We start from the raw sequence: 72,089 nt of genomic DNA on the forward strand, positions 1-72,089 counted from the left end.
TAATTCTAGTTTCTTCTTATCTGATCTTGTGACAATTAGGTAGTAAAACATCTTAGATTTATGACTTTTGCCTCAGCCTGCTTTTAAACTTCTTCAGAGAAGGCATGAAATAGAGTTCATATGGTTTCCCTTATCTCTTAATCCATATAAGCATTACATTTTGTTCTGAATTAAACTTCATCAGAGAAAGTGGATTTCTGCTCCATTTGTTTGTGTTATGTGCTAAACACATATATGCTTTCTAAACATTTGATCTGATACTCTAAGCATTTCTCCATATGCATTTGACACTATTCTTTTGAAAAGCGTGAAGGAATTTGTTTTTTTAAGAAGCAAAAGTGCTTTTTCTATTCAAAGGCTTGAGATGACTTGGGGTGTTTTCTAGCAAACTTATGTTGTACATAGTTTTAAGCAAAAGGGGTTTGATTTGATCCCAGCATTCATTTTCAAACATATACACTAAGCATTTGGTTTGTCAGCATAAGTTTGGCTTTTGGCTTTTAGCTTTTACCAGCTCGCATCACACTACACAGCTTTAATAGGTTGTATGTAGTTCTTCATATATTTCATTAGACCATATTTATCCACAGAAAATATTCCCTTGTCCTGACATTGTTAAGTCAAAACCTAGACAACACAGGGGGAGAATGAACAAAGCATCACCATATAAATATCTGTACACAACTACCTCAAGGGTGTCAAACATAAGGCCTTTAGGCCAAATGCAGCCCCCACAAGCAATTTATCTGACCCCAATATAATTTGGCTTTCCCAGCATGATAGTTGAGCTCTCTTATATTTTGAAAATATGAACAAGATTTGCACATTTTCCTCTTCCGCCTTTTGAAGCTAATGAGTTTCTGTGTGAGAACAAAGTGCTTATTTCTGGCCATCAATTGCTTAATGATGTCACTTTCTGCTTAATGATGTCACTTCTGGCCCTCAGCAAGCACCATGAATGCTAACTTTGGCCCTCTGTATGAAACACGTTTGACACCCCTGGACTACAGTGTGTGTATGTGTGCATCTCTCTCTCTCTCTCTCTCTCTCTCTCTCTCTGTCACAGAGAGAAAGAGAGTTAGGCAACTATTAAAATTGAGTTTCTGTATACACAAAGTATCATAACTGATGTAGAGGCACTTCAAAGTTGGAGGACAAGGGACTTTTTATACCACTTGTACATCTTCAAAATATATTTCTAGTTCAATACTGATTAAGTCTGTATGGTTTTTGTCTTTAATCAAGACCAACAGTGCTTATGTTCTTGCTGAGTAATTAATTGGACTATGCATGAGGTTGAAGCAAAACATTTTCAGTGCTTGCTGATCATCAACTTGCATGCTTGCACTGCACTGCAAGCTTGCAGTGCTTGCATAATTCATCAGCTTTCTTGCTTAGAAACCTAGAATTGGCTCCTGTTGGGAAAATGGCAGATTCCACAGGTTCTGCAGGGTGCAGACCTTGCAGATCTGGATGGAAAGTAAAGGATCTGGGCTGGCCAGGCAAAATGAATTGCAATGTCAGAAGAGAGGAGACTTGCAAAGTAATAGTTTGGCAACCATATCTTCAACTATGAAGAGAACTATATGCAATGTAAAAGCATCAACAGTTTGACTTCCTCTGTATAGGCCATATTGTCAGTAATTGGTCTATATACTTTCAGCTGATGTCATATTAATTTTCCAAGAATGCCGAAAAGCATAAAATAATTTTTTTATAGGTAGCAGGTGAAACATATTACAGGAGCACAGTTTGGCTGTTGAATGCTGCATTGCACAACTATGTGGCCATAGAAGAGAACCTCCAAATCTCTTTAACAGGGTTTCTTATTATAGACCAGCTTTCCTCCTTCCTCTGTCCTCCAGTGACTATATCCCTGTTTTACAATCCACTTCGTTCCAGTCACACCTCTCCTTGCTTGGGAAGTTTCCATGCCTCAAGGGGAAGTTGGATTGCATGCAATACATCATGTAAAACCAAAGGAAGATTCTAGTTTAAAAACTAAACTAGATTTTCAGGGCTCTTGTTCCTAATTTCACAGCATGACAAACAGATTATCATAGATAAGGGATGCTGGGGAGGGCATGTAGCTTCAGGATAGAACTTAGACACTTACATATGCTAGGATGTTCATCTGGGTCTTCCTCTGTGTTCCCCCTTTTTCGGAGACACAGATGGGGGAGGACATGTGACAGGGTCTTTTCAGTTGTAGGCCCCAGGTTTGAAACACCCTTCCCTTAGAAGCTTGTTTTGTCCCTTACTGGTGGTTTTCTTTTTTTGTGAGTGCCTGATGAGTACTTTTTGTTTTATTGTTTAGACAGTTCTGTTTTATTGTTTTATTGTTTTGTTAGTGTCACCCTCACTTGTACTTTGTATTTTTCCCCTGCTCCAAGTATCATTTTGTTCAGTTGAATTTTGTTGGGACTTGTTTTTATTTGTAAATTTTTTTTTAATTACCGCATTTTTTTTAAACCTTGGAAGCTTTCTTGGGGGCCTCCTTCAGAGATGGTAAGGCAGGGTATGAATGCCAGGATAAATATAAATACATATAGGTGCAGCCTATTTATCCACGGATTTTTTATCTGCGGATTTGTCTCAATGCGAATGGGGTGGGGTACTGAACGTCACACACACCTTTGCCCTGCGCTGGCGTCTCGCTCTGTTTCCAGGCAGCCCAAAATGCTGCAAAAAGGCTCCACCTCGCCGAGGCAGGGAATAGCCCTGGAGCCCTGGAGGAGGTTCCCCTTGCAAAGGAACAGTAACATTCCTGGAGCCCCTGAGCCAGTCAAGGCTGAAGAGGGGAAGGGGGGGCAAGAACCTCTGTAGAACACGTGCAGTGAGGTGGAGGTAGGTCGGTCAGTCGGTCTCACTCACACAGGCAGGTGCCGTAGCAACAGAGGGGATAGCTTTAAAAGAGAAGAGGGGATTGCTTTAAAAATCCCAGGGAGTGTTTGCCGAATCCCCCCCCCCATGATGCAGGCTCTTGGGAAGACTTGGAGAGACAGGTGACGGTGAGCAGAGAGCTGGACTACAAGTCCCAGAATGCTCTGGGGCAGAGGAGTTTTAGAAATGGGCTTTTAGAAATGGGCTATGTCAGAATGCCAGATGCAAGGGAGGGCACCAGAATGAGGTCTCTTGTTATCTGCTGTGCTCCCTGGGGCATTTAGTGGGCCACTGTGAGATACAGGAAGCTGGACTAGATGGGCCTATGGCCTGATCCAATGGGGCTGTTCTTATGTTCTTATGAGTTTCCATGATGGTGGTTGGGAGGGTTGCAGGAGCAGTAGCAGCAAAGAGGAGGAGGAGGAGAAGGAGGGCTGAGTGGGGAAGGGAGGGAATTGAGAACAGCTGTCTTAGTTTCCTTCCAACCAGAAGTGTCAGGCTGCAGCCTATTTGCTCTATGGACTCTAACTCTATGGACTCAGCACAACGCGTTTTTTGTTAATCGCGCCAAGTCATGGAACAGAACGGAACACGGATAAATAGGCTCCACCTGTACATACATTTGTTTAATAATCTTCCTCTGTCCAACATCTGCCCTCATCACAGGAACTATCTGGTGTTGGGCCCATCCAGAGTCAGTAACAAGATACGTGCCAATAACTAAAGTAAGATTATTCCATTTAAATGTATTGAAACACATATTGTACACTGCATATATACTGCATCTTGTACACTGTCATAGCAAGTTTCATTCTCTCAAAAACAAAACTGAAAGAATCAAGGTACTATACTCTCACATTTGCAGCATATAATGAAAGCCATGCAACACTCAACTCAGGCAAGGATGAGCACTATAGTTGTAGTCAAACATTTCCTTTTCAAGAAGTTATTGCTTCTGCTGAAGGGATCTGTCATTTTTAAATGTTCAGACAACAAAACATTTACAGCTCTGTACAGAAATTTTCTCCTTTATCCTCCAACAGCATACAAGCAAAGACAAGGGCTCTTGGAAAAGCAACACACATTGATTGGGGCCAGGCCGCCCTGCTCTGCAGTACGCAAAGACAAAAGGCACGTCAAAATAAAAAAGAACTATGGTGGGAAATTAAACTGGTAAATATGTCTCATGCACAGAGAAATTTTCAGCTCAATCCTAACCCTTCATTGCTGCGATGTAGCAGTACCAATGTGGCCTCCACTGTATCACATGGGGGAGTTTCAGCCTCTGAAAGTCTCCCTGGGGTAAAGGGACATTTGTTCCCTTGCCCCTGGGTAAGTCCCAGCAGCCACCATGGGTCAACTCGTACATGTGGCAGCTCTGTAGCTGTGCAAGTCCACATTGATGTGGAAAGGTGGATAGACCTGTGAAAGGGATTAGGAATTGGTGGGTGCTGCCGCCGCCAAATCTAACCTCTTCTCTGGCCCAACTTGCCTTCACGCTGCCCTGTAACCTCCCTATTCTGCCCACTCACCACCTCATTCCACCCTCTTTCCACCTCCCAACTCCTGTTCGCAACTCAAACTTAATTAGGGCCTTACACCACTGGAACAAGTATGGCTGTTTTATAGCTGTTGCAAAACACAATTCAGCATGGCTTGCTCACCACCACAAGTGGCCAAGTTTGTGCACTAGTGGCTGGAGGATGCCCGCTAGCGATGGTAAGGGAGGCGGGAATGGGACAGAACAGGATGGAGAGGGGGCATGTGGGAAGGAGGGTGGATCTAGACCTGGAAGGGGGTGATATCTGCTGTATCAGCACCACCAGTATCCTTACCCCCCCCCCTTCCCAGCCTCAATCTCCCAACTTGGGTGCATCTCCACATTTCGTCAACAGGTACAGCAGATGTTGGGGAAGATTTCTTGATACCACACCAGCTCACTCAATAGGAACCAGAAGCTTCATCACTGCCCTTGGTGCAGCAACCAAGGGTTACTACAAAATATTTTAATATATTATCATAGAGATTAAGGCAGAGTTTCTCCTGTGCAAGTCATCAAGTGGTATATATTCACATGTGTGAATTAACCCTAAGAATTTGGACAAACTAGTATGGGAAATAACCAGTGTTTTAAACCAAAGAGTGATGCAATACCGCTGCATCAACAGAGCAATATTTTACAGCCACTACTTAAATTAGTGTAGTGTAAATTTTGAAGTGCAGCAGCTATCAAGACATATATTTATTATTATTAACAGTATTTATATACTGCTTTTCAACTAAAAGTTCACAGAGCCGTTTACAGAGAAAAATCAAATAACTAAATGGCTCCCTGTCCCAAAAGGGATCACAATCTAAAAAGATGCAATTGAATACCAGCAGACAGCCACTAGAACAGACACTGCTGGGGTGAAGTGGGCCAGTTACTCTCCCCCTGCTAAAAAAAGGAGCACCCACTTGAAAAAGTGCCTCTTACCCAATTAGCAGGGGTTATATACACCCGTACCCCACTATCAGCCCAATCCTGAGCAGTCCAGGGCACACGGCTGCAGCGGCGCCAAGAACAGCTGCCACTGCATCCTGCACACCTCAACCTCCTGTGGACTGCGCCTCAGGAGAAGGGGATTTTCATCCCCTTCTCCCAGGTAAGGGAAGAAGCCCTGCAATGGGGCTACTAATTTTACTGTTGGCAGTAAGGTAAAGGCGTTCATGTAGGGTGCCAAGCCCTACACGAACGGACAGGATCCAGTGGAGCAGAGCTCAAATTGACCCGCCTCTCTGCCTGCCAGCTCCCTCCCCCTGGCACGCCTCCCGCCTGCCCTCTCTCCGCCCCTTCCCGCGACACCTCCTCCCCGCCCTCTTAAAGCCCTCAAGGACCCCCAGTCCAGCCCACGGGGAGCCCCCAGTCTCCAATGAGTCTCTGCCCCTCCAGAAAATTGCTGGAGCTCACGCTGGCTCAATGCAACTATTTTCAGCGCGAGGAGCAACTGTGACCTCTTGCATGAGCTGAGGGCCAAGGGTTCCCTCTGCTGCTTGCTGTTTCATGTCTGTGAAGCAGCAGCAGCAGCAAAGGAAAAGCCAGCCTTGCTTTGCACAAAGTCTTTTATAGGCCTTGAGTCACTGCAAGACCTTCATTCATTCAAATAAGTTTCATCCCTAATATATTCATGTATGTAAATTTATTCAAATTTCAAATGTGAATTATTTTTTCCCAGTCCCCAGCACAGTGTCAGAGGGATGATGTGGCCCTCCTGCCAAAAAGTTTGGACAGCCCTGATCTAATGAAATGAACAAGCCCCTACTAGTCAACTTCTTCTGTCCATCTGCTCCCCTATCAATCCATCCATCTGCATCTGGGGGCAGAACAGACTAGTACTTATCCGTAGACAAATTTCTCAGTTTTCCTCCTACTGAGCCTCAAGTCTTTGGGGAAAAAAAGATTCAAAGACAGCAGCCGAAAGTTCCCACTTCAGGAGAAGTCTCACTGCTGCCCTTGCCTTCCTTGACAACACCCCTGACAATCTATAAAATCCGTAAAAATGTAGTTGATTTAATTTTTTAGCAGTTTTTATAGTTATCGTTAGCTTCAGGAATGTCACACTTTAAATTTCACTATGTTCTTTTACATCTAAAAGGAGAAAAAGAAACGGCATGTGCTTCATAATGACCCTTTTCAATATGAAGCATATTTTACCCTAAAATATGATCATGCTGCTATGAGACAGAAGTTTGCAAGCAATACAGCAGTGTGCCCTTCTATAACTCAAGGACAGGTGTGCTTTATCCCTAGTGCACTTTCAGATCTTTAAGAGGCATTTATGAGAAATTTACCCACCCAATGGACCATTTGTCATGTGTATGAAATAGTTACTTCATAACCACTCCTTAAAATTGTATGGTGTCTCTGGAACTGGGCTGCAGCATAGATGCTAACAAGCTAAGTAAATCAGACAACCCCCAACAGACAGCCAAACTTATACACAAAACAGGCCTTCCTTCAGGGGGCTTTCTTGTAGAACCAAGAGTACTACTTCTTTCCAAAGGGGAATGCACAATTGCAGATCTATCCAACGATGATGAACAGCCCCCTTAACAAGAACCATAAATGGCCTGCAGGAACTAATGTTGACAATTCACGGTTCGCAAGAAGCTATTTTGAAAAAGAAAAGCACTAAGGAGAGACAAATGAATTGTGCTGGTGCGGTGGCTTGTAATGACTTTATGAGCTCACCTTGCAAGCCAAGAAAAAAAGAAGCCTAGTGAATTGTGAGATTTTTATGAATTATGTGAGATCTTTAATTATGTGAGAATGACACCGCAAAATTTTATATCAAATATAAAGTTGATCTTTCTCGATCTTTTCTGTTCTCATTTGCTGATTGGGTTGAAGAGGAAGAGCTGTTTGTTCAATAATGTTTGGAGTTGAAAGTAGCATGAATGGAAAGGTTATTATCTCTAGATTTATACAGTAATTCAAAATTATGACACCTGTCATTCTACACCAGTAATTATGGCCCCTATTAATATATTCAAATTTATGTTGGAAACAGTGTGGTAGAGAAGATTCTTCTCTGAACGCATGTTGAGCATGCCCAAGAATGCAAGGAATTCTGGAATAGTATATTACAGTATATTAAGGTTGGTTGGCAACCTTCACTCTCGAAAGACTATGGGATAAGCCTACAGCACCCAGTATTCCCAGCTGGTCTCCCATCCAAGTACAAACCAGGCCTAACCCTGCTTAGCTTCCGAGATCAGACAAGATTGGGCATGTGCAGGGTAACCGTTGCTGGTAAATTTTTTTTTTTCTTTTTGGCTTCGGAGGGATATATTAAGGACATTACTGGAATCCAAGTTCTCTTTGCTCTGGAACCAATACTATTGGGACAGGTAAACAATTCAATACTTTCAGTTGTTTTTAAAGAGCTTTTCCAGAACCTCCCATGGATACCAAGTTCAGCAGGTAATGAAATTTGTAGGCGGCCTGTGCGGTGCTGCAGTTACTTACTTGGGGGCCACACCCAGCCCTCTGGAGGTCACACATGGCCTCCTGGCCTCCTCAGAAGCCTCCCGGGCCCAACTGGAAGACACTCCCAGTTCACACCGGCAAACCAGAAATGCCTTCCAGTTGCATCCAGGAGGCCTTCGGAGGAGCAGGAAGGCCACCAACAGCCACCGCAAGCCTCAGAACACCTCTGGATGCAACCAGAAGTCCCCAGCCTGAACTGAAAGTGTCTTCCAGTCATGTCTGGGAGGTCCTCTGATTACTAGGCTAGATGCTGAGCCCACAGATAAAGAGTTCCCCTGTATTAGGAAAACAGGTCCCCTGTTTCAGGAAAACGGGAAAACATATTATACATAATATGAGATTGCAACTTTAAATATTTGATATGCTTTGAACTTTTTGCTACATGTGCTTAATATGTAGATACAGGGCTTTTTTGTAATAGAACACAACGGAATGGCGTTCTGGCACCTTTTTTTCCCCTTTCACTGAGGGAGGGATTCGAACCTCTGACCTTGTGCTCCACAGCCCAGCACTCTCTCCATTGGGCTATAGGAAAGCCTATAGTCAACATGCTCAGAACTAATATATAAGGTCTTGAGCCCAGCTGGTGGCCATCAGTGCCTCAAGTATTAGTTCCAAACACTTTTAGTCTAAGAGTTCCTATGGCTCAATTGTTAAAGTGCTGGGGGTTCAAATCCCTATGAGGAAGAAATTTTTTTATTTTTATTTTTTAGGAGGGGAGGTGCTCTATGGCTGCAAAATATAAAGGTTGGTTGCCAATTGCCAAAGGAGGGCCAGCTGAGGCTGCAAAACTCCTCAAAGTTCAGTTTAAAAATAAATAAATAAATAAATAAATAAATAAAAAGATTAACAAGTTGTGAGTTCCTGCACTTTTTTTTTAAACAAAAAAAGCGCTGTGTAGATATATTATCTGCCCTGATTTGGGGACTGTAAAACTTTAGTTTTTTCTTTTTTCTTTGTACTTCTTATTCTCTGCTTATTACAATTCTAACCATTTTTATGCTATATCAAGAAAATTAAAAACAAACTGTTTAGAAAATCATAATTTGATTGGCACTTAATAGAATTTTATATAAACATGGACACACTGGGAATCTTCTGAATTAAAATGGATTCTTCTAGAAAGCTTCCCACTCCACTAATATATTGAACTGCTCATCCTAGTGAAGTTCTTCATTGCCTTGTAGCAGAAGCGGAGCTGGAATGTGTAATGCATACAGGCAGTTGGGCAGAATTGTGCTAATCGCTATAAATATAAATAGTTCTTTTTATGGAAATAGATACAATCCCCTCTGTGTTTATTTGGCCTGCTTATTGTACACCTGGGGACACATTTTCATTATCTGTCTGCCCTGGTCAGAAACTTACTAAACTGGCCATAAATCATTATGTATTTATCACCAATATTTATGTGAACTACTCATCTAATTCGTATCTCAGCTGGTGGGATCCGAGTATTTTCACCACAAACGACAACAAATGGAATTAGCTCAATGCAAAGTGCATAAACCATGTCAGTGGAAGTAAAATTCATTTTTAATCAGGTGTATCCAGCAGAGCAGGCTGAATGAGAAATGCATGCTCCTAACAGGTCTTCTCTTTTACTGCAAAATCCGCATACCAATGAGCAACAGGCTCTATCAGAGGAGAAAAATCGGGGTTTATGCTATCATGGATTAAACAGAGTTCTTTTAAATGCTTACAATACCAACAACCTGTGGCATTATAGATCCAGTTCAAGATGCAGCTTCAATCAGTATGGTCTAATTAGTTTGAGCCTCAAATCTTTGTGTTCTAACTCATCATAGTCCATATGACATATAAGCACCTCCAGAATACTTTTCTCATTTATTGAAAGATCAAAACATCTTTCTGCAGGCAGTACTTCTGCTTTGTCTTTTTTATCATATTTGTTTCCCATTATCTCAAGGAACTCAAAGCAGTGTGTTTGCCACTGTATTCTCCTAACAATCCTGTGAGGTAGGCTAGGCTCAATGTAGCAATTTACCAAGGACAGCCAATGAGTTGCACAGTTGCACAAAGATCTGGAACCAGTACTGCCTAGTCCAAGTCCAACATGCAGGTCACCAAATCATACTGCGCAAGTAGCAGAGATATCAAGTTTTTTTCAACTCTACAGTTATTATACCATTCATCCTTGCTAACATGCCCACTGAGCACAAGGGTCAATGTAGACCTCACAAAAGGAACCAGCAGGAGGGTGGGGGTTTAGAGATTACAGCTAAGGTGTCATCAAAGGTGATGACATGCATGCACACACATGCAATTGCCCATGCACATGTCCAAATAGTCAACTGGTTAATGAGATTTTTCAGGCCTTAGAAATGCAGAACTGGTCAGGTCAGCTGACCAAACAATACAAACATAGCCATTTTCCTTCATAGACCAGCAAGGCTATACCTTTCTCCCTACAACATCCCACAATGACATAATCTGCTTTAGTACACGTACTAGAGAGTTCTACATGCCATTCAACATATTTAAACTGATTCCTGGGAGGGGTGGCTCCAGTTTTGGGGTAGTCCTTGGCAAATTGCCCTTTGTGGGCTCCCTCCTACCTAAGTGGACCTCGAAAGACTCACACCACCATACACAAACACTATGTGTACAGAAATAGTCTCGGGGAACAGCAGTAAGCCACTCTGAAGACCGTTAGCATACCAGTTCCTAATGTTGACACAGCATGAGGAGATTGCCAGTATATCTAAGATTCAATTGTTTTTTTCCTGTGTTCTGGCCCATTTTTAATAATGGTGTATTGATACAAGTGTTTTCATCATCATAGTACCTAATGTGATGCCAACCAAGACTGGTGCCCAGGTTATTATGGTGCAAAGGCTAAGACAAAGCCCTGTACTTGGTCCCACATGAGAGCCACTCTTGATGTGGCACTACCACTGGTCCTGATGGTTCAGGGTTTACCCTGGCCAAGTGGGCTATGATGGGTGTGTACCCACAGCCAGTACCCAATCTGACTGACCCCTGATACTGCCTCTCTTAGTCCCACATAGTGGTGTTGGTAGCAGTGAGGGAATTCACACAGCTCCATTCTGCAAGGATTTCTTGTCCTCCCAATCTCCAGTTCCAAGTATTGAGCTAAAGCACAAAGACAGCCACAGAGCAGTGAGTACAAGGAAATCTTGATAAAGAAGTTATTTCCTCCTGCTCTTGAATCCTTAATATTGGCTTCACTCCAAAAGCAGTAAGTCAGCCTGGCACTGTATAATACTAGAAGGCAATCTGAAAAATGATGAATGAATGGGTGTCAGCACAAGCTCAGCAAATTCATTTATGGCCTCATAAGTGAAAATAATTTAATTTTTCCTAGAAAATTAGCATGTGGGGGGGGGGAATCAAATTGCATTTCTCCTTCTTGACTGTAGAGCCATGTCTCATATTTAGAGCCACATGCATTTTGGTAAATTATTATATAATCAAATGAAAGTATCTATTTACTTTACTGTTCAGAGTAGGCATTTAATTTCATCTCAGATATTAAACCCTCTGAAAGTGAAAAAGTCTTTGCTCCAGTTAAAGATGTCATTACATGCACTGTAAAGTGAGAACAAAAGCCAATTTATTCCCCCAGAAGAAATAGTTTTCTTTTACTCACCTTGAGAAAACCTTGCTAACTTCGTAATCTTGTCTATAGACAATTCTGATCCCCCCCTTTCACCTTGGTTAAGTAGATATTAACACCTTAGAATAAACTGCATTAACATTTTTAAAAAAACACCTCCTGATGCTTGAGCCAGCATGCCAAATTCTACCCCTCCCCTCTTACCTGATGTGCCAGCCTCTGGTTCCACTCTCCAGTGCTCTACCTCAGCACTCTTTTCCACATTTCCTCTGCCTCTCTGTCCTTCTGCTTTGAGTCCTTTGAATCCACATTTCCTTTTCCTCTCTGACCCCTCTTCCTTTTCCAGTCCAGGTAGTGGAAAGAAGCAATGAGGCAAGTAGGATTACAGCAATGGTCTCCCCCATCAATATGCTGCAACCACTTCAGTTGGCCTCATGGATGGGCTGGATGGAGACTGTATCTAACCCTGATGGAGTTAGATACAGTAGAAAAGTACTGAATTTCCTTTCTTTATAACCACATGCCTTGAAGTGACCTTCTTCACTGAAGTCTCCCAACGTGCTTTGTAGATTCAAAAACTCCAGGAGTTTGGGAAAAATGAGCTAGAGCAGTGGTTTCCAAACTTTTTAGAGGCTAGAGGCTGCTACCTGATTTATAAATGCCAAGGGCTGTGTTCATATGGTGATTGGGCAGCAATACTCCTCCCCTGTCATGTAGCAGCTTGTTTAACCCTTGATGCACATTGCCTCATCTGCACTGTCAGTTTCACAACCCATCTGATGGGTCCTGGATCCACAGTTTGGAACCACTGAGCTAGATCTTTCAATAAAGCAATAAGTGACAGAAGAAGAAGAAGAAGATGAAGAAGAAGAAGAAATTCTAATTAAAACTTTTAAAGTTGATTGTATTTCGTTGTTGTATAGTCTTAGGGGGACGTGGTGTTTCACGATGAGCTCCTGCACTTTAAAATTTACCGCTGCATGTGGTACCTCTTCTTAACACCAAGATGGATCTACTGCAGACTCCTTTCTTTTCCCCCAAAGACTTGCATGGCTTTGCCCCTCCTGTCTCTCTGTATTCATAGCCTTATACAACCCTATGTTTGACCAAAGGAGAAAATTGCTGCTGTAATTTTAGAGATTGTTGAGAAGAGTGGATTTTGACAGGCACCTTTTGTCATACGGTGGTGAGAAAACTGCACCTACCACAATCCCTTCTTCTACACAGTTATTAAAGTCACAGGAGGTCTATCTTCCTTTGCATGTGCTCACTCAAGCTAAAATGCCCAAACATGAGTGGGAGAGTACCATTTCAGTGTAACCCATAGAAACCTGGTTTTGGTTTGGAACTGGTGGTCAGGCCTGGCCCAAGACCTCCCAGAGTCTTTGCTGTCACTACAACTCCCCTTTTGTGTGATGCATTGCCATACCAAATGCCAACCCCCCACCAGATGGCAGGCAAGCCACTGCTGCACTACCCCCTCCCCATTCCCTGAATTCAAAAAGGAAGAAAGGAATGTAGCTGAATAGCAAACATGGAAGGGTGGACTATAGCATCAGGGATGGGTGGACAGAGGTTTCCCTCCTGCCAATCTGTTGTTCTAGGCCAGGGGTAACCAAACCCCGACCCTGGGGCCACTTGCAACCCTTGAGGCCTCTCAATGCAGCCCTTAGGGAGCCCCCAGTCTCCAATGAACCTCTGGCCCTCCAAAGATTTGTTGGAGCCTGCACTGGCCCAATGCAACTGCTCTCAGCGTGAGGACGACTGTTTGACCTCTCGCGTGAGCTGTGGGATGAGGGCTCCCTCCACTGCTTATTGTTTCAGTTCTTCTATGCAGATGCCTGATCTTGTCTGATCTTGGAAGCTAAGCAGGGTCAGGCCTGGTTAGTACTTGGATGGGAGACCGCCTGGGAATACCGGGTGCTGTAGGCTTATACCATAGTCTTTCGAGACTGAAGGTTGCCAACCATTTGTGATGCAGCTGCAGCAGCAAAGGAAAAGCTAGCCTTGCTTTGCGCAAGGCCTTTTATAGGCCTTGAGTTATTTCAAGACCTTCATTCATTCATATAAGTTCATCTTTAATATATTCATTTATGTAAACTACGTAAATTTAATCAAATTTAAATGTAAATTAATTCTCCCCCCCCCCCGACCCCCAACACAGTGTCAGAGAGATGATGTGGCCAACGTGTCAAAAACTTTGGACACCCCTGTTCTAGGCAATTGTCTTGGTCAGCCCTGGCACAGGTGCATATATGATGTAAAACCACCATTGCATTGCATCTTTTATCCCTTCCCTATCTTAATCCCATACAGCTACAAAATACAGCTACATCCCATACAGCTACAAAAACATGGATGTTCTTTAACAATAGTGTCTCATTCAAAGTAAACCAAAAGAGGAAATCAGATTTTTCTGTTCACAGAATTTGGGGAGTTTTATAGTCATAGATACACTGGGCTTTTATATATATATATATAATTGCTGTCCCTAAACCATAAGATGTTCCAGGGACCTTAAAAATTGCTTATTTGCTTATGCATGCATTTGCTTGATCAGTTTATTAGTCACAGTTGCTTTAGGGTCCATGCTCACAAGAGGAAGCCAGAAAAATCAATGCACCCTATTAAAATAAGCTAAAGGTACTTTTCCTCACAGAGCAATCAGCTCAAATTTCACTCAAATAAGGTTCCCCAAACTGAATTTAACATATTGCCCACCCCCCTGGTTAACTACCTCTCTAATGAAAATCTCCATAGAAAAATGGCTTAAGTGCTTGAAAGTAATAAGAGAATGGCCAATGGACAAGATGTGCAATACATCTTTTCCTGGTAAATCTCTGTTGAATAATTCAGCATAAGATTCATGCTTGTTCTCTCTCTAATAATTTACTGCATACAAACTGCATATATTTCAACCTCTTGCTGCTTATACATATGCATACATTTATAAGCTAAATCTGGAATGAGGGAATTAGTATGACCTGGCAAAGCACTTTATCACACCTGCATGATGATTCACTGGTGTATAGTTAATTGATTGGTAAACATGTTTTACAAGCTTCCCTTCCCCACTATTACATTAGTCAATGCAGGGCTGTTATAGAATTTACATGTCTTCCAATGATGGAAAAAAAATCCATTCATTGACTCTCTCTTGCCTACCACCTTGAAAACCTGCTTATGCAGTTTCCATCTCTGGAGATAGAGTAAACCCATGCCATTCCATGACTTTAATCAGATCTTTCATTAGCTAATTATTGACTTTATAAAAAATCAATTCTACATTCTGATTTTGCACAATTAAGTACAAAGAAGTGTGTTGAACTTCATTTAAAAAAAAAAAAACAGTCACTGCTTTAAAAGAAGTCATAGAAATGAAATTTTAAAACCATTACCCTACCAAAACATACACATCTGGATGCTGAGATAAATAGTATTTTAAAAGGAAGATTTCTGCACATTGATGTTTTGCTGGGTTCTGATTAAAACATCGTCTTAAAATGATTTTAGCAGCATACTGCTTGGGAGAATGGCAGGCACTCCTAAAAATTAGGCACAGTATGCAGAATAGTCTCAACAAAATGCAGAGTTTATTACTAAGTTCTTCCTCTGCAGATAGCCTGCTGTTCATTCCTTTTTAATTCTCCTTGCCCCTTTGGCCTAGATCCCAGAATGGACTGTTAGTCTGTGACTAACTCAGAGCATTCCAAATACTGACCTGGATAAAGAAATGCTTGATTACAAACATAACTGTACAAAGATCTAGTATAGCTGAGCATGTGAATCAGAAAGCCCTTGCCTTTCCCAAGACTCATAAGAACATAAGAACAGCCCCACTGGATCAGGCCATAGGCCCATCTAGTCCAGCTTCCTGTATCTCACAGCGGCCCACCAAATGCCCTAGGGACTCACCCTGGTGGACTCACCTTGATCCACAAAGTGGCCATCAACAAGCCACTACTGACTCTGCCTCAAAGTATTCAGCTGAAATATTGGGATAATATTGACACATCACAGAAGCCAATTGCAGGATTACTGAGATACTGACCAGTTCAGCCAAAACTGAAAACTGTGGTTTCTCAGCATGTAAAAAAGTCCTGGACAACCATGAGCACTCCCTCCTTTGCATTTTGAAATAAACCACAGTTCTGAGATGCGTCTGAATTTGGGGACTGTAGTTTACTTCAAACCACGGTTAAGGGAAAAAGAACCAGGATCAAATTGAAAATGGAAATTTTTCATTCCATTTTGAATGGATGATCTGAATGTGATCTAAAGTACACACAGTTCCCAAATTCAGTTGCAACACAGAATTGTGGTTAATGTCAAAAACTGATATAAAATATTACTATTTCCTCTTTTTGCATGCACAAAAGAGGAAGGAAGCATATGGCCTGTTCAAGTAGTGGGGAACCACCCTGGTACTGCAGCAGCCAAGACTACAGGGTCAGGGAGGTGGGGTTGCGATTGTCTAACGTTCATCTTACCAGGTACTCTGTCCAGCGATCCATGGGGTTTGAGTGCCTTTGTGTCATGTTGGAGGGGTGAGACAGAATAGGGATTCTGTTGGTGTACCGCCCGCCGTGCTGCTCAACACTCTCCCTGCCTGAGCTGATCTCAAGTGTGGTGTTGGAGCACCCTCGCCTATTAGTGCTGGAGGACTTCAACATCCACACCGAGGCCCCCGGGACAGCTGCAGCTCAGGACATCATGGCCGCCATGACAACTATGGGTCTGTCTCAGAGAATATCTGCTCTGACACATGATGCGGGACACATGGTGGACCTGGTGTTTACTGCCGGGCAGGTTGATGGTGTTCTGGGTGTGGAGGAGATTAAGATCACAACTTTGTCATGGACAGATCATTTCCTGGTGGGATTTAGGCTTATCACAGCCTCCTGCTTCCACAGCAGCAGGGGGGTCACATCATATGGTCCGCCCCCAGAGGCTGATGGTTCCGGATGGATTCCTGAGGGTTCTGGGGGACTTTCCTGTTGCCAGAGCTGGCGACTCGCCCGGTGTCCTGGTTGATCTCTGGAATGGGGAGATGACCAGGGCCCTGGATGAGATAGCTCCTGAGCTATCTCTGTCCAACCACAGAGTAAGAGCAGCTCCTTGGTTCTCTGGGGAGCTGCGAACGATGAAGCGGCGGGGCAGACATCTAGAGTGACGGTGGCAGAAGACTTGTGCCAAGTCTGACCGCATCTAAAGCCCATCTTAGAGCCTACTCTATGGCGGTGGCGGCAGCAAAAAGATCTTACTTCTCCACTGCCATCATGTCCGTGGAGAATCGTCTGACTGAGCTCTTCCGTGTGGTTTGTGGTCTACTCCATCTCACCCCTCCTACTGATGGGGAAGAGCACATGGAGGGTCACTGACAAATTTGCTAAGCAGTTCACGGATAAAGTCGATCAGATCCGGCATGACTTGGATGCCACATTAGCAGTACCTAGTGATACCCCTGGGGCATCTGTCTATCCTATCTTGTGGGATTCTTTCCAGCTTGTAGAACCTGAGGATGTGGACAGGACTCTCTGGCACGTGGGGCCATCTTTTTGCCCATTCGACCCTTGCCTGACATGGCTAATTAGATCTGCCTGAAGAGGGTTGGCCGAGTGGACAGGGAGGGTGGTGAATTCTTCTCTGAGGGAGGGGGTACTGCCACCAGCCTTGAAGCAGGCTAAAGAAACCTTCCCTAGATCCTATTAACTTGAACAACTTCCGGCCAGTCTTAAATATTCCATTTCTGGGCAAGGTGATTGAGCGGGAGGTGGCGTCCCAGCTCCAGAGGGTCCTGGACAAAGCTGATTATCTGGATCCTTTCCAGTCTGGCTTCAGGTCAGGTTTTGGGACAGAGACTGCCTTGGTGGATGACCTGCACCGGGGAACAGACAGGGAGAGTGCGTCCCTGTTAGTCTTGCTGGACCTCTCAGCAGCCTTCGACACCATTGACCATGGTGTCCTTCTGGGTTATTTGGCTGAGTTGGGGCTTGGAGGCACTGTCTTGCAGTGGTTCTGCTCCTTCCTGGCTGAAAGATCCCAGAAAGTGGTGCTTGGGATGCTAGTTTGGCATCCTGGCCTCTTAGGTGTGGGGTGCTGCAAGGCTCCATTCTGTCCCCCATGCTGTTCAACATCTACATGAAGCCGCTGGGAGAGGTCATCCAGAGGTTCGGGGTAGGGTGCCATCAATATGCTGATGACACCCAGCTCTTTCTCTCCCTTCCTCCTGATTCAGAGGAGGCAGTCAAAGTCCTGGACCGCTGTCTGGGGGCTGTTGGGAGCTGGATGTGGGCAAACAAACAGAAATTAAATCCTGATAAGACAGAGGTTCTCCTGGTTCAGAAGTCCAAGACTCAGGTATTGAACTATCGTCCTGCTCTGAATGGGGTTGCACTCCCCCTAAAGGAGCAGGTCCGCAGCTTGGGGGTGATCCTGGATCCACAGCTGCTCCTGGATTCCCAGGTAGCGGCTGTAGCCAGGGGAGCCTTTGCTCAGCTTCGGCTGATTCGCCAGCTGCAACCATACCTGCGTCACTCAGACCTGACCACAGTGACCCATGCCCTAGTGACATCCAGATTAGATTACTGCAATGCGCTCTACGTGGGGCTGCCTCTGAAGACAATCCAGAAACTGCAACTAGTGCAGAATGCAGCAGCCCATGTGGTTGCTGGGGCTCATCGGTTTGACTCAGTTGGGCCACTGCTTCGGCGGCTACACTGGCTGCCAGTTCGTTTCCCCGGCTGAATTCAAAGTGCTAGTTTTGACTTTTAAAGCCCTTATATGGCTCAGGTCCAGGGTATTTGAGGGATCACCTCCTTCCATATAATCCGACCAGTTCTCTCAGGTCATCAGAGAGGGCCTTTCTGACTGTGCCACCACTAAAGGAGGTGAGGGGGATGGAAGCAAGAAAGAGGGCCTTCTTGGTAGTGGCTCCCCATTTGTGGAACTCCCTTTCCCTGGAACTGAGAACAGCTCCCTCTTTAGAGTCCTTTCAGCGGGGGCTTAAGACCTTTTTATTTAGGGAGGCCTTTTATGTTGACACCAGGGGGCATAGCACTTTTTGAATGGATTTTAATTTGGGATCCAGGTTTTTATCGTGTTTTATTGTTTTTAATGTCTTTTATATGTATATATGTATATTTTATATGTTTTTAATTGTGAGCTGCCTTGAGTGTCCTTCATTGCATAGAAAGGTGGGATATAAATCTCTAAAATAAATAAATAAAACGTCTGAACTAGGCAATGTACGTGACGTGCTGTGAGCAAATGAAGGGTGCTACATTAATGCTTACTCTTTTACATGCATTCCACATAATTAATTCATGTATAGTTTGCCCATCTTATTCACCCTCAAGTAATAGTCCATTTATATGGTAGTAAATGTCCCAAGTATGCCTACCATATACAAATATAATCCCATACCATGAATGACACTCTCAGGCCAATCCTATATGGGCCTTACACTGCCAGAACTAGCATTCCAGCAGTGTAAGGCACTTTACGGCAGTCACAAATGCGGCCTGTCATTGGGAGCAGCCAGGCCACTGTAGCAAGCAACAAGCAACAGCGCACCGGTGGATCCATCATTCCCCAGCACTAGTAAGTCGGTGCGGGGGAGGGAGGGTTGGGAGTGAGGCAGGAGGTGGTTCTATGGGTTGAAGAGGGGGAGGAATAGGAAGGAGACAGGGTGAAATGGGGCAGTGTTAGCAGAAATGGTGCTGCTGATATCCTATCCCCCTTCCAGGCCTCGATCCGCCTTCCTGGATCTACTTGGACCTTTGCCATAGAAATTGATGGCACAGGTCTAAGCAGATTCATTTGGCACCAGAAGCTTACCCCCACATAAAGTGAACAAGTGTTCCCCTGCCCAGTGGAGACATCTGGGACTGCTCCAGGCCGCAGGATGCAGTACATAGTCCAGCACCACAGCTGCATCAGCGGGAGAGGAAAAGGGTAGGATTGGGGCCTAAATTATAATGATCTTCTACAGAAACTGGGGGGGGGGGAACTCCTTAGATTTCAAGATCAATAGATGGTTTTTAAGACAGCCTTTCGGCCAAGGCAAGTCCACTTATTTGTACTAAGACACATCAGTAAGAAGTGCTGTTGGAATTATTTTTTCCCATAAAATAGAAAGTCCTTACATCTCTAACATCTGTCCACCTTTATCCCTAACAGGAGACAGAGGGCTTAATCCTATCCAATTTTTCCAGTGCTGGTGCAGTTGTGCCAGGGGTGTGTGTACTGCATCCAGTGGTGGAGGAGCAGTCACTGGAACCTTCTTAAGTTATGGGAGCATGGAATCCCTTACCACGGGGCTGCACTGTGGCTACACTGGAGCTGGAAAGTTGCATGGGACTGGGGCCAAAGTTTCCCCATTCTGGCAGTCCCTGTAAATCATGGTGCCAGAACAGATCGGTAGGTTTTAAATACTGTGAATTAGGATGAGATGTAGCCTGAGTAATGCAGGTTTGATGTCGTGTGGCATTTGGACAAGTGGATCCTTTCCTAATACAAAGGAAAGAATCATCATTATTCAGGTTGTATGGCCTTGTCATTTTTCAAATGGACTTCACGTTGCAAGCTATCATTTGAACAGCAGAATTTGTCGCTGGTGGCAAGAAAGGGTGAAGTGTTTCATCGCAACCAAAGTATATTCTGCTGAGCACTCCGAGTGTTCACAGAGGGCCTGCTGAGAATCTAAGAAGAAGGCCAAGAGAGGTGATATTACTTCCTTCAGTCATCTCAGAACACTTGCTTCTTGTCTACAAGCAAAGCATAGCATGCTGCTGTTCATCAACCTTATCTGAGAAGTCCTATGAGAGCAATTATAACCATATAGCATCCCGACTGCGACTGGACAGCGCTGATGGCAGCTTTTAATTCTCAGTACCAACAGTGACTTTGCCATGACACTGCAGTAGTGTGGTTTCAACATAGCCTGCTGAAAACCCTGCTTGAACATAATAAGCTTGATAAGATATTTCATTTGCTCTGGCAGAAGCTGCAGATGCAGCCCACTGGGCAAAGTACATTGTCTTGACAGTCAACAGTATAGAGGAAATGAAATAAAGCGTGTGGTCCCTGGGCCTGGGCAAAAAGATGCATTTTGAAATAAGCCAATGATACTGAAACACTCTAGAGCAGTGTTTCTCAACCAGTGGTACTTTCCAAGTTACTCTAGAGCAGTGTTTCTCAATGTTCATCCCCCACTGTACCATTACACATGGTCCACCTATTGGAAATACCACCGGAAGTAAGCGGTGATGATGTCATTGCCATTACTTCCATATTGAGAAGACAGAGGCAATGCAACAGACACCAGTAAGAGACTCACGATGAACTGGAGGGCTTTTTTGAGCATATGAAAAGTGCACTTTTCATATGGACTGGAGTGCATACCAAGCTGAGCCTCCTACTACTTTTTTGAGCATATGAAAAGGGCTTTTTTGTGGGCTTTTTTGAGCATATGAAAAGTGCACTTTTCATATGGACTGGAGTGCATACCAAGCTGCGCCTCCTACTACTGCTTGTCACAAAGTATTGCTCATCTCAGTGCCAGAGGGTAGGGTTCTGTGGGGTTCAATGGTACAAGTACCACTGGTGGTACTTGAGGTGGTGTCTGATGGTACTTGCAGGACCCCACAGAACCCTGCAAGAACTGCATACAACCTACTAAAGCTGTGTAGTGCAGTGTTTCTCAAACTGTGGGTTGGGATGCACTAGGTGGGCCATGAGCCAATTTCTGGTGGGTCCCCATTCATTTCAATATTTTATATTTAATATATTAGACAATGCTACCTGTGTGACTGCATTTGGAGAAATGTCTCAGATCTGTATGTTTAACAAGCTACTATGAAGATGCTTTGAACAATGATAGTCAATGGGACTTACTCCTGGGTAAGTGTGGGTAGGATTGCAGCCTAGGATTGTTAAACATTTCCTGCTTTTTCTGGTCATGACATCACTTCCAGTGGGTCCTGACAGATTCTCATTCTAAAAAGTGGGTCCCAGTGCTAAATGTGTGAGAACCACTGTCCTAGAGCATCTCCAACAGTTGCTTGTTGAGCTTCTGCTTGAAGATCTCCACTGAGGGAGAGTCCACCATGTCCCTTGGCAATCTGTTCCACTGCCGAACTGCCCTTACCCTCAGAAATTTTTTCCTGATGTCCAATCGGAATCTCTTCTCTTTCAGTTTGTATCTGTTGATTCTAGTTCTAGAAACATACAGTTCTGTTGAGAGGGTAGGCTAAGGCAGAGACACCTGAAAGAAAAGGCCAAAGAGTTAACCCAGTCACAGGACCTCCAAGATGGCATATATAGTTAGACTTAAGAAGAAGAAAATGCCACATTGAAATACAGTAGAAGGAGACATGCTGCAAAGTCAGAGTTGATGCTTTGAACGTCAGGGAATCATACTCCATCAATCTGGCCTCCAAAAAATGGATTACCATTTGTTTGGAGGTCAGGCATCAGGTACATGAGCGCTCTGGGAACTACAGTCCAAATGACCTTTCAGTTTGTCATAACAATACCTCAAAGTGACTTTCCTACTTATAAATGGATTGGACTTTTCCCTCAACACTACCTGTGCACAGCTGCTATACAGACACGCTAGGCAAAGGCCACTAGCAGCATTTAGGACTGCAAGAACTTTTATGCTTCTTTTATTGTTTCACTTGCAATTATAAAAAACCTTTGAATATAAGGCACATCTGGCTAATGGCAATCCTAGGATTCGACTGCCAACTGTTTCTGCCATAACTACTAAGCAGTGTCAGTGTAGCAGGTGTTGTAGAGAACACTGAAAGTTACACTAAATCTGCCCAGAGGGCATAGACTGTAACTATATATCACAAACTGGAGCTAAGTCAGCAATCATGGGGAAATAAACTGTTGGGACTCGCACAACCCACAGAGACAATATGACCAAAAACGAAATACATAGATCCATTTGATTAAAAAAAACGAGACTAAGAGGAAAAATCTTTAACCCCCATTCTTAAACTACGATGGGGAAAGAAAGCGGAGAGGTTGAAAGACAGGATGTTTGAGGAAGGGGAGAATGAGTTTAAAGCACAAAACTGATGGACAGTACAGAAGCCCATGATGCAAGAAGTCCTTTCTTACCTCCTGATTCCAAAAAACATGTCAGATACAAGATATTCTCATGTGGGCTGTGAATATCTTGTTGCTGCTTTGTGCCTTTCACTGAGAAAAGGAGCTAGGCGAAGTTACTCAGAAGTGAAGCAAAGGCACTCTTCCCGTGAGCAAAAAGCATTCTCCTTTATTATTGCTTCAAACCTGTAAGAGCTGAATTCTGGGACCTCCGACAAGATCTGGGCGAAAGTCCCAGATGACTGTGCGTGTGTTTTGCAATTCAGCAGAAGTACAAAAAGAGCATTTTCCCTTAATGGGTTATGCTTGCTTGTGCAAGCTCTGTCCACTAGTGCCTAAAAACCTTGTCATCTTATGAAATATTCAGTTCCAATCTTGGGGAAAAAAAGATCAAACCAGATCCAAGACATTCTGTGGGGTCTGTCCATTTCCCTCCTGCTGATAAAATGAAGAGGAAAAATGCACCAAGATACAGGAGGTGGGTCTGGCTGTTCAGTTAGGTATTCTGCGGACAGGAAAAAAAGCCACAGCCTCATTTCCATGCCTTCTTGAATTCAAATATCCTCATCCCCTACTGGAGGTGCCCTCAAGGTTGCTGACCAGCTGTTCCTGCTATCAGGCTGTACCTGTCTGCTTCTAGTGAGCTCATTGTGCAGGTCTTCAGTCAAAACCCATTGAAAGACAATCCCTTCTACTCTTTCAGGGGAATTTCCTTTTCCTCTTTCTGCTCACCTACCACTCTCTGTCCTCCATTTCCTTCCTGGACATTTCCCATCCTCCTTTTTCCCACCATCTGCTTTCCTCAGTTCCAATGTTTCTTTGTGGCTGGTACCAGCTACCCAGCCCTTTCATTAGCTATCAGCTGCACGACCGACAGCATTGCTCTGTCCAGCAGCACTGGATGTTTGCTGATTGCATCATGTCACTCCTGAATTTCTGGGTTGCCAAATTCTAATAAGAGGATGCGCACAGCTTGGCTTTAGAGGCAAAACCTCCTGCCCAGTTTGCCACACACTAAATGGGGAATGGCTGAGTCACCTGTCTGGGCTTCTGGAATTGGAAGGGAAGTTTGCTTCATCTTCTCAGTTTTTTCTTTTTGGCATACATTTAGGGCCCAATCCTAAACTGTGTGCACCAGCTCACCACCAGCATGCACTGTCGCAAACTTGCCATAAGGTACTCTGCCGGTGCTAGCCCAGCAGTGGCTGGCGCTGGACTAGCACCAGAGCTACTCTACTTTGGGTAGAAGGCTGGATCCAGCACATGGGCTATAAATGATTCTGAACTAGATGGTCAGTATAAGGCAGCTTCTTATGTCCTAGAATTTATCAGTCCCATGAACCTCAACAGGATCACAGCATTGGGGAGAGGTCACATGGAGAAGGTAGCAAGTCTCCCACCACTGTCTTCCTTATGGCCTCTTTCAGAAATCTAGCAGAGATCATAAATCTCCACGCACTGCTCTCCTAGGATGAGAAAGCACATAAAACAGCTGGTACTGCAAAACCACTCAGCCTAGGAACTTACAGGGCTTATTAAATTTGGTAGCAACCACACCAAAGTTTCCTCTGTGCGTCAACTACGGGTCTCACAGAGTGACCTACCTTAGTCCCAGTGAGCAGACACATGAGAAACAGCAGAAGGGCATATGCCTCATTCATGCATCCCAAATTCTCACAGATCTGTCTGGAGGTATGTAATTAACTGGAACTATCAATAGTCATAGCAGATTCAAAAGAGTAAGAAGTATTTCCACAATGAACTCTCACTCCCACTCCACAAATTGTAATAGTTCAAACAATAAACACATTAGTTACATTTGGCAGCAGAACAACCTTCTCACACTCCAAGTATTGCATGGCAAATTTCTACTCTTTGAAACAATTTAGCATTAATTCTTGTGCAGTGTGAACTGCAAACCTGTAGTCACTCATTGTCATTGCAGGATATTCCAACACAAAATGGAAAGCAAAAATTATTTATTCCTCAAGTCCTTTATTCATTAAATGACCTCAGTGAAGCAATGAGAAAAGGGAAAAATAATTTTTGCCTCTTTCCTACTGGAGGAAAATTGAAATTATTTTAGAAATGAGGAAAAGTGTAGTCTATTATGTCATTTCAAGATTCAGTGATCCCTTTTCCTGGCAAATGAAGCTCATTGTGCTAAATGAGTTCTTATTATACAAGTAATAAAAACAAAGCAACTACTGTTTTATTTCCCTATTCCAGGTAAATTATGTTAATAAAAAATACAGTAGTAAGCTTCTTCTACATACAATTTAAGATTCTGCTGCTGACTTTGACTAGTTAGAAACACACATCCAAATTAAGGGTATTCTATTGGCTAATGTAGTTCAAATCACTGCAGCTACAGATTTATAATACACTCGAGCCTATATTTATACCTTCATCTACACAGAATGTTGACACCTCAATCCTATCCCCTGCCACTCCACAGCATATATAGGTGATGCAGCACACTGCATGCTATGGTGGGGAGGGGGAATCAGATGGCCAGTCACAGGAAAGTAAAAACTTACTTGCCTCCCAGTAGGTCGCATGATCACCTATGGGCCTTTTCAGTTTCATGCCAGCTATTTTGCTGCCATTAAGTTTAAAAGGAGGGGCTGGGTAGGTTGGAAAATCAGGATAGAATCCAGTGTGCGCTTTTGCAGCTGAGATCCACTCCTTCCAGCCTGCCGCCTTCTCAACTCCCTGCCCTGAACCTCCACCTTACCTAGTTCAGTGAGGACCATGCCTGTCAGTGGCAGGCATCCAGAGCTCCTGACTCTTTGCATTGGCAGTCCAAAGCTCCCAACAGCAGCACACCATTTATGGCACCACCACTGCACTTACAGCAGCAGAACGTGAGTTTGGCTGACCACAGGATTGGGGCATATATAAACCAAATCTTGGTAGATGATAAGCAAGATAAATCCATCAAAGGATAACCATGCTTTGGGTACGGATACCTTTTTCAAGACCAAAGTGTAATTTCATAACAGAACTGGCTCTGAAAGTACATGGATTTGAAGCAGAAAGGGAAAAAAAAATCCCTAAACACTGCATTTATGCTAGTGACCCTCCTGGCAAACCAATATTCATCTCAGCTGTGACTGTCCAGTGGGGAAGTCACACTCAGTTTAAGTGCAACACTGGGCATGTGAGAAAAACATACTAGTACTCTTGTACCATTCCACATGACCAGCATCTTGTTTAAACTGTATCACCTTACCCGATTTATTTAGTGATGAGTCATTTCAATGCCACAAATCTGCAGCACACATGCATGCCATACTGATTTGCAGCAGAGTTTTTCTTACCCATCTAGTATCATTTTTAAACTAGGCTTCTGTACAAGTGAGTCCCATTCCGCCCTCCCTTATCAGTCTAGCTGAGACAAGGTGCCCTTTAACTTCTCCCCAATCTGGCCATTCTGCTCCATTAACAACCAAACTACAAGATTGCCTCAGATGGAGACAGTAAGTCCCTCCTCATCAGCTCAGCTAGGTCCAGTTGCTATTTGACCATGGTGTTTAAATGCTGTTTATTTTCTCTTTCTTCCCAAGCACTTTTCCAACTGCAAGTCATTATTTTAACACTATGAACTGCCTATTGCACTGGCAGAAAGGCAATTTATATATAAAAGAAATATTGTCAGCCTAATTTTTACTTCCATACAGTGAGAAGAGTGATCTTCCTAACAAAACTGTTTTGAATAACAAATCAGTTAAGACTATAAAGCATTTTCTGATTAAAAGTACCTTCCATGAACACCTGTTGGTTGGACACAGTTCTATTCAGCTGATACAAATAAGTTTACTATAGTGCAGGATAGGAGTGGCAAACCTGACACACATGCCGAAGGGGCATGCAAAAAATTTTGTTGGCACGCAGCATGCAGTGACCCCTTGATTTTTTAAGCCCTACCTACAATAAATAAATACATATCATTACTGTCAAAAGAAGCAGTAAACTGGTGCCTAAATAGACTTCTTTAAGAATGTTTTCAAGCATTTTGCTTTCTTCATAAAACAATTTGTAAGATAAAAATATAAAATGATCTGCTGCTCAAAATTCCCATGGGCATTGCAAGATAATTTTTGTCAGATGTATTGTATTGGCAACCTTCAGTCTCGAAAGACTATGGTATCGCGCTCTGAAAGGTGGTTCTGGCACAGCGTCTAGTGTGGCTGAAAAGGCAAATCCGGGAGTGACAATCCCTTCCACACCGGGAGCAAGTGCAGTCTGTCCCTGGTCTGTCTCCCTGGCTATGGGCCTTCCTTCTTTGCCTCTTTGCCTCAGACTGTTGGCAAAGTGTCTCTTCAAACTGGGAAAGGCCATGCTGCACAGCCTGCCTCCAAGCGGGCCGTTCAAAGGCCAGGGTTTCCCACTTGTTGAGGTCCATCCCTAAGGCCTTCAGATCCCTCTTGCAGATGTCCTTGTATCGCAGCTGTGGTCTACCTGTAGGGCGCTTTCCTTGCATGAGTTCTCCATAGAGGAGATCCTTTGGGATCCGGCCATCATCCATTCTCACGATATGACCGAGCCAACACAGGCGTCTCTGTTTCAGCAGTGCATACATGCTAGGGATTCCAGCACGTTCCAGGACTGTGTTGTTTGGAACTTTGTCCTGCCAGGTGATGCCGAGAATGCGCCGGAGGCAGCGCATGTGGAAAGCGTTCAGTTTTCTCTCCTGTTGTGAGCGGAGAGTCCATGACCCGCTGCAGTACAGAAGTGTACTCAGGACGCAAGCTCTGTAGACCTGGATCTTGGTATGTTCTGTCAGCTTCTTGTTGGACCAGACTCTCTTTGTCAGGTGATCAGCACCAATTTGGGCACACGCTCTCAAAAATGTTCACCACCACAATGTAGGACAATGTATAGTGATAAGGCCAAATATTTGCAGTAATAAATGCAGTTCTTTGAAAACATTTATTTTACATTACAGTACCAAAACAGAAAATTACCCTCAAAATAACTGTTTTTAGTTCACAGATAACCAATACAAAATGTTTTTGCAAAATCTGAATTATAGGGCTTTCTTTTTTAACTAACAAGTATACCAAAAGAATTACCATCAAGAAAAACAACACTTCTCAGTAAGTTAATAGTTTGTGCCAAACCAGTTATTCACTTTTCGAGTGCTCAAATAAAGGACCAGATTGACTATAAAGTATTCTTTTGCTTCTTCCATCCATACCAGCTCCATGTATACTTTTCCAGTTGAATCCATATGTTTCAAATAATAGCTGGGTCCCAAATACTGACAGAGATCCTGTGATCTAGAACAGAACACTATGCTGACTGGGGCACTAAAGCACCAAAATGGCTTTTGTGAATCATCCAGAAGAGTCACATCCATAATTAAACAATTCTAGAACAAAAGAGGGGAAAATATATCAATATCCATACTCCGCTTCTCACATATTAACAATAATGATGACTCATGCAAGGCATGTGCTGAAAAGTCCTCATTCTCACCAAACTTAAGCTGTCTTTAGTAGCTATATAGAACAAATAACAGCAAACAATATCAGCTGTGGAAAATGCCCCAACACTACAAACACTAACAGTCCAATTGTATCTAAACTTCCCTGTGCCAATGCAATGGCACTGGCGAAGCTGCATCCTGTGGGGGAATTTAGCAGGCAGAAAATCTCAGGGTAAGGGAATATTTGTTCCTTTGCCCTGGGATAAGCCCCAGACTCCACAATGGGTCAAAACTCAGACCTGCACCAGCGATATCACTGGTGCAAGTCCAAGCTAATCCATGTTGGTGGATCGGGCCCAAGAAGTGGGACAGGATACAGCGCACATCAGCGCTGCTGATTCCACTCCCTGGCCCAATCCACCCATCCCCGTCACAGTTCTCCCCCTTCTACTGTGGTGCTCAGAGTGGAGCTTACCTGCTCTGGCAAATGTTGCTCCATGCACTGGCACCAGCAAAGACCTGGCCTTCTCACTGGCATTTTAAACAGACTTGTTGTTCCAACATGTTTTACAGCATGTTTGCAACAGTCTCTGTTGCAAAGAGGCTAGACAGGATTGTGTCATAATTGTGTCAGGATTGTGTCATGCTGTGCTCCTTCAGCAAAGAGGCTAGATAGGATTGCGTCATAAGAAACAGTAGATTTCCCAAAATCTGAAGAGTATGGTGAGGTTACCATATACCTTCATTAATTACACAGGCCAACACACAATTTGTTGTTTTAAAAGTTGGAGTTATTGGGCAGTTATTGGGTTAAAAGTTGGGCAGGAGGTCTGGTCTAGAGGGTAGAGCCTCCGTTTGCCTGAAGGTAACATCCAAATGTTGCCAGTTTGAGGCAACTGGCACCGTGAACGGCGAGACCGTGAAGCAGCTGACAAGCCTAGCCGAGTTATGCCAAGTTATTCCACCTGCTCTTTGGCCGCTGTCAGCCTGTGTGGGAGGAAAATGGAGGTAAAAATGTGGTACCAGATCATAAAAGATCCATCTGAAATGTTGTGGTTCTTGAAAGACAGAACCTTCTTCAATTGTAAAAATCCCTATTGGGATTTAGTATAGCCTGCCTATGTAAACCGCCTTGAATTAAAGTCTGAGGAGAAATCTGACCAAGAAAGGTGGTATATAAATACCTGTATTATTATTATTATTATCATTGTTCCTGAGTATATTTGGGGTGCCAATTCAAAAAAGGCACCAGTTTTGCCCTATCAAGTCTAGTTTCAGAGATATGGCATAAACCTCATTAGTGAATGGTTCAAGCATCTTCCTCATGAGGAAGCCTATGCCATCGCAATGCATTCTGGGGGAAGCCCAAGAGAAGAAAGGAACCTCTGCACAACCCAGAAGTGGGTTCAGTGTTAAAAACAGCTATACAGGCTGGAAAGCAGCATTGTTTGTTCACAAAAAGGTAGGAGGTCCAATTTTGGTACCTTGTTTGTTTTTAAAGCACTTTAAATGTGAACCTCAGTATCCATGGGAGTTCCAGAACAGAACCCTTGCAAATACCAGGGTCCAACTGTAGCTATTACCAAATATCAGAAGATATTTACATGTTCCTTCCACATATATTTACAGGTTTCATAACCAAATGGATCAAAGGGCCAAGATTCCCACTCAGTATATTTTCAGAGGCCACATTAAAATTTCCACCAAAACAAACAAAAAAATTGATATTGCTGAAGGAACCAGTGGGCACAGTGGCGTAGCTAATGATCGTGTAGCCCAGTGCCAAGCTCAAATTGTTGCCCCTGAAGTGATGTCACCACCGGAAGTGACATCATGCCTGAGTTTTTTAAAAGTGAAAATTGGGGGGAAATCTCCCTCCTCCCCCCAGCAGCCTGCCACCTACTTGCTCTGCTGCCTCCCCCAAGTCAGTGGCATAACTAAGGCATCTATCAGCTACCTGGTGTCAAAGAAGATTTGTAGCCCCTCCCCCCGCCAGACAAAATCAAATTTAATTAAGTAAATAAATAAAAAGTGTGCCCCTGATTGGTTTGAGACATTGTGCTGGGGTGAAGAGGGATGGTTATTCTCCCCTTGCTAAATATAAGAGGGGCACCACTTGAAAAAGTGCCTTTTTATCCAGTTAGCAGGGGTAACTATATATGATACATGGAAATGTGAGCCGACTCATATTATCACCTTCTTGGTTTCATGCTGTATCATGATAACATGTCTTGGCTCTCACAAAAATCAGTCTCATGGGTCAGTTTTGAGTTAAGCAAATCCACTTTTTGTTCCATAAGGCAGTTGTGTTTTCATTTTCTAGTTAATTGGCCATAACTTTTGATAGAATACAGATATTCCAATGCAGTTTGCTTCATTGCATTCAGCATTAAATTACCTTTCCAATGATATATAACATGATAGTATTATTAATACATACCAAGATTTTCACAATTTTGGTCACTAGTGTCAAGCTCAGCTTATTGCCCCCCTAAAGCTTGATGCCCAGTGCAACTGTTACTCCCTGCACCCCCTTAGCTACGCCACTGAGTGGGCAATTTCTAAAAAGCATCCCTTACTACTGAATGCTAGTATCCCACTAAGGCATACCCTGAATCTTCAAATTCTTTCTTTTACCACCACTCCACTCCTAGGCCCAAGTACCATTCCCAACCATGTAATCCTCCAGTTCAACAGCATTGCTTGCCCCATGATTTCTATAACCAAAACTGTTCTACATCACCACACAGTCTGCCAACCAAGCCTCTTTCACCACTGGTCATATATTCCACTTGGAGGGCACTGCCTTAAACTGAATCAAACCACTGGTTCAGTTAGCTTAATAGCTAGTGGCTAGTGAGCTATCCAGGGTTTGAGACAGGACTTTTTACTCTATCGTATTTCAAGTTGCCAAGGGCTGAACCTGGGACCGTTGCATGCAAAAGATATATTCTGTTGCTATGCAATGGTCCCAAAACCTCTCCCCTTTGTTGCAAGTTCCACATTCTTGTATGTTCTATAATTTGCAATACTTTCCTGCCCTATATGCTCCACTCTCCTGGATGAATGTCTGACAGCACTGATCACCTCTTTTGGGTTCAGAAACCAAGAACACCCTTTACCTTCCAAGAAAGGCTGGTCATCAGTGCTGTCAGGACTAATCATCTGTTCAATAGCTTTGCATGTGAAATGCAGAACTATAGATCATATAAAATAAAATCTATTCTTAGATAAATGTCACAAAACTAGTAAGAAAACTATGGAAGTTAATCTGCTCAGAACTTGAATTCGTAGGATAAGTCAAAGTTCCATCAACTTAAAAAGACATAGAACTTTGATGACTAAGACTAACTTTGATGACAAATCCTATCCAACTTTCCAGTCCTGAGGTAGTCATGCCAATGGAGTGTGTGCTTTTTCTTGTGGTGGGAGAGTAGTTATGAAGGCTTCCACAATGTAAGGGAACAATGTTCCCTTGGCTAGGGGCTTCATAGCAGCTACACTAGCACTGGAAAGTTGGATAGGATTGGGCCCTTACATGACAAATTCAAGATGCCAGTCAATATCAGAACTATTTAAAATCCTCATTTAAAATGAACCAATAAAAGCTTTTATTCTTACTTTTGTCAATTCATTCAATAATTCTGTTTAACATACTATTGTTCAAACTGACTTTCAAGAAAACAGCTTTATTGCAGTTTACCTGAATACTGCCTTCAAAGGCATCTGTCCTCCAAGAGAAACCAACTGTTCCAACAAGAGGTAGATGTTGGGAATTATTTTTGTAACTTATCACGGTAAACCTCAGGTATCCATTTCTAACATAATCTGTAACAATCAAGAAAGACCTTAGAGTTGCATCATATTAGAATGAATAGAGACAGCAGTCTTTGGAACATTCCTCTTTCTCAATACTGAATAAGAGTTATGCCATCAATGAATGCAATATTACACCACAGCAAAGGTAACTGTAATAACCCTGCATATTACATGGACAGCATACAAAGAATACAAGTGTGAAATAGAAGATATTATTAATAACTGTATACTCGAGTTCAGTGGTTCTCAAACTCCCAGGGTAAGTTGTTGTGGAGGGGGGGAAGGGAACAACATTATCACCAGGATTATGCTGCAAGCCTTGTGGAACAAAGAAAGGCTTTGTGCACTTACCTACAGCCAGCTCCAGCCTTCGGGGGGGAGGGGGGTCCGGTGAGCCTGCAGAGCCCTCTGAAGGGCTCCTCAAACCTCCAAACACATGAAAAAGGTAAAAAAAAAAAAGGCCACTTCCGATTTCACGACAAAAGAAAGAAGTGGACTTTTAAAAAAAACTTTTTCAGATGTTTGGAGGTAATGATTTCTAGTGCTGAATGTGTAACAGTTCTTACCTGTTCAAGTTGACAGTCTTGTAAGTGTAAAGGAAGGGGGAGGAAAGATAGCCAAGAACCAACGGAATATAAGCAAAACTAGTTGCTAGGCAGAATAGGAACATCTCACTTCATAGTGCAAAAATTTCTTAGGAAGAAAAAGCCACATATGAAGGGCAAAGAATTAACGTATGTAAACTAGTGTAGTCCCAAGATATAATAAGGTTTGATCAAAACAGATCAAATAAAAAACGAATTAAATCTACACTCCACAGAAATTTGTCCCCAAGGACATCATCTCCTGCAGTCAGCCTTTGGAATCTCTCCGATATCAAACAGGGTTCCTCTCCCCCCCCCCCTTTTTTGAGATAGATACTTGGCTGGCTTTCGGACCCGCAAACCATTCATTTTTTTAAAGCTGTCTGTTAGGTGTATCTTAGCACTGGCCCTCTGAAAGACAAAGGCTCCTGCTCAAAATATAAAAGTCAGCACTGTCAGTGGTTGGGAGATGTATTCAGTGTGCCTGTTTAACCCATTTCTGCCCAGCCCACAGGTGAACACATTGCCCAGCCCACAGGTGTACACATTGCGTATATGCAATGTTGGGCAGAAATGGCTTAAATTACAAAAGGGTAAGCACAGGCTGGTCTTCTGCCTTACTTAATACACAAAATTAAACTAATTATACCTGGAAGATCCACTTTCACACCACCACAGACCCTAAGATCAGCTATATTTCACAGCACTCTACGTTAGGACTGGTGCGCAAAAGGGAAGAATACAAACACACTCTTATGCACTTTATTATTAGACATAATAACTACCATACTGCCTAGGATTTCATCTCAAATATAATTTGCAGATTTAAGGAAAACAAACAACAACTCAGTAGACCACCAAACTCAGGAATATAATTTGCTAAGCACATCAAACTCTTCAGCTGCCAAATATTTTCCCACAAACTTTTCTGCAGAGTGCAAGACCACTTTCAGCTAACTAAACTGTGAGACCAAGGTCAGGCACATCTTAGCAGGTAACACCATTTCAAGAAGTACAAGAAAACAGGACAAGACAGCAAGCATGAGGACTACAGTGAACACTCCAACATAGAGGCTTTGTGCAATTCTGGAGCAACATCTGAATGCAAAGTTTGATAGTTTTAGTACACCATTATACCATTTTAAACAACAGATCAAAAGGAATTCCTAAACAGATCCTGTGGCAATTCCCTCTCTGGACAAGAATAATTTTTGAGTTTATTTTAATCTAAATCCTCAATCTTGCAGCCTCCAGGAGATAAATGTGTATTTATCATCTTCAAAGCTAGCAGCCAAACACATTTTCTTAGCTGTAATCCTTGATCAGTTTAAAGACCATGTAGCACATTTGCTTTCCAGATAAGGGGCTCAAGCAGAGAGAACAAAGGTCACCAAAACAAAATATTGACATTCAAGGTGAGAGCTAGATCTCTCCCATCATCCTCCTGATTTACACTGTTGTTTCTCCTAAGCCAGGGGTCTCCAAACCCCAGCCCAGGGGCCAGATGCGATCCGTGACAAGCCTCTGGTCCCCTGCAAGCCTCTGGCCCGCTCAACCAAATGTGATCAGAGCTGAGCTCCAGTTGTGTCTGGAGGGTGTTCTGAGGGCGGGGAGGCCATGCACCTCCCCTCAGAATGCCTTCTAAAACATCACTTCATGGTTTTCCTGAAAAACCAGAAGTGATGTTTCTGAGCTGCCTGATGGCCTTAGGCTTTCTAATGTATTTATTTAAATTTTATATTTAAAATGTATTTATTTTTCCGGCCCTTGGCACCTTGCCAGATATTTGATGCGGCCCTCTGGCCTAAAAGTTTAGAGACCCCGTCCTAAGCTAAACCAAATCCTGTTTAAAGGCATACAAGAGACTGTGTAAAATATGGGGGATTCTATCAAGTCCCTTCCTGCTTCCTCCCCAAGATTCTGGCTTCAGGCTGGGAGTCCTTATATCTAGGCCTTCAATAACCCCCTCCCACCATACACACACAGGTCACCCTTTTCCAGGAAGGCCTCCCATATGCACCTGCACTCTTGTCCCATCAGATCAGACCACACAGTCCAAGAGGGAACCTTCATGGCATAGGAGAAGACATGTTTTTGTTATGGTTGTTATATGCTTACAAAAAACAAGGTGTCTCCACGCAGTGCCCCCTTTGTGGGGGTTCAGTACTATACTGAAATGCAGAATATCATCATACTGAAATTGTTAACTTTTATATAGTGGGAGATTCAGATTAACTACAATTCATGATTATTCATCTGGAAATGCAATATTAAAAATACAGAAAGAGAGCCCATTACAAGTAGATAAGCAATCCAAATATTACCTTTTCTACAAAACAAGTTGCGAAATGTGCCACACATGTAAGTGTTCCCTCTGCTGTGCATGTCGATGTGCAGCTGATAGCCATGCATACCATATTCTGGGTCAATATCATCAAAGATAGCCATATCTGGAGCCGCAGTATGCTTCCTGAAAAAGAAAAACTGGAGAGATACTAGACCGGGTTTACCGAAGCATGTCTAGCAACTTCAAATTTAATTTTACTTAAGTATTTCAGGAGACAACAATATCCACCATTATCAGACCCAACTGCCTGCAACTCAAACATCTCAACTCAATATTGCCTCGCCTACTCAGAAGTAAAGTGCATTATAGTCACTAGGGCTTACTCCCGGGTAATTGGATAGGACTGTAGCCTTTACAAGTGATCTGTAAAGCCTTTACAAATGATCATGGCCAACTGCCATGGTTAAAACATAAGTATAAATAACATGTTTTGGTTGTTTGAATCTTGGACTGTTATCTTTATTTGTTGTATTCAATATATTTGTCCAATATTTGTTATAATTGTTATATATTATATTTGTTATCTACAGTACATTCCTGTTATCCTGATTTATTTGTAAAACCTTATCTCTTGAGATACTGTCCTCAAAACACAAAAGACATTAGGGATGCAGTTCTTCTACTTAGCTGTCTCAGTTTTTTCTAGGAAATTCAGTACAGTTGTTTGATCACGCTTGTTGTCTTCAACTCCAGTGCATACTAAACTAAGATAGACAGCTTATTCTCCATCCGAGGGGGAAAAATGCTTCTAGACACTGCAAAACTAAGTATAAAACCAAACTATAATCTTGCAGTTATATTTCACCCTTTCAGACAGGTTTAAATTTTAAATAAATGACTGATTTTGAACAAGTAATCTAACAGGAAGTGTTGTACCATAAAACTCTCTCCCATGTGTTGCATACCAACTATTTCAAATGCTGCCTAACAAGTCCCAATCTGGTTTAAAAAAAAAAAAAAAACTATACTTCTCAGTTCTGCATCCCTTCTAAGTACTGAAGCCCGACAAGGTTACTCTGAGCATCCACAGACAATGAAAATCAGTACTTACGTTGTTGCAGAGCCAAGGGTGCTTCTTTCAATGAGCTGATGGTAATGAAGACTTGCCATAACAAAAGCAATTCCACTTTCCTAAAAAGTTAATTACAGAGAACATATTTTTCAGCATGAAGTATTCAATTTTCTCCAAGTCTTTGAGGAATAAAATATAGTTAAGTCCACAGAAAGGACTCTTCTTGTTCCAGGATTATAACAAGGCATCATTGGTGTTTTAATATACTACTTTTATGAGTTAAGCAGCAAGCAGACCACAATTCACATGCCTATTATTGTACATACTGTCTTAGCAAACAAACCAACATTTTGGCACTTGTACAGCACTAGAAAGTCATATCAACAAGGGACCCCTATGCAAGATTATAAGCAACAATCTTCTGTTGAACTAGCTGCCACAAACTAAAATTAGAAGTGACAAAATTACTCTTTATATGAAATAAATGGAAACAGCCAACCTGCAATAGGGTTTGACAATATGTAATCTCAGTTAATACATCTATTCAGCAGTATGCTACCATGGGAAAGAAACTCTAAGAAGGTTAAGGCTGCAATTCTATGTATACCTTCCTGAGAGCAAGCCCCACTGAAAATAATGGGTCTTACTTCTCAGGAAACATGTATGGGATTCTGCTGTAAATGGCTTTGTTTTACCCAAATACAGAGTACACAGTACAAGAGTTTGTGTAATGGAAAACAGATACAGCTGGACCCTTGTTATCTATGAGGGTTCAGTTCCTGGACCCCACATAGATACCGAATTCCGCACGATATCAAATCATGTGATTTCGGGGTACACTGAGCAAGAGCATTGCTCCGGTCACATTCAGAGCTGTTCTGAGCAGTGGCATAGCTAGGTCACTTGACACCGAGGGTCCATAAATTTTTGTCACCCCCCTATATGACTTAATTAATTAATTTTTCACATTTTTATACCACTCTTCTAAAGAGCTCATGGTGGTGTGAATGGTTCCTCCCCTTATTTTGTCCTCACAACAATCCTGTGAGGTAGGTGAGACTAAGAGATAGTAAAAGTCATGACATGAAATGAATAATAATAATAATGGCCAGAAAAAAAATGCAGTGAATATTTCCCCACAAGCAATGGATGAAATTCTGCATCAAATGGTATATAATATGATGGTATTATTCCTAAAAGCCACGATTTCCACAATTTTGGTCACTAGGGTGTCACCCCCCCCCCGAAGTCTCACTGGTCCTTTTTGAGTTAAGGCAATGGTTCTCTAGCTTTTAGCACCAGGATCCACTTTCTAGAATGCCAATCTGACAGGAACGCACTGAAAGTGATGTCATGGCTGGAAGTGACAGCATCAAGCAAATTAAAATAAATAATTATAAATAAATACATTAAAGAAAAGCAAACAATTAAAGGGAAAGCCAGCCCTGTTCCACCAAGTGAATTTTCTCTGTTGCCTCCAATGACACCCCCACCCCCCGCACACACACACACACACACATTAGTGAGAATTTCAGCCCTACGCAGTGCCCAGTTCATTTTAACTTTTGTTTAACAATCTCGCTGTCAGGATCCACCTAGCTTTGCAAGTCTCAAAAAGAAAAAAATTTCACTTTATCAGCTGAAGCCTCTGTTTTTATCCTTTTTAGTGGGGGGGCTGCCTTCTGGAGCATTTGTTGAGCTCCACATTCATCAGATCGGGACCATTCTGGTGGCCTTGCTTTTCCCTTTGTCTGACCTGACCAAGAAGCAAGACATGTTTCCTTACTCGCGAGTAATCGCGACGTATGGCTGTTTCGCTTCCCAAAGGGTTAATACAATCATCGGCTTGGAGGGAGGGACTTCCTTATCAGGTGTTTTTTGGGGAGCTGCTTTAATTGGATTGGGACCATTCTGGTGTCGTTGGATTCCTCTCAGCCTGCCTTTTCCGACAGACTAAGGCAAGTTCGCCTACTCATAAGTAAACGCGCGATAGGGCTCAGTTTCACTTTCCATAGGACTCCATGCTTTTTTGTTTTCCGGTTTTTTGGTCATAACTTTTGATAGAAGGGATATTTCACTTTGGTTTTTTCATTACATTCTGTTAGAAATTCTGCATCCAACGGTATATAGCATGATCCTAACCGCTGTGATTTTACTATTTTGGTCACTTGGGGTGTCACCTCCCACAAATTTGGTACCTGGGGCAGACTGCCCCCCACCGCTCACTAGCTACACCACTGGTTCTGAGGCCCGTGGAGGCTGCGCGCAGTCTCCACGGGTCTCAGAAAGAACCCCCGAAAGCATCAGAAACAGTAACTTGAAGTAGCCTTCCAACACTTTTGGACTTCTGAAGGTCTTAGAAAGGGCACTTCCAATTTTCAGCCACAAACCAGAAGTGCTCTTATAGGACCTTTGGAGGCCATTCTGAGGCTGTGCGCAGCCTCCACAGACCTCAGAAGGGCCTCCGAAGACTTCAGGTTGGGCCAAATGTGGCTCAACTGGGGTCTGGAGGACCCACATTGAGCCAAATTCACAAATCAAAAATAAGTGGATAAGTAGGCTCAACCTGTATATGCTTGCCATTATATTCCAAGTGCTCCCTCAAACAATCCCAGTACCAAAAACTTCATTAGCGGAAGCATCAACATGATGGTACAATGTGCAAATGAAAGTTTTTATCATCTGTGCAATGACAAAGGGATAGAGAAGCATAGGCAGCAATTAACATGAATGACATCAATCCATATAACCTCCTAACATATGATCAATTGCCTGGGAAAAAAAATAGTTGTCTTCCTTATTTTTTTCTACAGTAAGTACTACCTATATGAGATATCTCAGCTGACAGCACTGTGAAACTGTGTTGCATTTTGTGTCAATTAGGCTCCAATCCTATGCAAGCTCCCCACTGGTAGTGCAACTCCTGCACTGGTAATGATTGCTATAAAGCTGTCACAGCATCAATCATAAAAGGTGCTCTGACAGTGTGCCACTAGCAAGGCCTTGACTTCCTATAAGGTCCAGCACTTCTCCTGTTGCTCAACGGAGCAGGTGAATCAGTGGGAAGGGTGGGGAGGGTGGATTGGGCCCTGGAAGGAATGGGAGTGCCACTGTCAATATCCTATCCCACTTCCTGGACCCGATCCCACAGCAAGGGTCCATGTGAGCCTGCACCAGCTATTTAGCTACTGCAGGTCTGAGTAGTCACACTGCACCACGAAGGTTTACCTCCAGTTAAGGAAACAAATGTTCACTTTTCCAGTGGAGACCTCTGTAACTGCCCCCACCACCACCACAGGATGCAGCAGCTGCCATTTTGGCGTTAGTGCATCAGTGGGGGGGGGGGGGAATGGATACTACTGGGTTGTTAGAATGTCACTTGCTCCAGTATGAGAGACAGAGCAGGTGTGAGTTGTTCGGGTGTCATCTATCGAGTCCCGGAAGAGTCAGGACAAACTGGGGTGTGATCTCTCTGCAGCCAGACAAAGATCAAGAGGCAGAAGGTATTTTCAGGTATCCACGCTTCATAATGGCTTATTTAAAAAAAAAAAATATGGACACAGAACAGCTGCTCCGTAGAGAAATTGATGCACAGCCTCTGAAGCAAAATATCTAATGCAGTCATTCTTATTTTCAGAAATATTTTTCTTTAACCCACTCAAACCAAAGATGAGGAAAATGAAAGGCACAGAGATAAAGGGACAGAAGCATTAGAACAAGAGAAGTTACATCTGTTTACCTGAAAGGAGTAAGAGTTAGGAAGCCATTACAGGTGCCCCCCACCCCGTATCCATGGGAGATAGGTTGGGAATACTAAAAACTGCAGATTGCAGTGAACCCTACAAAAAGAGGTTCAAAAATCCCCCTATCACACCAGAAACTTACCTGTCTGTGACTGCAGTCCTCCTGTCATTTTTTCTTGTGTCTTGCTGACCCTGATGTCAACTAATACTAGCAGTAAGCACGCACAGGAAGCAGGTTGGGGGGCTGAAAAGAACATGATGCTAAGCTCTATGAAAAGCAACTGTTTTTTTTCAGCCCCCCAACTCTCTTTCTGCGAGTGCTTCCTGTTGGCATTTGTAGAAAGCAAAGAGCCAATAAGACACAGGGACAGGGGGACTGAAATTACAGGAAGATAAGTATTTTGCACAACGGGGGAGATTTTTTTAAATAGCTGATAACTGAAACCGTGGATATGAGATCTGTGGATACTAGGGATGCCTGTATTTATTTTTCTAAAACATTTATATTCCCAGCAAGGAAGCTTGAGACAGCTTAAAAGTTTAAGAACAATCAATAAAAACATTAAATAAAGAGGCTGAGATAGTTGTTATAAATGGATAGAATGCACAAGGAAGGTATTTTAGTCACAAGGCTAAAGTCACAAACTGGTGGAAGGTGTGCACAGGATCACTGACATGCTTGTTTCTTTTCAGTACCTCCACTTCCTCCTTCCTTTCTATATTTATTAAAACAAAAAATGAAGGAGAATATGTATGAACAACATGGGCAATTTGCATAAAGTGACAACACTAACTTGATATTTCATACATTGCTCAGTCAATGTGCATAATCTTTTCCCACATGTTCCCTCACATCAGCTGAGCAGTCAGAAGTCAATATGGGTAACCAAGTCATACACATATTTGCTAGTTAAAATATTACCCACTTAGGGAACACACACATTCAAAGGGCACTCTACAATGAATTCACTGTTGTCTAATGTCAGTTGGCAATTCTCCGTATTAACTTAGCAATGTGAAAAATCTCTGGCCAAGGCTGTCAGTTTGTGTACACTATCCATGCCATCATGGGGCTATAGACATTTTGAATTTGCATAACCCCATCCTGCTGAGAAGGCAGAAAATCAACCTCAGCAAAATATAAGGTTAAATAAACACCATTAGAGTCAACAGATACATAAATTAAATTGTTTAGGCTTTGCTTTGTAACTATTTTTAAGGTTGTAAATCACCTGGAATTTACTTTTTACAAAAAGTAGCATACAAATTTATGTTCAGAGAAATAAACAGCATGATTTTCAAGAAGCCATAAAAATCCTGCTAGGAGAGAATGATCTTACCTTCCACATTCCTATCAAGAGTCCTTGATCAAAACGATAAAGTTCAACAAGCTTGTCAGAACCAATCTTCTTTGCATGTTCAGTCACATTAGTCAACTCATATTCAGAAATTAAGGAACGGTGCCAAGGTCTTTAAAGCAACATCAAGAAACATAAGCAGGTATAGCTAAAATGGATATTCAACAACTTGACTGCATGGCACACTAAAAGCAGCTACTTGTATTTATAATTTGTTCTTGGAACAATCTTTCTACTGTCCTGAAGAGGTGATAACCTTCCTTCACTTCTGGATGCTAACCATTCTTTTTCCCTTTCAAGTCTAAGGTTGCGATCTTATACACACTTAGCTGAGAGTTAAGTCCCATGAAACACTGAGACTTATTCCTGAGTGAACATGTATAGGATTGCACTGTAATTCTATAAGAGAAGCAGCATGAAATGCTCCTTATTTTCCCCTGCAATGTGTGCATGACTGTAAGATACACACTGAGCACAATCACAAATTCCACTTTCCTTGAAGTCCTCAATGGCATCAAGGGAAACAGTGGCTATATGCAAACCTCTTTGCCTTTCTTCTACAATGCATCAAGGCAAATACCCTATATAACAGAAAGGAGATAAGACAATTCCCATGCAGCCTGGCATGGCACTGCAGTACAATTATTAAACTGTCACTGGCAAGTATGTAATCTATAAACTGGAATGCTACTGTTAAGTGCTCTTCCATAAGTAGTCACGGGAAAACAAGAATTCTGAATAAACTGTGTCAATAAATAATTCATTAGTGAACTTCAATGACTTTCACACCAGATGCCAGAAAAAAGAACTTTAAATTAACTTACCCATTCTTAAGGCAAACTTTACCCTCACCTAGAAGTACTGGTGTCACTCCACATAATTGCAAACTTGACAAGGTGTCTAAACAAGGCCACTGCGTACTATACCAACATACTGTAACAGACATCTCATTAAAAGACATGTCTGACTGATCTGTTACAAGCTCCTTTCCATTTCTATCCTTCAGTATTATCACCCATCTTAAACCAGAGCTCCTGTTATTAAAAAAGGAAAAGATAAAATAAAAATTTTAGACTGCCACATGACCATTTCTAGATGTAGTTATACACGTGCTAAAATTACACATGAGAAAAGTACATTTTCCCTTTTTTTCCTGAAATGGAGAAAAACAAAAGTAATTTCCCCAAGACATTGTCTCTACATGCAAAACGTAAACCTGACAAAATATTCACAGCTATTGTTACATTTGAATTCATTCTTGTTTCCATCTCATAACTAAAAATTAATCATGCTAGCACACATTCTAATGGTTCTTTAGAACTGTCTTCAATTTACTCACAAATAAGAGAGGTAAATACTATATAGTTAATATAGTAAATAGTTTCCTGCAGGCAACACATTTCATAAAATATAACTTACTTGATAGCTTCTTTGGTTTTAAGTGGAAGGCCAGTATTGGCATTTATGGGCTTCAAAAGCTGAATTGTTTTAGCTTTGCCAGCACCTATTTTTCTTGTAATGTACTCTTTCTTCCAATATCCTAAGCCAGGAAGACTCAAAGAGACAGCCGATTCCTGGACAGATTCAGTCCCCCATTGCTTTCTTTTAGGAGGAAAACACCTGGAGTATATTTTGAACCAGATCACACTGGGAGGGTTGGGAGAGAACACACACACAAAGCATAATGATACTCCAGTACTTGAAAGAACTTTAAAATATAAGGGGAAAGCCTTTATCTTGACAATTCTCTAGAGCAGTGGTTCTCGCACATTTAGCACAGGAACCCACTTTTTAGAATGAGAATCTTTCAGGACCCACTGGAAATGAGGTCATGACCAGAAGTGATATCATCAAGCAGGAAATTTTTTTTAACAATCCTAGGCTGCAATCCTACCCACGCTTACCCAGGAGTAAGTCCCACTGACTATCATTAAAAGAATATACACAGTAGCTTGTTAAAAGTACAGGTCTGTAACATTTCCCCAAATGCAGTCACATACAGGTAGCATCAAGTCTAATATACTAAAAATAAAATATTGAAATAAAAGGGGACCCACCTGAAATTGGCTCACAACCCACCTAGTGGGTCCCAACCCACAGTTTGAGAAACACTGCTCTAGAAATGAAAGCATTAAAAAAAAAATCAAGTGGGCCTGATATTCAACACTTTTTAAATTTAAATACAAGAGATATAATCCCTTCTTCAACTGAAACCAGTGGCAAAACCTTCACTGATAATGAAGCTGCACTACACACTCATTTAATCGGCACCCAGTACCCAGTTTTACACAGTTCTCTATTAGCGCTGATACACTGAATTTGACTGCTAAAGGATGAATGCACCACATTATTTATTCATTCTTCCAATTTAGATTCTCTCACTCCTTCAAGAAAGCCTCAGGGTGGAGGAGGAGGAACCAACAGTGGAGGAACAGACATGTCCCCAGGAGCTCCTGGGAGTTTGTTTTCCCCCAAATACTGCATGTCTGAAGAGGACCTGAAGATCTTTGTTAGATCTATATCGATGCAGGTATCTGAGAAACTGAAAGCCCGACCGGTGGGGGCGGGGCTTTCTTCTCAGAGGAATCTAACCGTTTGTGACAGTATTGGGGGAGGTGCAGTGATCTGCAATCAAGCTGCTGGCTCCGTGCTGAGATGCCATATGGAGAGAAAAAAAGTGTGTAAAGTTTAAGCTAGAAATTTAAGATAAGCAAGTGTTAATATTGTCCTTGGCTTTGATTGACTGATTTGGCTAAAAGCCCTGGATATATTGGAGGCGTTAACGAGAGACTTTTTAAGGAGATTGAAAGTGCTCTTTTTCTTTGTCGTGGAATAAATTGGTGGTAGATTATAATTACAACTATAACTTGGGTATGAACTAAAATCCAGAATTATTCTTAGACATAATTGGATATAAATATAATTCTCATTAGATTTGAAAGAGCTTTGTTTTCTCTCCACCAGAGACAGTATGAGACTGTTTTCTTTCTATTTGTTTTTCTCTCCATTAACCGCACTGGACTGTTATCTGCAAGAAGTATGTAAGGAATGTGGATGGCAGAGTAGTAATGCCGTGGTGGAAGTGAGGAGAATAATATGTTGTGGACATCTAGCGGACTAGAGAAAAATTGCAAAACGGACTCTATTCCAGAAATGTGGATACAAAAAATCTTGATTAATACAGAAAGATTGCTTGTTATGGAGCGACAACAGCTGAATTGGTCCTCGCAGATTCAAGCCAGTCTGGAGACTCTTTCCCAACAGATAGATGCCTGTAAGGAACAATTGGAAGATGTGAAGAAACAAGTAGAAGATAAATAAGGGAGTGAAAAAGCGGACAAGGAGGAAAATCAACAGGGTGAACAACAGGACGAAGAAGTGGCGCTGACGGAGATCAAGAAAGATAAGATGGACAGAGTAACAGGAGTGCACAAATCACAAAATTTGTTGGAACAAGAAGGAGAAAATATATCCCAGTTAACTGGAAGAATTAATACACCCTATATAAGAAAGTGTGGATTTATCAGATTCTGTCAAAGAGATTGGAAGAGATTGGAAGAGATGAGCATTGGAAGGGCCCATCAAGCCCAGCTGGGGGTCTGGCTGGCTGGCTGGCTGGCTGGCTGAGGGGTGGAGTTTGCAAGCTTGTCCACCTGCTTGCCTGATTGCTTTCCTCCTCCCTTCCCCTGGCAGGTACTTACATCAGTGCTGGGCTCGCCAGAGGCAGCATTGGAAGGGCCCATCAAGCCCAGCTGGGGGTCTGGCTGGCTGGCTGGCTGGCTGAGGGGTGGAGTTTGCAAGCTTGTCCACCTGCTTGCCTGATTGCTTTCCTCCTCCCTTCCCCTGGCAGGTACTTACATCAGTGCTGGGCTCGCCAGAGGCAGCATTGGAAGGGCCCATCAAGCCCAGCTGGGGGTCTGGCTGGCTGGCTGGCTGGCTGGCTGAGGGGTGGAGTTTGCAAGCTTGTCCACCTGCTTGCCTGATTGCTTTCCTCCTCCCTTCCCCTGGCAGGTACTTACATCAGTGCTGGGCTCGCCAGAGGCAGCATTGGAAGGGCCCATCAAGCCCAGCTGGGGGTCTGGCTGGCTGGCTGGCTGGCTGGCTGAGGGGTGGAGTTTGCAAGCTTGTCCACCTGCTTGCCTGATTGCTTTCCTCCTCCCTTCCCCTGGCAGGTACTTACATCAGTGCTGGGCTCGCCAGAGGCAGCATTGGAAGGGCCCATCAAGCCCAGCTGGGGGTCTGGCTGGCTGGCTGGCTGGCTGGCTGAGGGGTGGAGTTTGCAAGCTTGTCCACCTGCTTGCCTGATTGCTTTCCTCCTCCCTTCCCCTGGCAGGTACTTACATCAGTGCTGGGCTCGCCAGAGGCAGCATTGGAAGGGCCCATCAAGCCCAGCTGGGGGTCTGGCTGGCTGGCTGGCTGGCTGGCTGAGGGGTGGAGTTTGCAAGCTTGTCCACCTGCTTGCCTGATTGCTTTCCTCCTCCCTTCCCCTGGCAGGTACTTACATCAGTGCTGGGCTCGCCAGAGGCAGCATTGGAAGGGCCCATCAAGCCCAGCTGGGGGTCTGGCTGGCTGGCTGGCTGGCTGGCTGAGGGGTGGAGTTTGCAAGCTTGTCCACCTGCTTGCCTGATTGCTTTCCTCCTCCCTTCCCCTGGCAGGTACTTACATCAGTGCTGGGCTCGCCAGAGGCAGCATTGGAAGGGCCCATCAAGCCCAGCTGGGGGTCTGGCTGGCTGGCTGGCTGGCTGGCTGAGGGGTGGAGTTTGCAAGCTTGTCCACCTGCTTGCCTGATTGCTTTCCTCCTCCCTTCCCCTGGCAGGTACTTACATCAGTGCTGGGCTCGCCAGAGGCAGCATTGGAAGGGCCCATCAAGCCCAGCTGGGGGTCTGGCTGGCTGGCTGGCTGGCTGGCTGAGGGGTGGAGTTTGCAAGCTTGTCCACCTGCTTGCCTGATTGCTTTCCTCCTCCCTTCCCCTGGCAGGTACTTACATCAGTGCTGGGCTCGCCAGAGGCAGCATTGGAAGGGCCCATCAAGCCCAGCTGGGGGTCTGGCTGGCTGGCTGGCTGGCTGGCTGAGGGGTGGAGTTTGCAAGCTTGTCCACCTGCTTGCCTGATTGCTTTCCTCCTCCCTTCCCCTGGCAGGTACTTACATCAGTGCTGGGCTCGCCAGAGGCAGCATTGGAAGGGCCCATCAAGCCCAGCTGGGGGTCTGGCTGGCTGGCTGGCTGGCTGGCTGAGGGGTGGAGTTTGCAAGCTTGTCCACCTGCTTGCCTGATTGCTTTCCTCCTCCCTTCCCCTGGCAGGTACTTACATCAGTGCTGGGCTCGCCAGAGGCAGCATTGGAAGGGCCCATCAAGCCCAGCTGGGGGTCTGGCTGGCTGGCTGGCTGGCTGGCTGAGGGGTGGAGTTTGCAAGCTTGTCCACCTGCTTGCCTGATTGCTTTCCTCCTCCCTTCCCCTGGCAGGTACTTACATCAGTGCTGGGCTCGCCAGAGGCGCGAGCCGAAGGGCAAGAGCCAAAGGGCTCTTAGCCTGGGGCTCGTGCCCGGAAGATCTGCTGCCATCTTGAACAGGGTCCAATCAACAGTCGTCGGAGATTCTCCCCTTTTGTTTGAGGCTGGGGAGAGTGGAGCAATAGTTATTTTAATAGCCGAGGATCTGCCTGCAGGCCAGTCTCAGAAGGTGGGCCTCGCCACATGTCTGTTCACTTGGGAGGGAGCTCAGGGGAAGGGAAGGGTGCCACTATCAAGAGTGTGACGGGCCAGGGGAGATATGGTGGTGGGGGTCGGACAGGCCATTACAGGAGAAGGAGAGTTCATCGTAGGCAGATTATCTCCCCTTCTGGTCCTTCCCTCAATTCTCGGGTACTTGGTGGTCCTGGCGGTGAGTCCCTGGATCTGAAGCTGCTGCTTTTGAATGCCAGGTCGGTGAATAACAAGACCTGTATCATCCGGGATGTGATCCTGGATGAGAAAGCCGACCTGGTATGCATTACAGAGACCTGGTTGGACGGGGAGGGAGGCGTTAGTCTCTCTGAACTGTGTCCGCCAGGTTTCCAGGTGTTGCAGCAGCCAAGATTGCAGGGACGGGGAGGGGGAGTTGCAATGGTCTATCGTGAGTCCATCTCCCTTACCAGGTGCCCTGTCCAGCAGTTTGCCGGGTTCGAGTGCCTGCATGTTGTGTTGAGAGGACCGGACAGGATTGGGATTCTGTTGGTGTACCGCCCGCCCTGCTGCCCAACAGTCTCCCTGCCTGAGCTGACTGGAGTGATCTCGGGGGTGGCATTGAAGGCCCCCCGCCTGTTAGTGCTGGGGGACTTCAATGTTCATGCCGAGGCCCCTGTGGCAGGTGCAGCTCAGGATTTCATGGCTGCCATGACAACCATGGGCCTGTCCCAGAAGATCTGGGCCCCGACACATACAGCAGGACACGTGTTGGACCTGGTGTTTACAGCTGGGCATGGGGGCAATGATCTGGAGGTAGAGGAGATCAACATCACTCCGTTGTCATGGACAGATCATTTCCTGGTAGGGTTTAGGCTTGTTGCGACTTCCTACCTCCGCAGAGGCGGGGGACCGTTTTCTATGGTCCGCCCCCGGAGGCTAATGGATCCTGAAGGCTTCCTGAGGGCCCTGGGGGATTTTCCCACTGCCAAGACTGGTGCCTCATCTGTGTCCCTGGTCGACCTCTGGAATGGGGAAATGTCCAGGGCTGTGGATGAGATTGCTCCGGAGCGACCTCTGCCACGCCGCAGACTCGGAGCAGCTCCTTGGTTCACTGAGGAGCTGCGAACGATGAAGCGGCAGGGCAGGCGTCTAGAGCGACGGTGGCAGAAAACTCATGATGAATCCGATCGGACACGGAGTAGAGCTCATTATAGAGCCTACTCCGTGGCGGTGGTAGCAGCGAAGAGATCGTTCTTCTCTGCTACCATTGCGTCTGCTGATAGCCGTCCGGCAGAGCTGTTCCGTGTGGTGCGGGGCCTCCTCCATCAGGCCCCGCCAGTGGACCAGGAGGAATACACGGTCAGCCGCTGTGACGTGCTTGCCCAACACTTTGCAGATAAAATTGATCGTATTCGTCGCGACTTGGATGCCACATTGACAATGTCTGTTGATGTCCCCTTGGCAACTGCTTGTCCAGTATTGTGGGATTCTTTTCAGCTTGTGCAGCCTGAGGATGTGGACAGACTCCTTTGGAGTGTGAGGCCGTCTGCCTGCCTGCTTGACCCTTGCCCAGCTTGGCTGATTAGAGCGGCCCGGGGGGGACTGGCTGAGTGGACGGGGAGGGTGGTCAACTCTTCTTTGATGGAGGGGACATTGCCGCTCGCCTTGAAGCAGGCAGTGGTTCGCCCCCTCCTGAAGAAGCCCTCCCTGGATTCCACTGTGTTGAATAACTATCGGCCAGTCTCCAACATCCTGTTTCTGGGCAAGGTAATTGAGCGGGTAGTGGCGTCCCAACTCCAGAGGGTCTTGGATGAAGCGGATTATCTGGATCCTTTTCAATCTGGTTTCAGACCGGGCTTTGGGACGGAAACTGCCTTGGTCGCCTTGGTGGATGACCTACGCCGGGGACTGGACAGGGGGAGTGCGTCCCTGTTGGTCCTGCTGGACCTCTCGGCGGCTTTCGATACCATCGACCATGGTATCCTTCTGGGCCGATTGGCCGAGTTGGGAGTTGGAGGCACTGTTTTGCGGTGGTTCCGCTCCTACTTGGAGGGTCGGTCCCAGATGGTGGTGCTGGGGGATGCCTGTTCGACACCCTGGCCCTTGAGGTGCGGGGTGCCGCAGGGTTCAATTCTGTCCCCCATGCTATTTAATATCTACATGAAACCGCTGGGAGAGGTCATCCGGGGGTTTGGAGTGAGGTGTCATCAATATGCTGATGACACCCAGCTCTATCTCTCCTTTCCTCCAGACTCCAAGGTGGCGGTTGAGGGCCTGGAGCGCTGTCTGGAAGCAGTGAGGATCTGGATGGGGGCTAACAAGCTGAAATTAAATCCGGATAAGACAGAGGCTCTCCTGGTTCGGAAATCCTCGATGCAGGTGCTGGATTATCAACTTGCTCTGAATGGGGTTGCACTCCCTCTGAAGGAGCAGGTTCGCAGCTTGGGGGTCCTCCTGGATTCGCAGCTGCTCCTGGATTCCCAGGTGGCAGCTGTGGCTAGGGGGGCCTTTGCTCAGCTTCGGCTGGTGCACCAGCTGCGACCGTACTTGGATCGTGCAGACCTGGCCACGGTGATCCATGCCACGGTGACATCGAGGTTAGATTACTGTAACGCGCTCTATGTGGGGCTGCCCCTGAAGACGGTTCGGAAACTACAATTAGTACAGAATGCGGCGGCCCGTGTGGTCACCGGAGCCAGGCGGTTTGACTCTGTCAGCCCGCTTCTCCGGGGGCTGCATTGGCTGCCCATTCGTTTCCGGGCCCAATTCAAGGTGCTGGTTTTGACCTTTAAAGCCCTATACTGCTCTGGGCCAGGATATCTTAGAGACCACCTACTCCCGTACAATCCGGCTCGCCATCTCAGGTCATCAGAGAAGGCCTTTTTGCAAGTGCCGCCACCCAAGGAGGTCCGGGGGGTGGCTGCAAGAAATAGGGCCTTCTCGGTAGTGGCACCAACATTATGGAACTCCCTTCCCCTTGACTTGAGAATGGCTCCCTCTCTTGAGAGCTTTCGGCGAGGCCTGAAAACACTGTTGTTTAAACAAGCCTTCTGATTTCTGGCCTTCTTAACTTTTTATACATCTTTTAGTTTTACAGGCTTGATTCCTCGGTGATCTGCTCTTTTACTCTTTTAATCTGACTACTGTTTTTATGGCCCTGTAGTGTGTTTTTAAATGTTTTTATCTGTTTGTATTAATGTTTTTTAAATTCTATTGTTTTTAATATGTTGTTAGCCGCCCTGGGTCCCGTTAGGGAGAAGGGCGGGATAAAAATAAAGTTTTATTATTATTATTATTATATTACAGGAGAAAAAATGGAAAGAAAGAAAAAGAACCCTGAGGGGTAATCTGAGGGTTAAAGAAAATTGGAGGATTTATTCAGCTAATAACAATGGCCCAAATTTATTTGAAGAAAAAAAAAAAGAATACGTATGAAATTGATAAATATGAATTAGAATGTATGGAAAAAAATATAGCTGGAAATGTAAATGTGTGGAAGAATTGTTTTATATGTGGTTATTATGTCAAAGAAAAAAAGTGTAATTAGATTGGAGTTGAAACAGCTGAGGTGATAATTTTGGTAATTAGATTATTTTGTTTTAATATTAATGAGCAATTGAAGTTAGTTTACACTTGGTAGAAATTGAATATTTAGAAAATATAGTATAGGGCATTAGGGAAAATTTATTGCATATTATATAAATAAATGGTTAAATCAATAAGAGGTAGAAATAGATGAGTAAGTAGATTAGGATAATATGATTAATTAGTAATTGTATATGGTATTTAGCATTCCTAAATGTATGTTATATGTTTGTATGTCTGTGTTTGTTAATTAAAAAAATAAATAAATAATTTTTTTTAAAAAGAAAGCCTCAGGGTGACTAACAACAATTAAAAATAATAAAAGACAATCAGTCCAATCTAATACAATTAATTAAAAATTAAAAACAGCACAAATCATTACTAATCTATAACAGTAGCAAGACCCAGGAAAACTTCACTTGCCTAGTAAGCTGCCCCTGTCCTAGATCATAAAGGATATCACAGTCTATCTAAAATCCAAATCAAGCAGGTCTAGAGACTCATAATGAGGTCAACATCACAGAGAATCTCCGGTCTTTTATCAGTTAACTAGTATCTAACAACATTGGTACTTGAGTATGGCAGAAAGAGGGAATCATTGGCTAGAACTATGCTCTACAGCACCTGGTGCCAAACCCCAACCTGCAGTCCAGATCCTATGCCTGTTATGAACCTTTCCTCTGAGTGCATGGAGCTTACCATTCCACTGGGGAGCCACATATCTTCCTTACCAATCCTTCCTTCCCAGCTAGCCACTTCCATGTTCCAATGTACCAGCAGCCTTTGCATCCTGATTTCTGGGCAGACGCACCTGCCCAGAGCAACGTTTGCGGGATATCAGGAAGGAAGATATGTGACTCTCCTGCAGAACGGTAAACTCTGCTTGTGTTGTGGAAAGGATTTTTGGCCCACAGGTCTCCAGTTTGGAGACCACTGCTCTAGTCTACTGCATAACTCATCTAATAGCTGAAGCCAGCATTCTTCAGATTACTGGCTACCTCTATGCAAAAAATGCTCCAGTCCTCTGCTCCTACAAGATCAGACCAATCGCTCAGACTGAGATTTGCCTTCCCTGTTCTAGAAATTGATCTTCAGCCTGTCTTTGACCAAACCTCTTACCATCCAATTCTCATCTACCTAATCCAGAACCTGACCAACAGCTCATTATCTATGTCTCTTCCTTTGGTCTTCCAATTCTTCTCCATTTATTCCAATACCAGACCACTAGCCTATTTTTGATCAGGTCTTCCACCTCTGGTACCTTGATCTTTGTCTGGTTGCAGAGAGATCAGACCAGTCTGTCCTGATTCTTTTAGGGCTTGACAGAGTGAAATTAAACCTGAGTAATTCACACCTGCTTTCTCTCATATTCTGAGGCAGATCACATTCTGAGTGACACAAAATGCTACACAGTTGAACAGTGTTCTCAAGTAGATGCTACAAACTGTAGGAAAAAATGGGACAACTATTTCTTTTCCCCAGACAACTGAATATATGTTAGGAGGTTATACGGATGGATTTCATGTTAATTACTGCCTATGCCTCTCTATCCCTTACTTGTCATTGGACAGATGATAAAAACGTTTATTCACACAGCCAGAACACAGCAGGGACACAGCATCCAGATAGGAAAATATCTTCAGTAGTACCTCTGATGGCAAGCTGGAGGAAAAAGATCAAAGAACAACTTATTTGAGCAGAAATAGCAGCATCAAAGCATACAAAGCAAAAAATAACCTTCTCTACAGAAAAAAGTCAACTAAAGACATACATTACAACCCTGACAAACCCAAAGCTCAAAATATATATTTTATACAAAAAACTAAGCAAAAATGTCTCTCAAAAGCCCACCACCATATGCATTTGTATCTGTTATGTTATGTGAATTTCCCAGATGAGTCAAATCTACAAAAGAATGTTTTGTATTTGTATTTTTAAAAAATTGAATTGTGAGGAAAAAAAGAGGATATAAATTATGTCAAAGAAATGCATCTTTGCAATCTGCTCCTTTTAAGCAATTATCCAATCAGTTCTCGTTATCTGCTAGGGTTAGATTCTTGGAAAACCTAGTGTATATTGAATTAGCAGATACTGAATCATTGTGCCTATGGGGAAAATGGGGTTAGGTTCCAGAGGACCCTCTTCATCATACACTCTCTGAACCTTATGACCCTGAACCTTGTATTGAACTCTATGGGGCTGGATGATAGTGAGGGCTCATCAACACCTGATGTTTCCTCCTCTACGCTGCTATTCCTCAACTCATTGGACATTGCTGGCCCAGACACAAATGTGTCCAACAATTCTGCACATGCCAATCCCAATGCCCATTTGAAGTGGAAAACTGTCCCAATCCAGAAAACTTTTTAAAAAAGAGTATAATTGGTTGGACATGACTACCCAAACCCCCCTTGGCCAAATACAGTACTGTATACAGTCTTTCCTCTCTCCCTGCGTGGCACTGGCAATGCCTTCCGCTCACAAGGAGGACACTCTCTCTTCCTGCAACCTCTCTCTCCCTATTTGCCTACCTCTAGCTGCGCTGAGCTCCCTTCCACCCCAAATGCGCTGGCACAGAATTCACAGATAACGAGAACAGAGTCATGGATAATGAGAGGTAGGTGGAAATTCTGCCCCCACAGATAAACAAATTTGCAGATAGTGAATTCGCATATAAATAGAATTGACTATATCTACAGTACCAAAAATGCAGGGAACAGCAGTCATGAATCCAGAGAGCAAGGTATTTCTGCTGTTTCAAGAACACTAGAAAAAGTACTTTATACATAACGGGAACCCAGCTTTTTTTAACATGGAAAGGTTTCCTCCCCAAGGTTTGTCACTACAAAGAAACGTTGTTCTTGTAGTGGGTGTGGCCTCAACACATAACAGCACAAGGCTGGGACTTGCTCACATACTCATGCTGCCCCCCCCAACACATTTCCCCACAAAAGTGAATGCCTGAACAGGGCATGTATGCTATAATCATAGTGTAGAGTCACACCACCACCAGTTGCGTGCCTGCCATAGACCGGGACGGGGCAAAAGCCCCAAGCACCAGCCGCTGGGACCCCGAAGAAGCCTCTCTGAGGCTCCCAACGGGGGCGGAAATTGTGCATCCGGTTTGTCAGAAGAACAGTTTATAGCGCCAGGGAACTTCACAGAAGTTTCCCTGGCGTGGGAGGAGGCCACGTGAGGCTCTATGAGCCTCTGGTGAGTAGGGGGGGCGGATTTCTGCCTGGGGGCGGTGAAAGACCACGGGGGTCCCATCGCAGAACTCTGCCCTGGGCACGGGACTGTGGACATCTGCGGCTGCCCACCACATGGAAGCGTTTTTCAGTGGCCTCCCAACTGTTTCTCTAATATAAAAGTGTCCTTATAAGCCTCCTTACTAAAGTGATCAAAATGATATAGTTCATTATTACGCACACACACACACACACACAATCACACCTAAGACACACATATTCACCATTTATTATGGCTTTTGATGTACCATGACTTCAAGAACTCAGTTTAACATTCACAGTTCATGTTAAGAGAGCTATTCAGGCAGGCAGGCAAACTTTCACCTGAAGAAATTATTCATATCAACAGAAAACCAGTTTTTTGATTAAAGACTCTTTTACCTCTAGTTAAATATAAATATAAAAAGGTCTTAAGAACTTTTTATGAGCCTATATATATATATATATATATAGGGGACAACATTGCTAAGCACACTTGCAAAAGAGAAAGTAAGTGTGCTTGGCACTAGAACTCATTCAAACGTATCCAAATAAGCATGCTTCAGATCACACTATTAAACAACAACATATATTTTACCTGTCAATGCCTACTGTAGAATTTGACTTCATGGAAGATTTTTGACGTCTCCTGCAAATGTGCAACCCTTTGATTTCAGGGAGTGGCATACCCATAACAGCTGAGCATTCTGACATAGCACTAGAAAAAAAATTATGCCATCAAATGAAGACAACTGTAAAATATAATTAAGATATATAATTAAAATATAATCAAGAAGTGCACTCTGTCCATGTCACATTTATTTTCAACAGTCCTGCCTCTTGTACCTTTATCAACAGCTTAACACAGAGATGTTTAGCAGGTGAGGTTTTCCCTTGTATAGAAAGATGTTGTGAGAGAAGCTTTAAATGCACTGTTTGTGGGTTGTGCTGCTGCTAAAGGCAACAGGAGAAAGGCAGGGGGGAAAAAGCAGCAACCTTCACAGAGAGAAGATTCTTATTTAACACAGGAAGCAAGTCAAGTGGCTTTTCCCATTAGAAAAAGGTAAATAATACATGGGCATATTACAAGTAACTTCAAGGTTAGTATTATATTTATTTTTACTCACATGTATGGTTGACAGGTATTTTAGTATCAAAAGCACATACAGTACTTTGATGCAAGCGGGTGAAAATGTTATTAAGACTGCAACCTTGTACAATGACAATAAAGTATCTATCTAATTCTATGCACTCTTATCTGAGAAAAAATCTCAGTAAAAATGTATAGAATTGCACAGCAGGAGCTGTTGCACCCTAAAACTGTAGCATGATGGTAATTCCTCCCCCTCCTCTCACAGTTGCCTCCTGCAACCCCCCAAAATCCACTCCTGAAGGGCTCCCTTGGAAACTGTGACACAAGGGGACCGCCAAGGAAGAATCAGCATAAATCTCTCTCTCACCCACTCACTCCCCAGTAGTCAGAAGTGCCTGACATACAAATTAAGTTAGGGTAAAGCCAGTTGTTTAGCAACTGGAACACCAAACTCTTCCATTAGAAAATATGATCTTGCCTTAAATTTCTAAAAAATATTGTTTGTTAAAAAACTTGTGCACAGCAAAACACACAGGATTTTTTTATTTTTTTTTTTTTTTTGCATCATGGGTTGTAACCCATGTAGGAACTGGGTAAAGTTCCATTTACCCAGGATTTTCAAGTTTTAAGAAATTCCAAGGATTTTCAAGTTAATCACAACATAGTGATTTTTAGAAGAATTGGTAATACAGTACATGCTCTGTTTTATTCTGTGAAACACGTCTTTTTCAAACACTCAATTTATAAGTTTTAAAAATAAACTGTAAAGTCCTTCACTGAAGTACGTTTTACTTTAACAAAAAACAAAATAAAATAAAAAGTCAGGCTCAATAGTAAATTATGCAACAATAAAACATGTAAACATAGTACAGCTCTGAAAAGCAATAAGAATTGGAATTTGAACTCTCACCTTCCTATGCTGAGGGTGACATATGGTCAAAATGTTTTCAGGTGGCAACAAATTATGAGCCAATAATTTTGTACTGGCTATTTTTAAAAGTCTATGATGGCATACATGAACAGGTATGTTGCTATTTTTATTTCTTTTCATTATAGTCAATGGAGCTTACTCCCAGGTAAGTGTGGACAGGATGGCAGCATAAGGCAGAGACAGTGAATAGCCGGAAAGAACATGGAAGGGAACCAACAAGTCCCTGGGCACAAGCCTATGCATGTCTACTCCAAGGTAAGTCCCATTATAGCCAATGGAGCTTACTCCCAGGTAAGTGTGGATAAGTTTGCAGCACAAGGCAGCAGAGAGGGAGTGGTAAACATGGCTGGAAAGAACATGGGAGGGGGCCAAGAAGTGTCAGGGCACAGCCCCCTGCTCAGAAGTCAGTCCTACTGTGTTCTTTATGGGGCTTCCTCCCAGGTAGGGGGGGAGAGGATGGCAGCGCAACCCCACACACCACAGGCGGGGGGGCTCCAGCTCCTCCGAGAGGAGCCCCCGCCCCCAGGAGAGCCCAAGGCGCTCGTGGTTACCTCTCCCGCGCGGGGGGGGCACCCCCAAGCGAGCAGTCTCGGGCGGGAGGCAGGCCAGGTGGCCTCACTGGCCGTGGCGGCGCCAGCCTGAGGCCGCAGTGAGCGTCCCCCACCCGCCGCAAGAAACCCAGGCTCTGCTGCTTCAGAATCCAGCCCCGTCCCGTCGCCATGGCTACCGTCCCCGAGCATCAGCGCCGCAGAGCGCGCAGGTACAAGAAATCAAAAGTAGTCCCGCCCCGAAAGCCTCCGCCGGGCACTGCGAGCAGCGCTCCTCCTGCGCTCGTGCTGTTGCTGGGGGGCGTGGGCAGCCCCGGCGCGTGCCTGGTGTTTCTATTGGGCGAAACGACACAGGGCGCGCGCAGGAGAAAGCTCTCTTGCAGCCCAAGCCTGTCCACACTTTCCTGGGAGTAAGCCCCATTGACTCTGACGGGCTTACTTCTGAGTAGACACGCCTAGGATTGGGCTCTTGCGCTGCAATCTTGTCCACACTTTCCTGGGAGTAAGCCCCATTGACTCTGATGATGGTCTTGGGGCAAAAAAAAAAAAAAACACTTAAAAAAAGATGCTGAAACGTTTATCTCTCTGTACTGTGTTTACACTGAGGAGATCCTCCGTTTGCAGGGCAATCAGCAGCTACCTTACTAACTGCAGGAGCTCAGTTCTTTGCAGGGTAGTTACCAGCTACCTGATTTTTGAACAGCCTCAGGTATTGAGACAATTAGTTATCTCCGATCTTTCCATCTCCCATATTTTCATTGGAAGATGTGCAGGACTCACCAGAAATCAAGTTATGATCCACCAAGCAGGTCATGATGAGCCACAGTTTGAGAAATGCTGGCCTAAAGAGATTCCTTCTCCAGTTTCAACTTCAGAAAATGGCCACATTGGATTGAAATCCTATACTGTATACCAGGGGTGCACACACTTTTTTGGCTCGAGAGCTACTTTGAAACCCAGCAAGGCCCGGAGATCTAACAGAGTTTTTTTTTTTTTACAATGTTCACGCCATCATAACATATAACATTGATGTTGGTGTACCTTGAGCCCCACTGAGTATAACAGGACTTACTCCTGAGTAGACATGCCTAGGATTAGGCTGTGAGGCTGCAATCCTAGCCACACTTACCTGGGAGTAAGCCCCATTGAGTACAATGGGCTTTACTCCCAGCGTTTCCTCCCAGAGGCACCTGAAGGGGGGGGTCGGCACTCCGCAATCTACTCATTTTGCCTCGCGATCTACCGGTAGATCGCAATCCACCTATTGAGCACCCCTGCTGTATACCATTTACTTATGAATAAGTCCTCTTGAGCTGTATTGGACTGGCCTGAAGATGCACACACAGAGTCCTGCACTATCTTCAGCCGTTTCTGTCCAACGTTCCATATAGCAACAGGGATCAAATGTGTACACCTGTAAGCTGTGCAAAATTGGGTTAAACACCCACATTTGTTGTGGCTTATGTCATAATCTGTTTTAGTGCTTACATGCCTATGTAAAAGTTGAGTTCAATGGGGCTTACTCCTAGAGAAGTTGTGAATAGGATTTTAGCCTAAGGGCCCAATCCTATCCAATTTTTCCAGGGCCAGTGCAGCTGTACCAATGGGGCCTGTGCTTCATCCTGTGGTGGGGGGACAGTTGCATAGGCCTCCTCAAGGTATGGGAACATTTGTTCCCTTACCTTGGGGCTGCATTGTGGCTGCACCGGAGCTGGAAAGTTATATAGGACTGGGCATTAACTCTTTAAAGTACTGCAGGACTTTGCCGTTTCTTTGCAGTTTTCAATGGTTAGTCTTTCAGTAGCACTGTGTCATTGTGATCTGGAACATATTTATTTCAAATTAGTGCTGCAATCCTACACATGCTTACCTGGGAGTACTTCTCATTTAATTCATTGGTACTGTATTTATTTCTGAGTAAATACAAATAGGCTGGCCTGCATAGCCTGTTGATTCCAATGGGATATGCAGGGCAAGCTTTAGTGGGAATTACATTTTAAGAACATAAGAACAGCCCCACTGGATCAGGCCATAGGCCCATCTAGCCAAGCAAATGGGTACTGCAGGAGACTGTTGAGGCTGCTGAACCTGCAGAGAAGCCTCTGGGAGCTTAGAAGTGTCCAAAAATAAGAAAAAATTTTAAAAAATGGAGGTGCAGGGTTTTCATCACAACAGTGGCATAGCTAGAGGGGGTGCAAAGCACTAAGTTTTGCATGGAGCCTCACAGTGGCTCCCCTTCCCTTTGGAGGCATTCTGGGCGGTGGGAGCAAAACAGAGACCTGCATCCTAGTGTCTTCCCTTGCATCTGGGATTTTAAGGTAGCCTACTGCTAAAATCAGGAGCTTGCATATACTCATAATGGCTTGTCGCCTGTGATGGACTTTTCCTCCAGAAATCTGTCCAATCCCCTTTTAAAAGATCTTGGTCAGGGACCATCAACGCATCCTGTGGCAAGGAGTTCCACAGACTAACTTTGCCAGGGAGGGTGAGAGTAAGGGGCAGCCACATTGCTGTGATCAAATCCTGGTTTTCCCATTGTTGGACAGCTGACACTTCAGCCCTGAGGTCAAGACAAAAAAGACACCTTTGTCCACCGTTATTTACCTCTGTGTTTTTTTTAAGTCTATGTGAAACTCAGGGGATGGGGTGGCAAGTTCTACCTCCAAAGCCAAACATGCGGTGCTTTGCATTGTGGGATTTGTAGTCCTTTTGCCTATATGGAGTTCCCAAATGGGTTTCCTGCGAACTACAATTCCCAGCAAGCTTTGTGAAAATAGTAGCTGGGTGCCTGAGCTCCATGTTGCAGAGAGAGCCAGCTGCTGGGCAATGAACTGGCCTCCAGGCATGGGCCAGAAGGAGGTGTAGTCTAAGCACTGGCCCTTCACACTCAGTGTTAACCTCAGGATGCTCTCTTCTCTTGTCCATTTCAGTGACAGGCTCCTGGGATCTGCAGTGTGGTCTGCTCACCATAGGAAAGTATTGGTGAGGACTTGGGCATGCCTCAGGGTAGTAGGGCAAGGGCTGAGTCCCAGGGCGTCTGCCTTGCACCCTGGGGCAACCCTGGAGGACAGGAAGCGACACATCTGGACTCGGGAAGGGCCCCTGCGAGCTGGGAGACCTGAGAACAGCAGTACGCAGGTACCTATGCAAAGGAGCCAACCAGGAGGAGCCGCTCAGAAAGGTACAGGTGGGAGGCTGCAGTGACTGCTTCAAAGTGACTTAACCAGAATGCAATTAGCCTGTGGAACTCCTTGCCACACGATGTATAACTATAACGGATCTATTGTTGAGTGATCCTGAGTTTGTACTTTTACTTGAGGACACAAGAAGTGATTTGCTGGATAACAACAAGATCCACTTAGTCCAGTGCTCTTTGCAAGGTTCCCAGAATTTGGCAGCCAACCAAATTCTGGTGAGTGGTCTACTGTGACTTTAGAATATCTTCTGCCTATGTCTGCTCTAAGAAATTACTATTATTTATATACTACCTTTCACCAAATAAGTTCACAGAGTTACGGAACAAATTAAATGAACTCATTATTTTACTATTAGTTGCAATGTTCCAGTGCTAAACAATAATGGAAATTAAGGCTGCAATCCTATCCACTCTTTCCTGGGCATAAGCCCCATTGTACACAATAGGGTTGTGCTCTAAGCCCCACTCCTAGAGTGGAGCAGGAGTCAATGATTATCAATAAAAATTAGGAAAAATAAGCCTGTGAGGGAGTTAGCACAACTCTGCAAAGAAGTTAATTAAAGTTACTAGTCTGCACGTGTCTAAAAACTAGCCTGTCTGTCCCAACATACCTCTGTTGTTTGTGCCCCATTGATGGACCTGAAAAAGATAAAAATTATCTTCCAATTAACAAAAACTTCCTTGGCTCTTTTCCTGCTAGCCAGAGACAAGCAGGTGGCTGACTCCTTCCATGCTGGTTTAGCATTCACACAGACCTTTCTCAGTATCCTTGCAAAATGACAGTGTTTCTTGTGAGAACCTCTTAGCTCATAACTGTTATAGGTTGACATTGTAGATGTGAGTTGAATGCCATCAAGTTGGGTTCAGAATTAACACAGAGGAAAGGAGTATAGCCAGTACAGCTTGAATCCCTAAGGCTAAATTTATTATATCATATAAATATATTGAGCCCACTAAACTATTTCTATATCTAAAACATATAATGCTATATGCAAAGCAATTCCATGATCACTTTTACGTTTTGCTTGGTTTCTTATTCAACCATAGAAACAATAACAATCTATTTGCAGGACATGGCATGAAAATTAAAACCTGACTGGGTTTAACAGAGGTGGTGTTTCTTGGAGTAATCTGTTACACTTTAGCATTGGAAATAATATTTTTGAAAACCCTTTCAACAATATTTGGTTAATGTGTATCTCAGTTTATGTGAATGGCTGAGAAAGAAACACAGTCAAGGCTGAAGACTGGCAATCTGGTAACACAAATTGTTGAAGGTAATATGAGAGATTTCTTATTGCCTGAGAGGTGTACACTTATCTGACCTCTGTCTCTGGGCAAAATGATTCTTCATGTTTTTATAGTGCTTGAAAAGTTGGTCAAACCGTAGGAGAAAAGGCATGTGTGTTAGTGTGTGTGCACCCAACAGACTATACGCCTCTGAGTCCACCTTAAAAATCTATTGTATGTCTCAAGCTCAAGGTAGGGTCAATATTTGTGTCTAGGGAGGAGGGGGCATGAAAAACAGGTAGCTTCCCCTTGTGGTAAGAAAAGCAGGAAGATAACACAGGCTGAAGAAAAAAAGACTTCAGTGAACCTGCTATGTGCTATAGTAACTTCTAAAATGCTAGCACTAAAAATACTCATATACTAGATAACTGCTAATATAAAGAAATAGATTAAATAAGTGAGAAACGGACAAAATTAAAGGCTTTTTGAGCCCAGAGTATCCACCCATCTCCTCATTCCTGATGCAGAGGCATAACAGAATTTCTCACCTCAGAGGAGGCTGCCCATTACAACTCAGCATGAGTCTCTCCCAATCCATGATACACAGAAGCACTGGGGCTGGGCTCCTTGAATTTTATGCTTGAAAATGTACCCAAATCATATTGTTGCTTTTGGAGTATATAAGTGAAGTGTTCCTGTACATTTGATTCAGAAAAAGAGAATTGTTCCTTGAGTAAGTTGGGAAGCATTCAAATACTGTATTATAATTTACTAGTTAGGCAACAAGAAGGGATTCTGGACCTGCCACCAAAGTGTGACTGAATGGAATTGCAGACTGAGGGCCTGATCTAGAGCCCTGCGTGCCAGCTTACCACCAGCGCATACTGTCACAAATGTGCCATAAGGCATGTCTGCGACCATTACTGCAGACCCAGTGCCACAGCTAGCCTAGTCCTCCCCATCCCCACCCCAACCTGCCCTCCCCCACTTCCCCTGCCTCCCCCCACACCCCCACTCACCTCTCCACCATCCAGTGTTTCGGGTGAGCCATTGAGCACGAGCCTGCACTGGGCCAGCTCCAGTGCTGGGCCTGCATTCCGCTGCTCAATGGCTCACCCGAAACACTGGATGGTGGAGAGGTGAGTGGGGGTGTGGGGGGAGGCAGGGGAAGTGGGGGAGGGCAGGTAGGGGAGGGGAGGAGGGAGTGGGGCCAGAGGGGGGTGGGACAGGCAGAGCTCAGCTTCACCAGATCCTGAGCCCCATGTCGGGACACAAGGCCCGACACAGGACTCCTTGATTCTGCGCCAGCTCAAGAGCTGCCACTGAATTGAGTAGCCCCATTGTGGGGCTACTTCCCTTACCCAGGGGGAAGGGTTCCCTTCCCCCAAGGAGCCGGTGCAGGCTGCCCAGTGCACGTTGGGTGCCATAGTAGCTATTTTGGCTGTAAAACAACATGATTCAAAATGTAATCCTATATACACTTACTTAGAAGTAAGTCCAATTTAATTTAATGGGGCTTACTTCTGAGTAGATATGCATAGGATTATGCTGTTAGTAACTTTAGAAAGAACACTTCATTTTCTGCCTATCTAAGGAATACAAAGTTCAAAGTTACAGTCATAGTAGTTTTCGTTCTTGGGAGTGTGCTGTGAGATCAGTGATAGAATGATGGTATATTGAGACAGCCAGCATTCATGCAAACCTAAGTAATTTGTAGCTCATTCATGGTTCTGAGATGCAAACACAAACCAAAATTATTTTGGGGAGATTGGATTAATCTTATTACTTAGAGTGGGATGTTCTGGGGTAAGGGATAATGGGGAATGACACAGCCCTGGGACTAATGTAAAATCATTTTATGCTCCCCTGTTGTTCATGAAACAAAAAGCATACTACTGTCTTTTTGCTTTTAGGAGCGATTGAATGTGTGTGCACAAGTCAACAGAGTGGAGGTAACTCCTGTTTTGCTTTTTTTCTCTCTCTTTCAGTCAAAGAAGCTGGACGAGATTTTACCTACTTGATCGTGGTGGTGATTGGGATTGGTGTTACAGGTTGTTGAAGCAGGAAACATCTTCCTATCCTACAAATTCTTTACTATTGGTGATTTTGGAAGGCACATTCTTAGTTCAACTGCATTTGGTTTTCTTTTAGGTGGTTTATTCTATGTGATTTTCAAAGAGTTGTTCTCCTCCTCCAGTCCTAGTAAGATCTATGGAGATGCCCTGGAGAAATGCAGAGCTCACCCTGAGGTTTGTTTTATTTATTTGAGTGAAAGAGCTTCTCCATGAGAGCTGCTCTTTCTTGACTTTGGAAAGGAAAATTCTCCTTCTGTAGCTCATTGAAATCAATGCCATTTTCTTTTGCGTATTCCAGTCTTAAACTACCAACTCAATGCTATCTAAACCCTACCTCACTTCTGCCCATGCATCCCCACCACCTGAGGTCTCATCCACAAAAGGGAACATTTGTTCCCTTGCCCAGAGGTAAGCTTCCGTCACCCCAGTGTGTTTGCTTGTTCTGTTGGTTCATATCTGACTGGACCCGGGAAGACAAATCAAGGCCAGGAACGGGGATAGGATATTGGTGCTGCTGATTGTGCCAATACTTCCCCCTTTCTGGCTTCAACATGCTCCCTTCCCTGTCCTGATCTCCACCCATTCCTTGCACACCCCTGCACTTACTTACTGGCACTGGAGCTATTCCTAGTTCTTCTGGCTCACAGCGTCTTGCCACTTATGGTGGCAGCCTGGCTGTACTCTATGGTGTGTCACTTTTTGAGACAACCGTAAAGTGCACTGGGCTGCCAGAACAGGAGTTCTAGCGCTGTAGAGGCCCAATCAGATTGGGCTGTAAAGAACACTAATTCACAATATACAAAAGTGGTTTGAAATATGGCTTACAGAGCACATTCTATTTCTGCACTATAAACTGGGAGCTCTCTTGGGTGATTTTTCTGTTAGTTGTGCACACAACTTTGTGATCTTTTAGCCCTTTTCTGTGATAAATTAGTATTCCTGGAATTATTTTTTGCTATCTGCCACAGAACTATTGAAGGTAGGAGAGCAGTAACTGCAGAGACTGGCTCCCAAAGAGTCTTCTCTGTTCAAGGATGTTGTGAAATAACCTTGGTAAATTCCTGCATTACTGTTGACCAGGCTGCAGTCAGCAAGAGGCAGTATGAAACATTATATTTATGTGAGGGAGAGCAGATTGCACAAATAATCAAGCACATATTTTTTGAACGTTTGACATTTGCAATGAAAACCCTTTCCTCATTAACTCATCTGCCAAGGAACCCTTGCATCTTTGTTACATAAGCCCTGCACATACATTACAGAGGATTCTGAGATGACCATCCATTTCACATGGGGCAGTATTTCGTCAGTTGGACCTCACTGTTGCCCTCTATGAACTGCTAGAATATATCCAACATCCCTGTAGCTGTGTGTTTGATGGGAAGAGGAGTACTGATGGGGACATATTCAGAGAAACAATTCCTGATTGTATTATTGAGGATGCTGCTGCCCTAGTGGGGACCACTAATCATCCTATCCTATTGAATAGGTAATAGGTGTTTTTGGTGAACCCATCAAAGGTTACGGTGAAGCAACACGCCGTGGGAGAAGACAGCATGTCAGGTACCTGTTAATTCATCTCTAAGGAAAGCACCACTTTTCTCTACTAACGTAACTTTATTAACTTGTTAAATTCATCCATCTTCTGACTTTATATTTTTCATACTTGCTTGTTTTGTGTTTACTTAAATTAGGGGAAAGTAAAAGAGACAGTGTGCCTTTGGGGTAAATTGACTGTGAGCCTATTATCTGGTCTAACTTGGTTATGGATTGGGCAGCCAAGCCGCCGGACTCTGAAGACCAGGTAGAAGTAGGGCCAGGCAGGCTTAAGGGGGCCCTGAAAGTGAAAGAGAATTTCCTACTGCAAAGATGGAAAGTTCCTGTGAAAACTGAAGTTCTTTTCTATGTAGATTGATTTATTTAATGAATTTTTATCCCACTTTTCATTTACCAAGTAAATGCTCGAGGCGGCTAACTACATTCATAAAATCAATAAGTATCGTACTATAGAATAAACATTTTACAATTAAACCATAGCTTATAAACACCACACACATCGGCAATAAAACAAAGGAAACATTAACTAATAGAGAACTCAGGGCCCAATCCTACCCAATTTTCAAGTGCCGATGCAGCCATGCCCACGGGGGGGGGGGGTTAACTGTGGTGGGGAGACGGTCACAGAGGTCTCCTCAATGTAAGAGAACATTTGTTCTCTTACCCCAGAGCTGCATTGCAGCTGCACTGATGCTGGAGCATAAATCACAGAAGATTCATGAGAAGGACATTGTCCACCAGACCACAGCATTTGTCATTCTGGAAATTCCCACCTTCCTAACTCCCAGAACACATTCACACCTTCTGCCATACTTCAACAGCCCTCATTGTTGAAGATCAGAACTCACCAGTAAAATGCCAGATGCCCACTCTTCGTTCCTTATCTCTCCATCCTCCAAGTCACTGGTTGTACTGTACATGGATTTAAGTAATACTTGGTTGACCAGACTTCACAAGTGGAAAGTTTGTGCTATAAGAATGTAGCATGTGTTTTTTTTTTTTAACTGCAGTATTCATCGCTTTCAAAATCCTTTCTTGTTTTGTTGTCTTAGTAATATTGAGTATGTAAAAGATGGACTGAAATACATGCGCTTAAAGTTCTACATTGAAGGCTCAGAAAAAGGAAAACAAGGAACAGTTCATGTCGAAGTGAAAGAGGTACAGTGGGTCCTATGAACTACATGGACCAGGAGCATTAGTTAATGCTGAAATTACTGTGAACAAAATTAAATGATTTTTGTCCCCTTTCTGCAGAATCCAGCAAGTGGAAAATATGAGTATCGCTACGTATTTGTGGATATTGATGTCTACCCTAGAAGAACCATAATAATTGAAGACAACAGATAGTGACAACTCAAAGAACCGTTGACTACTGTGACACTTTTGAGTGGTAATGCAGTATGCATAAAAAGTTTGCAAAAATGGGATGAATGAAGCAAAGGAAGACTGAAAGGTCACTACATGGAAATTATAACCTTATGTAATATGCATGTAATGCCAGTGGAACCAATGGAACGTATAATTCTGCATAAATACTGGAAATAGGGAATCATGTTTTTAATAGAAAATGCAAACAGGGCTGGCACTCTTTATATAAATTGGTAGCAAACTGTGACAACAGCAAAGATATGATTCATCAGAATACTGGTAATAGTGAATCACAATGTTATATGTACACATGCCCTACAGCCATTGGCTTGTGAGATTTCAGGATGATTGCTTGCTCTGGATTTCACAGTGGTGCTGCAATAAACGATGTATAAACACAGAATATACTTGTTGTTTGGTTACATACAGTATTCACCGATAGAAGCTACTTCATTGCTTGTACTCACAAGAATCCTGAAAGCTCTCTCATTTTAATTTTTAGTAGTCCTTTCAGGAACACAGATATTTGCCCCCAAACGTTGTGAGAATGTTCATCTTACTCAATTCTAGTTGCTGTTATTTGTTTCCTTGATCTGATATTAACTTAGAACCAATCTTCTTCTTCTCACTACTGAGTGATCTTCCTCAATTTAGAGCCCAATGCTATCTAACTTCAAGAGCCAATGCAGCTTCAATGCAACTCCGAGGTAAGGGAACAAATATTCCCTTGCCTTGAGGAGACCTCCCTGACTGCCCCCTTATCACAGGATGCTGTGCATGCTGCATGGCTGCATCAGTGCTGGAAAACTGGATAGGATTGGGCCCTTAATCACATGAGTGATCCCACCCTGGATAGGATGATGTTACAAGCTACTCATCCCATCAGATTTGAACAGGTGAGAGTGTCACTGAGGGCAAACTGAGCTGGATGATAAAAAGGGCAATGTTTTTATCTAGATATTTTAATCCCTGCTAACTGGGCAAGAGACACTTTTTCAAGTGCTGTCCTCTTATGTGTAGCAAGGGGAGAGTAACTTTCCATCTTCACCTCCAGCACAGTGTCTTTTCAAGCATCTGTTCGCTGGTGTTCTTCCACATCTTTTTAGATTATGAACCCTTTCAGGACAGGAAGCCATTTAGTTATTTGACTTTGTCAGTAAACCACTACGTGAACTTTTTGTTGAAATGCATTATATAAATACTGTTAATAATAATCCCACCTTTCCATCTCCTAAAATACCCTCAAGGCTGCTCACTTTTGGCTTTCAGCACAAACATATGCTGTCCTCCTTTTCTGCACAGAGGTAGTTGATGGATCACTGAGTGGAGAGGGGCACAGTTAACGTTTAGAAGCAGAGCAGGCAGTGGTGACATCTGCTCTGTTGGCCTCTCTGCCTCTTTTCTTCGTCATGGAGACAGTAGATCCCTGCTTTCTTGGGTCAGTCAAGTGGGTCATAAGAACATAAGAACAGCCCCACTGGATCAGGCCATAGGCCCATCTAGTCCAGCTATCTCACAGCGGCCCACCAAATGCCCCAGGGAGCACACCAGATAACAAGAGGCCTGCATCCTGGTGCCCTCCCTTGCATCTGGCATTCTGACATAGCCCATTTCTAAAATCAGGAGGTTGCACATATACATCATGACTTGTAACCCATAATGGATCTTTCCTACAGAAACTTGTCCAATCCCCTTTTAAAGGCTTCCAGGCCAGATGCCATCACCACATCCTGTGGCAAGGAGTTCCACAGACCGACCACACGCTGAGTAAAGAAATATTTTCTTTTGTCTGTTCTAACTCTCCCAACACTCAATTTTAGTGGATGTCCCCTGGTTCTGGTATTATGTGAGAGTGTAAAGAGCATCTCTCTATCCACTTTATCCTTCCCATGCATAATTTTGTATGTCTCAATCATGTCCCCCCTCAGGCGTCTCTTTTCTAGGCTGAAAAGGCCCAAACGCCATAGCCTTTCCTCGTAAGGAAAGTGTCCCAACCCAGTAATCATCTCAGTTGCTCTCTTTTGCACCTTTTCCATTTCCACTATGTCCTTTTTGAGATGTGGCGACCAGAACTGGACACAATACTCCAGGTGTGATGGGTCAGTGATGCCGGCCAGTAAGAGATCTCAGGATCAAATCAGATGCCATCACAATTAAATGTAGCCAATCAGTTTGGGCACTGTCTAGTGTTACTGATGGTGAGTGAAGCTAATTCAGGAACCAATGCACTCATTCTGAATAGACAAACACTTTTACCTCCTTTCAGGGACGGGGCCAAAGGGCATATTGATACTGCTGAAAATATTAGCAAAAAGCACTCTCATTCTTTGGCTCAACCTCATAGCTGAGGGACTTAGCAATGTCTCATAACTGTTCAGTATATTGCTCATAACTGTTCAGTATTATTGCTTGAATAGAGATAATGAATACTGCCATCTAGTGGGCTTTATAGAAAACTGCATCACTTAGTCCTGAGAGAAGGAAAACTCTTGATTCCAAACCTCCACTGCCTTGTAGTTACATCCAGTTACGGAAAAGGCTTCAGGAGTCAACCTCGAGGCAAAATCCGGAGCCGGAGTCCCTGAGGCAGTTCATGGCTGAACACAGTCACGTTCTGGCAACTCCTGCAACACCGCTGGAACCAACCGTATTGGCCTCTGCCTTTCCATTGGACCATTTCAGCGACGTGGAGAGGGGGGATTTGCTGCATGGATAACAGCCTATCCTCCGTACCTACTTTACCCAGGCTTCGCGCACTGGAGAGGACACTCTGTTCCAGAACCATCATTCAGAGCGTGACACCATAGTCTTCTGAGACTGAAGGATGCCAACATGAAGTCCTGTTCAGCTCATTCTAGTCTGGGAACACAAAATGTTGTACTGCAATGTTTGATCCTGATTTTCTCATTTTATCTAATTTAGGACAAATGAGATGTAAATTTTGTTGGCTGATAACTCTGTTAAAAGAATAGAAGCAAGGGTTCCAAGTTACACACATTCTCCAGGCTTAATTTTCCGTCATTTTCAAGTCATTTTCCATAATAAGTCCTGTGGCCCTTGTAAAGGATACCAATTTTATTGCAGCATCAGCTTGTGAGGACTACTGCTCTCTTCCTCAGATACATCCAATAGCACAGGCCTACAAAAGTGAGGGTCAGAAAAGTTTTTCCCAAACTTTATGGTGGTTTGATATGAATTTGGGGTGCCGATTCCAAAAATGGCATCCATTTTGTCTTATCATGTCTAGTTTTGGAGAAATAGTATAGCCTCATTAGTGAATGGTTCAAGCAGCTTCCTCATGAGGAAGCCATGGTGTAGGCTTCCTCATGAGGAAGCTGCTTGAACCATTCACTAAAGAGGATATGCTGTGTCTCCAAAACTAGACGTTATAGGGCAAAACGGATGCCATTTTTGGAATCGGCACCCCAAATATACCCAGGAATTGGTGTAACGTTTAAGGAAGCAAAATGTGTGTTGGCCTGTGTAATCTCCTAAGATTGTAGTTCTCAAACTTTTTAGCACTGGGACCCACTTTTTAGAATGACAGTCTGTCAGGACCCACCAGAAGTGTTGTTGTAGCTGGAAGTGAGAAAATCAAGTAGAAAAATGTTTTAAAATCCTAGGCTATAATCCTATCCTCACTTGCCCAGGACTAAGCCCCACTGACTAATATTGTTAAAATCATATGTAAAGTAGTAGCCTGTTCAAAGTTCAAACCTGGAAAACTTTTCCCCAAATGCAGTCACATACAGGTAGCATCAAGTCTAATATATTAAAAATAAAATATTGAAATGAATGGGGACCCATCTGAAATTGGCTCACGACCCACCTAGTGGGGTCGTGACCTACCATTTGAGAAACACTGTCATGATAGCAGTAAATGTGCATGAGGTGCAATTAACGTATTATGGTCAAAATGTAATTTTGTTCAGAGTACTTGAGTTACACAGAAACATGATTTAAAATCCTAAAAGTATAAGATACCAGATAGTTTTTCTGCTGGGAAAGAGAATTGGATTTTGCTTTCATTGGGTTGCATCCAAAGGTTCCCCCTATCTAAAAGTTTCAAATATAGTTTCCCCTATCTAAAGGTTCCCCCTATAAGTTTTCAAATATAGCTCATATTACTTGTTCCATCTTGTCTGACTCTTGCTCTCCAAGAACAAGAGACCCAAATGGCACTAGAAATGAATGTCACCATTGGAAGATTGTACAGGAAGCCCATGTAAATAGTTCTTTTTTTAAGATCTTTGGAGAAATTTACATGAACTTTCAGAGCACTCATTCAATACAATAATACAATACAGGTATTTATATACCGCCTTTCTATGTCCTCAGATTTCTCCTCGGACTTTATTCAAGGCAGTTTACATTGGCAGGCAATTTAAATCCCTGTAGGGATTTTTACAATTTGAAAGGTTCTATCTTTCAAGAAACCACAACAACCAGATGTTTCTTTCTTGATCTGGCTGCACATTCTGGCCTCCATCCTCCCACGCTCAAAGCAGATAGAATAACTTAGCTCAGCTTGTCAGCTGCTTCAAGGTCACAAGGTGCCGGTGGCTTCGAACTGGCAACCTTCAGATGTTATCTTCAGGCAAATGGAGGCTCAACCCTCTAGATCAGACCTCTTGCCCTGCTCTCAGGGCACTGCTCTCTTTGGTTTTAACAATACAATATTATTTGTTTCCAGCCTGGCATAGATCAGCCTCGTTTTTATGGAAAAAGAAAACTGATACATATGAGGATCACCTCCCTGCATTACAATCTCTGCACATGAACTGGAGGTTGTGCATGACTTTGTGTACCTTGGCTCAACGATCTCCGACACTCTTTCTCTCGATACCGAGCTAAACAAACTCATCGGTAAAGCAGCTACCACGTTTTCCAGACTCACAAAGAGAGTCTGGTCCAACAAGAAGCTGACGGAACATACCAAGATCCAGGTCTACAGAGCTTGCGTCCTGAGTACACTTCTGTACTGCAGCAAGTCATGGACTCTTCATTCACAACAGGAGAGGAAACTGAATACTTTCCACAAGCGCTGCCTCCGACGTATTCTCGGCATCACCTGGCAGGACAAAGTTCCAAACAACACAGTCCTGGAACGTGCTGGAATCCATAGCATGTATGCACTACTGAAACAGAGACACCTGCGTTGGCTCGGTCATGTTGTGAGAATGGATGATGGCCGGATCCCAAAGGATCTCCTCTATGGAGAACTCGTGCAAGGAAAGCGCCCTGCAGGTAGACCACAGCTGCGATACAAGAACATCTGCAAGAGGGATCTGAAGGCCTTAGGAGTGGACCTCAACAAGTGGGAAACCCTGGCCTCTGAGCGGCCCGCTTGGAGGCAGGCTGTGCAACATGGCCTTTCCCAGTTTGAAGAGACACTTGGCCAACAGTCTGAGGCTAAGAGGCAAAGAAGGAAGGCCCATAGCCAGGGAGACAGACCAGGGACAGACTGCACTTGCTCCCAGTGTGGAAGGGATTGTCACTCCCGAATCGGCCTTTTCAGCCACACTAGACGCTGTTCCAGAACCACCTTTCAGAGCGCGATACCATAGTCTTTTGAGACTGAAGGTTGCCAACTACTACATATGAGGAGACCTCATTCAGCATGCTAGCCTCAGGGAATTACTGAACTTATGGGAGCAATAGAGGAATAACAATCAAAACATTAGGAAGCAAAATAGTATGAATTTATAAGAGAGGAAGAGCTGGCCATTGGTGCAGGGTCTTGTTTCGTTTTAAAAAGCAACAGCCTGTTGTAGGCTACTACTACATGATGCAGTACTATTGCAGTTACTACTATTGCAGTTACTACTGTTGAGTCTTTTCAACTACATAAGCATAGCTGAAACAGAATGTACCATCCCAGAAGTTCAAGTCTACTATTTGAAAGAGTAATTAGCCCAATAAAAAGCATTATCTTTTTTGCTCTCTGGTTTTCCATCCCGTGAGGGACAAACTCACTTGCTGAGCCTCTGATCTGTTTTCATTATAGTGATAAATAACCTGTTCTGCAGCCGGCATACATTAGCTTTTTAAAACTTGCTGAGTACCTGCTTTAAAGAAAGCAAAATTATACACCTACAAGATGAATTTAAGACACCACTTAGAAAAGTTTGGTGTCTCGGTATATAAGGTTGGGTACTTTATATTTGTCCACTGTAATGACTTGCCTTGTACCTTGAAGATAGAATGTGAGTAAGAAATCACAGCAGCTGTAATTCTTCTCTGATCTGTTTGCTATTTTCTTTCTGCAATATGCCTATGCTATAATATTTAGAAATGTGTGCTTGTTTTCCTCTGACAGGGCAGGTTGCTAGCTGCAGAGTCAATTTATCAAAATAAAGCATAGGCGAGCTGGCTTTAGCAGAGGACTCAGCGATTGATTTCTAAGCTGGATTAAGCTTTTCCCTTCATTGCCTATTGACGGAATGTCCAGCAATAAATTAAATGAAGATTCCAAGCATGTGGGATCATATTTGGGATACACAATAGCTTGCTAATTTGCAGACAAATCTATGACACTAGAAGTGGAATTGAATGTCACTTTAAAAAGAGATTGGTTTGCTAAATGCAAAACACCTGGTCCTGTATGGAATCTGAGTCTTTTGCCAATGTAGCCAATGAACTGTTTCTTAAACTAGTGAGTCCAAATGGTAAGTTGGGTCCCTTCTG

General features: G+C 43.7%; 2 protein-coding genes across 2 annotated transcripts; one reads left to right on the forward strand and one right to left on the reverse strand.

Annotated features, from left to right (window-relative positions):
• Positions 1 to 27,550: 27,550 nt before the first annotated feature.
• On the reverse strand, positions 27,551 to 56,244 carry FBXO15 (F-box protein 15). Its single transcript, XM_066625062.1, has 10 exons — positions 55,980 to 56,244; positions 54,003 to 54,122; positions 51,735 to 51,839; positions 42,351 to 42,578; positions 41,756 to 41,965; positions 40,914 to 41,043; positions 35,870 to 35,949; positions 34,796 to 34,941; positions 31,772 to 31,896; positions 27,551 to 28,011 (listed from the first exon to the last, which is right to left on the reverse strand). Exons 1-10 carry the CDS (start codon positions 56,147 to 56,149, stop codon positions 27,742 to 27,744), a joined length of 1,584 nt encoding a protein of 527 aa, XP_066481159.1. The 5' UTR covers positions 56,150 to 56,244; the 3' UTR covers positions 27,551 to 27,741.
• A 2,520-nt stretch (positions 56,245 to 58,764) lies between these two features.
• TIMM21 (translocase of inner mitochondrial membrane 21) lies at positions 58,765 to 65,805 on the forward strand. Its single transcript, XM_066625326.1, has 6 exons — positions 58,765 to 59,157; positions 62,391 to 62,453; positions 62,554 to 62,651; positions 63,967 to 64,040; positions 65,087 to 65,192; positions 65,289 to 65,805. The coding sequence occupies exons 1-6, from the start codon at positions 58,881 to 58,883 to the stop codon at positions 65,379 to 65,381; spliced, it is 711 nt and encodes a 236-aa protein (XP_066481423.1). The 5' UTR covers positions 58,765 to 58,880; the 3' UTR covers positions 65,382 to 65,805.
• Positions 65,806 to 72,089: the final 6,284 nt, after the last annotated feature.

The sequence above is a fragment of the Tiliqua scincoides genome, chromosome 4, assembly GCF_035046505.1.
Source record: "Tiliqua scincoides isolate rTilSci1 chromosome 4, rTilSci1.hap2, whole genome shotgun sequence".
NCBI lineage: Eukaryota > Metazoa > Chordata > Lepidosauria > Squamata > Scincidae > Tiliqua > Tiliqua scincoides.

Excerpts from the sequence above, each read along its gene's own strand:
- FBXO15 (XM_066625062.1), bottom strand. The coding sequence starts at position 56,149 with ATGGCGACGGGACGGGGCTGGATTCTGAAGCAGCAGAGCCTGGGTTTC. Across the intron at positions 41,044-41,755 it reads AAAGTTTGCCTTAAGAATGG|ACCTTGGCACCGTTCCTTAA; the intron begins GTAAGTTAATTT and ends GTTGCTTTAAAG. Across the intron at positions 31,897-34,795 it reads CAACTTGTTTTGTAGAAAAG|ATTATGTTAGAAATGGATAC; the intron begins GTAATATTTGGA and ends TGATTGTTACAG.
- TIMM21 (XM_066625326.1), top strand. The coding sequence starts at position 58,881 with ATGCTCTCTTCTCTTGTCCATTTCAGTGACAGGCTCCTGGGATCTGCA. Across the intron at positions 62,454-62,553 it reads GATTGGGATTGGTGTTACAG|GTGGTTTATTCTATGTGATT; the intron begins GTTGTTGAAGCA and ends GTTTTCTTTTAG. Across the intron at positions 65,193-65,288 it reads TTCATGTCGAAGTGAAAGAG|AATCCAGCAAGTGGAAAATA; the intron begins GTACAGTGGGTC and ends CCCTTTCTGCAG.